General features: G+C 42.2%; 4 protein-coding genes and 1 long non-coding RNA gene across 12 annotated transcripts in view; all 5 read right to left on the minus strand.

The window, feature by feature from the left end:
• Positions 1 to 4,945: 4,945 nt before the first annotated feature.
• LOC110536304 lies at positions 4,946 to 23,383 on the minus strand. The gene is made up of 5 exons (XR_002475401.2): positions 23,267 to 23,383; positions 23,113 to 23,183; positions 21,868 to 21,965; positions 7,563 to 7,698; positions 4,946 to 6,848 (listed from the first exon to the last, which is right to left on the minus strand). It is a non-coding gene; the product is annotated as an uncharacterized LOC110536304 (long non-coding RNA).
• Positions 23,384 to 24,161: 778 nt separating this feature from the next.
• On the minus strand, positions 24,162 to 35,158 carry LOC110536305 (FYN-binding protein 1). The gene is made up of 18 exons (XM_021622029.2): positions 34,842 to 35,158; positions 32,766 to 33,633; positions 32,403 to 32,508; positions 30,527 to 30,600; positions 30,269 to 30,291; positions 29,843 to 29,889; positions 29,123 to 29,276; positions 28,884 to 29,043; positions 28,642 to 28,777; positions 28,493 to 28,512; positions 28,263 to 28,311; positions 27,915 to 27,943; positions 27,669 to 27,729; positions 27,425 to 27,524; positions 26,988 to 27,150; positions 26,874 to 26,904; positions 26,706 to 26,740; positions 24,162 to 24,330 (listed from the first exon to the last, which is right to left on the minus strand). The coding sequence occupies exons 2-18, from the start codon at positions 33,604 to 33,606 to the stop codon at positions 24,308 to 24,310; spliced, it is 2,052 nt and encodes a 683-aa protein (XP_021477704.1). The 5' UTR covers positions 33,607 to 33,633; positions 34,842 to 35,158; the 3' UTR covers positions 24,162 to 24,307.
• Positions 35,159 to 36,832: 1,674 nt separating this feature from the next.
• Positions 36,833 to 47,447, minus strand: c11h5orf34 (chromosome 11 C5orf34 homolog). Of its 7 annotated transcripts, none has more exons than XM_036936222.1 (11): positions 47,126 to 47,447; positions 46,957 to 47,046; positions 46,428 to 46,721; positions 46,021 to 46,298; positions 45,785 to 45,886; positions 45,445 to 45,565; positions 42,531 to 42,622; positions 42,005 to 42,218; positions 41,823 to 41,905; positions 41,610 to 41,656; positions 36,833 to 38,103 (listed from the first exon to the last, which is right to left on the minus strand). In XM_036936222.1, the coding sequence occupies exons 1-11, from the start codon at positions 47,333 to 47,335 to the stop codon at positions 37,892 to 37,894; spliced, it is 1,743 nt and encodes a 580-aa protein (XP_036792117.1). In that variant the 5' UTR covers positions 47,336 to 47,447; the 3' UTR covers positions 36,833 to 37,891. The 7 variants fall into 7 exon arrangements, 6 of the variants coding, with proteins under 6 accessions (XP_036792117.1, XP_036792119.1, XP_036792118.1 ...); XM_036936224.1 differs by having other exon boundaries at positions 42,197 to 42,218; positions 46,428 to 46,724; XM_036936223.1 differs by having other exon boundaries at positions 42,149 to 42,218; positions 46,428 to 46,724.
• A 406-nt stretch (positions 47,448 to 47,853) lies between these two features.
• LOC110536307 (polyadenylate-binding protein-interacting protein 1) lies at positions 47,854 to 59,040 on the minus strand. Of its 2 annotated transcripts, XM_021622033.2 has the most exons (11): positions 58,666 to 59,038; positions 53,409 to 53,557; positions 52,861 to 53,058; positions 52,625 to 52,737; positions 52,397 to 52,508; positions 51,950 to 52,075; positions 51,617 to 51,723; positions 51,294 to 51,408; positions 51,031 to 51,085; positions 50,867 to 50,948; positions 47,854 to 49,730 (listed from the first exon to the last, which is right to left on the minus strand). In XM_021622033.2, exons 1-11 carry the CDS (start codon positions 58,853 to 58,855, stop codon positions 49,643 to 49,645), a joined length of 1,335 nt encoding a protein of 444 aa, XP_021477708.2. In that variant the 5' UTR covers positions 58,856 to 59,038; the 3' UTR covers positions 47,854 to 49,642. The 2 variants fall into 2 exon arrangements, with proteins under 2 accessions (XP_021477708.2, XP_021477709.2); XM_021622034.2 differs by lacking the exon at positions 51,294 to 51,408 and having other exon boundaries at positions 58,666 to 59,040.
• Positions 59,041 to 62,726: 3,686 nt separating this feature from the next.
• LOC110535103 (fibroblast growth factor 10-like) overlaps positions 62,727 to 71,456 on the minus strand; it is a 13,952-nt gene continuing 5,222 nt past the window's right edge. Inside the window, exons 2-3 of the mRNA XM_021619966.2 lie at positions 65,491 to 65,594; positions 62,727 to 63,739 (exon numbers count right to left, since the gene is read on the minus strand). Of these exons, the coding sequence (XP_021475641.2) occupies positions 63,548 to 63,739; positions 65,491 to 65,594 (296 nt within the window). The 3' untranslated portion in view covers positions 62,727 to 63,547. The remainder of the gene's footprint in view (positions 63,740 to 65,490; positions 65,595 to 71,456) is intronic.

Here is a 71,456-nt window from a genome sequence, read left to right on the forward strand (position 1 = left end):
CACTGGTGTGAAGTCTCCTCTGCGTTGAAGCAGACTCGATGCTCCTGCTTCCTGGTGGGTCGTCACTGGTGTGAAGTCTCCTCTGCGTTGAAGCAGACTCGATGCTCCTGCTCCCTGGTGGGTCGTCACTGGTGTGAAGTCTCCTCTGCGTTGAAGCAGACTCGATGCTCCTGCTTCCTGGTGGGTCGTCACTGGTGTGAAGTCTCCTCTGCGTTGAAGCAGACTCGATGCTCCTGCTCCCTGGTGGGTCGTCACTGGTGTGAAGTCTCCTCTGCGTTGAAGCAGACTCGATGCTCCTGCTCCCTGGTGGGTCGTCACTGGTGTGAAGTCTCCTCTGCGTTGAAGCAGACTCGATGCTCCTGCTTCCTGGTGGGTCGTCACTGGTGTGAAGTCTCCTCTGCGTTGAAGCAGACTCGATGCTCCTGCTCCTTGGTGGGTCGTCACTGGTGTGAAGTATCCTCTGCGTTGAAGCAGACTCGATGCTCCTGCTTCCTGGTGGGTCGTCACTGGTGTGAAGTCTCCTCTGCGTTGAAGCAGACTCGATGCTCCTGCTCCCTGGTGGGTCGTCACTGGTGTGAAGTCTCCTCTGCGTTGAAGCAGACTCGATGCTCCTGCTCCCTGGTGGGTCGTCACTGGTGTGAAGTCTCCTCTGCGTTGAAGCAGACTCGATGCTCCTGCTCCCTGGTGGGTCGTCACTGGTGTGAAGTCTCCTCTGCGTTGAAGCAGACTCGATGCTCCTGCTTCCTGGTGGGTCGTCACTGGTGTGAAGTCTCCTCTGCGTTGAAGCAGACTCGATGCTCCTGCTCCCTGGTGGGTCGTCACTGGTGTGAAGTCTCCTCTGCGTTGAAGCAGACTCGATGCTCCTGCTCTTGTGGGTCGTCACTGGTGTGAAGTCTCCTCTGCGTTGAAGCAGACTCGATGCTCCTGCTCCCTGGTGGGTCGTCACTGGTGTGAAGTCTCCTCTGCGTTGAAGCAGACTCGATGCTCCTGCTCCCTGGTGGGTCGTCACTGGTGTGAAGTCTCCTCTGCGTTGAAGCAGACTCGATGCTCCTGCTTCCTGGTGGGTCGTCACTGGTGTGAAGTCTCCTCTGCGTTGAAGCAGACTCGATGCTCCTGCTCCCTGGTGGGTCGTCACTGGTGTGAAGTCTCCTCTGCGTTGAAGCAGACTCGATGCTCCTGCTCCCTGGTGGGTCGTCACTGGTGTGAAGTCTCCTCTGCGTTGAAGCAGACTCGATGCTCCTGCTTCCTGGTGGGTCGTCACTGGTGTGAAGTCTCCTCTGCGTTGAAGCAGACTCGATGCTCCTGCTCCTTGGTGGGTCGTCACTGGTGTGAAGTATCCTCTGCGTTGAAGCAGACTCGATGCTCCTGCTTCCTGGTGGGTCGTCACTGGTGTGAAGTCTCCTCTGCGTTGAAGCAGACTCGATGCTCCTGCTCCCTGGTGGGTCGTCACTGGTGTGAAGTCTCCTCTGCGTTGAAGCAGACTCGATGCTCCTGCTCCCTGGTGGGTCGTCACTGGTGTGAAGTCTCCTCTGCGTTGAAGCAGACTCGATGCTCCTGCTCCCTGGTGGGTCGTCACTGGTGTGAAGTCTCCTCTGCGTTGAAGCAGACTCGATGCTCCTGCTTCCTGGTGGGTCGTCACTGGTGTGAAGTCTCCTCTGCGTTGAAGCAGACTCGATGCTCCTGCTCCCTGGTGGGTCGTCACTGGTGTGAAGTCTCCTCTGCGTTGAAGCAGACTCGATGCTCCTGCTCTTGTGGGTCGTCACTGGTGTGAAGTCTCCTCTGCGTTGAAGCAGACTCGATGCTCCTGCTCCCTGGTGGGTCGTCACTGGTGTGAAGTCTCCTCTGCGTTGAAGCAGACTCGATGCTCCTGCTCCCTGGTGGGTCGTCACTGGTGTGAAGTCTCCTCTGCGTTGAAGCAGACTCGATGCTCCTGCTCCCTGGTGGGTCGTCACTGGTGTGAAGTCTCCTCTGCGTTGAAGCAGACTCGATGCTCCTGCTCCCTGGTGGGTCGTCACTGGTGTGAAGTCTCCTCTGCGTTGAAGCAGACTCGATGCTCCTGCTCCCTGGTGGGTCGTCACTGGTGTGAAGTCTCCTCTGCGTTGAAGCAGACTCGATGCTCCTGCTCTTGTGGGTCGTCACTGCCTGGAGGAGGGGCTGGATGATCGGTGAGTGTACTCAGCTGATTGAGAGTATCCGGGACATTCACACCGCTCCGGGTACATGGAGTAGCGTCGGTGGTCAGGACTGTAATGTCTACAGTCATTATAGTTGGAAGAACTTTTCCCCTCCCTCGGTCTCTTGAAGTGTAGCGGCTGTGAGGAGAGCCGTCCTGGCGAGGGGACCAGTACTGGGGCCTGGAGGCCCGACTCTGCCCCTCTCTGAACGGAACCAGTCAGGAGAGTGACGTCTGACTCGTTCTGGTGACTGGGTGCAGAGGGCAGTCGTTACTGTGTTTGTTTCAGATGACTCACATCAAGTCAGTGCTTTAACGTCAGCTGTGAGATCCTGAATGGCCTGCATTGTTCCAGGGGATTGGTCAGTGTGAGCTGTGGAGGACACCAGGGTAGACAGCAGTTGTGAATAGTCAGGCAATGTCTCTAGTGTGAGTAGTGTTGTGGGGCTGGCCTGATTGACTGGGGCCATTTTCAGTGGCTCTTGAGCACGTTCACACTTACATGCCACAGCCAAGGCCAGCTCTAAGGTAGCAGCTCTAAGGTAGCAGCTCCATGTTCATAACATTTTGATTGCAACACTTGGTCAAGACTTACTATGAACCTTCTGAAAAGTTATGTTTCCCTTGTTGACTGGCCATGGTCAGGGAATGCCTCTAGCACAAGACTAGTTATTTATGCTGCATATACCTCTAGGAGTTCTCTGGGCTGACGCTGCCAGACATTGATGAATATTTTAGTGATGCAAAAATTCCTTTCTTCCAGAAACCCCATTCAGTTTAGTTATGGCCTCTTTGTAGTCACCCTGCGTATCTGGGGGTAGTGAGAGCCAATAGCATCCCCACTTAGCTGTGTTGGTAATAATATTGCCAGGACCTGTCCGTGAGCATCATTGAATGCCTTGACAGCTAGATCTAAACTTCATTTGCACAGAGAAAAACTTTCCTTATATTTGCCATCTCCATGAAAACTAGAGGGGAGTGGAACCCAGGGGTTGTAAGGGCTTGTAAGTAAGCAATTCACGGTTGTTGTATTCCGCACATGTAACAAATATAATTTGATTTGATTACCCGTGTGGTATTATCAAGTGGAGCCAGAGGCACATGTCCCTCCACATGCAGATCGCCATCCCCACCTTGTGGTTGATTGTCAATCTCGGCTTCTTCCATGGTTAAAATAGTGCTGGTGTTCACTAGACAACTAAATTCTTGTCTCGAAACAAACACTCTGGGTGATGTATTTCCAATGTCCACTCACCACTAGCTAACGGAGTCGGTCAGATAATGCAATCAGTGTTGATGCTGCCTTGGTTGGAGAGAATGCTAACTTAGCCTAGCCAAGTACCGCTGTCACCAGTCTGTAAACCTTATTTCTTGTTGAAGGTATTTAACACGATCTCCACCCGAGGAATTGTGGCTTCGAAGGAAACAAATAAAACACGAGTTACAACGGAAAACTATTACTTGTGGTTGCATTTCTCCTGGACACAGAGTTACAGCCAAGCAGTCTCGGTGATAGTCTTTTGTTTTGTTCCCACCCTCTCTGGACAGGCGCAGGTGGCCCTGTGAATACTATTGCTTTCAAAAGGAGAAGTCCCCAGGTACAAAAGAAGTGCCTCAATACATTACGCCAAAATAAGTCATAACAAAAGGCTACACAATGATGTAGGCTGTATGCAGCGGTTAGCGTTTATGATATGAACGTTCGACTTGGAAAGATTTTTTTCGACTGGTCACAAAAAGCTGATCCACAAGCGAAGGGAAAATGTGCGTGGAGGAGAGCCTGTAAATGTGTGAAGGAATACAACGATCAAAGGGATCATGCTTTTATGTGGCTGCTGTGAAAGTGAACTTTTGGCATGTGATCAGGGGTGGATTCATTCCGACTTTTCTGTTAACGGAAGAAGAAACGGAAGCAAACAGAACGAAACGGGGTTAAACATACCTGAATTTTTCCAATAGAAACTCTAGTTTGCAACTGTGGGACTAATGATTACACCCTAGATCAGCTAGACGCAGGCAAAGCAGAATTGAATGTGTCAATGTCTCTTACCTTGATTACTCTAATTTCTCTCGACCTGTGCACCTACTTTGTAGCAACCTCATGATGGGTACAGGGAAAATTCAAGTGTCATGTTGTAGCATAAAGCTATCGACGTTACATTGAACTGGGTGAATGGAATATGAGTCATCCAATGTTGCCAATATGCTGTAATAGACATACGGCCATGTTCATAAAAATAACGATCATCCTCCCTCATCACCTACCGCCACTGATTTATATCTGCAACGTTCAGCGTGCTACGGATTTGAAGTGTGTGACGTTAACTCATATAGGGTCTACTCAAACAACAAAATCATTCCTGAAAATAAGTAGACCTAGGACATCAACTTTGAATATATTCTCAATTTTCCTTAGTAGTCTATCAGCTAGGCTACTTTAAGTGTGCATTGAGGATATATTTATAACCCATCATAAGTGAGTATCAGTAAGATCTCTAGAATTGGCTGGATGTTGGAGCTGTCCTTCAGCACCAATAAGTTCACCATGACAACTGCCAAACATGTCGTTTAGCGGCGCTGTCCTTTCAGCACCCCACATAATCATACTGAGGATACACACGATATGAACAGAACTGTTTGAGAAAAATGTGTATGTAAAAGCTGATTCAAATGTATAATATCTTTCAACATTTACAACTTGTTCCTCACATCTAAAATGACAGTCCAAACCAAGACTGTTACAGACAACAAATAAAACAGACCACCACTCCATTTGGATTGTTCATGATTTTAGTTTTTATGAACAATGCATCCCTTTGATAGAGTGTATGCTTCTATAGAAATACCCCAAAACACACGACCCACATTACACAAGGGAAACCACGATTTAGGCAACAAAAACATTTGAAATTATGAATACAGTATCAAGGAAAAAATACATTTTTTTCTTCTCTCATCTCTCTCCGCTACTGTACAAATATATAATAAATTATTCTCACATCACTCAGCCAATCTATAAATCATCCATATGAGTCCACATGTGTAGCAGCATAATAGCAAAACAAACTAATAGAAAATGAAACTTTTCCCCATGAAAATCTTATGCCAATCCATAAACGATCACATCTACCTGTCCCTCTCATCTCAGCCAATGATAAACAGCAATGTTGCATTGTGAAAATAACTTAGGGACCGTTACTTTCCCCAGTTTGTAAAGCAGTGATGACAACCTATTATGATTTAAGACAATCAAAGTATTAGAAGCATTTGGAAGAAATACATTAATAATTTCCAGAAGAAAAGTGACAATGATGATGTAATATTTCAATATGCTGTTTGCACATGCAGTTAGAACAAAGCACAGAGGTAGGGTTTGGGAAGGGCAACTAGGTACTGTAGCTTCTCTCTCTTTGAATATGTACAATCAATGAAACAATAAACTACACATCACGTACCAGCATATTTCATGGCAGTTTAACATAAAAAATAACCAATGAAAGGTGAGAGAAAACAGCTGTTGGCAATGTCAACAACAGTGTGTTTCCAGACCAGGGTCAGAGACAGAGGAAGGCTTGACAGACAGCAAGGCACAGAAGTTATGTTTTATGTGTCCGGATGGGAAGAGAGTGATGGTTAAATAATTTTAAAAAACACTACTGATGTTTGATTGTCTGTAGAAATGAATAGAACAACAGTTATTTGAACTAGAATGAGTCTTTTGAGTAGAGTTGAAATTGATAAACTCATGATGTCACAGCAGAAACAGACTGAGGGTATGACTATGAGGGAGGCTCCTGGAGCCTTCTGTAGTGTTTCCATATGGAAGGAGAAGAGGATGGGACCAGCACTGACTGGGATGGACTAAACATCCCCTTTTCATTTCATATCAGCATGCACCAGAGCAAAGGTACACTGAAAACAGACAGACTTCGTCATGATTCATCCAATGTGTGTTTAAGTCAATGGGATGTGATAAGTAGTCTGTTGCTCAGGGTTGTGTGTCACCGGGTTGAGCGTCGTCGGGTTGAGCTTCTGAAAATACTATTTTGGGAAAACTGCTCCCCCTGTTGGAGATGGGCAGGAACAGGACTAGGTGTGTCAGGTTTCATTTGTTCTCAGACAGTCCATCTCCTCTTTGTCAAGCGATGGGAGGGAAACCCTTTTCCTCTTTCTTGTTCTTTAACATCCATGATCCTCCACTCCTCTCATCCGTGCTCCCTCCATCCTAAACTTCAGCAACATACTCTGGGTATCCCATCCTGTTTTAGCCCCGTCCCCCATACTCTTCATCCCTTTTTTTTGTTTTACCTTTATTTAACTAGGCAAGTCAGTTAAGAACAAATTCCTATTTTCAATGACGGCCTAAGAACAGTGGGTTAACTGCCTTGTTCAGGGGCAGAAAGACAGATTTTGACCTTGTCAGCTCGGGGATTCAAACTAGCAACCTTTTGGTTAATAGTCCAATGCTCTAACCACCAGGTTACCTGCCGCTCCCTCTATTCTCCCACTCCATTGCTGTCGTTATCTCTATGTGAAGGTTGGAGGGAGGGGGGTCGTCTAAACAGGGAGAGGGGGAAGAGGATGGGGACAATGATCAGGATTCTGTGGGACAGTCTATATCCACTCCGACAGGCTTTGATGGCATCGACAGGATCGCTTCTGCTTCCTCGTACATCTAAGGGGGCAGGATGTGACATCAGCATGAGGTCGGTCAGAGGTCATATGAGATACATATTTCTGATGTAATCACAAGTGTGGCAGAGGGGAGACAGTTGCTCCTCGACCCTTACGCTTCGAACACACCGACAGCGTCATTGCATTTCGGTACACCAGAAGGACATTCATTTCCAATGAAACACTGCTTTTGCCTTGCAGCATTGCATTACAGAGGCAGTTGCAGTACGTTCTGTGTGGTTCATACGTTGGATTTATCAAACTTATGCATCAAACTGTATGCGTAGACGGCTTGACAAATGGTAGCAGAACGTAAATGTTGAACTTCTGTTGCATACATATCCAGATGATGCTGCGTACTATTTTGCTCAATGACGCTGTAGGTGTGTTCAAAGCGTTAATCGACGTATACACAATGAAAGTCCCGCCTACTTCCTGGTTCAAGTCCTGTACTGTTTTAGAATGGCTTCAAGCTTATATCAAATTCATGAAAACATGGCCATTTGAGATATACGTAAAATTATATTTGTATTCGTGAATTAATTTACTTTTACCTGATGCCTTTGATTGCATAATGTTTTTTTCATAATTGAAAACCTTGGATAAAGATAAATTAATCCACACATACAAATATAGTTTAACATATCTTAAAATCACCCAATTTCCATTCATTTGATGATATAAGTGTAGAGAGAGCGAGTATAGAGGACCTTACTGGTATGAAGTGTACATCCTGAAAGAGTTCCTGTATGAAGCGTCGAGATGGCAGGCGGAACATACAGTGGGCCAGCAAGTGAGACACCTCAGAGTACAAACACATATCAAACGCATAGGGAAACTTCTCCTTTATCCTAGAGAGAAAGGGAGAGAGAGAGAGAGAAGGCAGAATGAGTAAAGACAGACACCATAAAACACAGTAAGGCCGGGTGTTGCCAGGGACATTACGATACAATCACAACACTTACAGTAGGTGCTGATAATACAGTGCCTTCTGAAAGTATTCAGACACCTTTAATTTTCCACATTTTTTTATGTTACAGCCTTAGTCTAAAATTGATTTGTTTTTTCCCCTTCATCAATACACACACAATACATCATAATCACAAAGCAAAAACAGTTTAGATTTTTGCAAAATAAAAAAATACAAAACGGAAATATGACATTTACATAAGTATTCAGACCCTTTAATCAGTGCCTTGAAGAACCTTCGGCAGCGATTACAGCCTTGAGTCTTCTTGGATATGACGCTACAAGCTTGGTACACCTATATTTGGGGAGTTCCTCTCATTCTTCTCAGCAGATCCTCTCAAGCTCTGTCAGATTGGATGGGGCGCGTCACTGCACAGCTATTTTCAGGTCTCTCCAGAGATTTTAGATCGGGTTCAAGTCTGGGTTATGGCTGGGCATTCAATCAAATGTATTTATAAAGCCTTTTTACAGCAGCATAGACTTGACATTCAGAGACTTGTCCCGAAGCCACTCCTGGGTTGCCTTGGCTGTTTGCTTAGGGTCGTTAATCCTGTTGGAAGGTGAACCTTTGCCCCAGTCTGAGGTTCTGGGCGCTCTGGATCAAGGAACTCTGTACTTTGCGCCGTTCATCTTTCCCTCGATCCTGACTAGTCTCCTAGTCCCTGCCACTGAAAAACATTCCCACCGCATGCTGCTGCCACCACGCTTCACCGTAGGGATGGTGCCAGGTTTCCTCCAGACGCCTGACATTCAGGCCAAAGAGTTCCATCTTGGTTTCATCAGACCAGAGAATCTTGTTTCTCATGGTCTGAGAGTCCTTTAGGTGCCTTTTGGCAAAGTCCAAGCGGGCTGTCATGTGCCTTTTACTGAAGAGTGGCTTCAGTTTGGCTACTCTACCACTTGGTGGAGTACTGCAGAGATGGTTGTCCTTCTGGAAGGTTCTCCCATCACCACAGAGGAACTCTGGAGCTCTGTCAGAGTGACCATTGGGTTCTTGGTCACCTCCCTGACCAAGGCCCTTCTCCCCGGTTGCTCAGTTTGGCCGGGCGGCCAGCTCTAGGAAGAGTCTTGGCGGTTCCAAACTTCTTCCATTTAAGAATTATGGAAGCCAGTGTGTTCTTTAGGACCTTTCCCCAAATCTGTGCCTCGACACAATCCTGTCTCTGAGCTTTTATCAATGGAAATCAAATTTATCAACCCATGGAGGTCTGGATTTGGAGTCACTCAAAATTAAAGTGGAAAACCACACTACAGGCTGATCCAACGTTGATGTAATGTCCTTAAAACAAGTCAAAATGAGGCTCAGTAGTGTGTGTGGCCTCCACGTGCCTGTATGAGATCCCTACAACGCCTGGGCATGCTCCTGATGAGGTGGCGGATGGTCTCCTGAGGGATCTCCTCCCAGACCTGGACTAAAGCATCCGCCAACTCCTGGACAGTCTGTGGTGCAACGTGGCGTTGGTGGATGGAGCGAGACATGATGTTCCAGTTGTGCACAATTGGATTCAGGTCTGGGGAACGGGTGGGCCAGTCCATAGCATCAATGCCTTCCTCTTGCAGGAACTACTGACACACTCCAGCCACATGAGGTCTAGCATTGTCTTGCATTAGGAGGAACCCAGGGCCAACCGCACCAGCATATGGTCTCACAAGGGGTCTGAGGATCTCATCTCGGGTACCTAATGGCAGTCAGGCTACCTCTGGCGAGCACATGGAGGGCTGTGCGGCCCCCCAAAGAAATGCCACCCCACACCATGACTGACCCACCGCCAAACCGGTCATGCTGGAGGATGTTGCAGGCAGCAGAACGTTCTCCACGGCGTCTCCAGACTGTCACGTCTGTCACATGTGCTCAGTGTGAACCTGCTTTCATCTGTGAAGAGCACAGGGCGCCAGTGGCGAATTTGCCAATCTTGGTGTTCTCTGGCAAATGCCAAAAGTCCTGCACGGTGTTGGGCTGTAAGCACAACCCCCACCTGTGGACGTCGGGCCCTCATACCACCCTCATGGAGTCTGTTTCTGACCGTTTGAGCAGACACATGCACATTTGTGGCCTGCTGGAGGTCATTTTGCAGGGCTCTGGCAGTGCTCCTCCTGTTCCTCCTTGCACAAAGGCGGAGGTAGCGGTCCCTGCTGCTGGGTTGTTGCCCTCCTATGGCCTCCTCCACGTCTCCTGATGTACTGGCCCGCCTCCATGCTCTGGACACCTCGCTGACAGACACAGCAAACCTGTTCCATCCTGGATGAGCTGCACTACCTGCGCCACTTGTGTGGGTTGTAGACTTCGTCTCATGCTACCACTAGAGTGAAAGCCCCGCCAGCATTCAAAAGTGACCAAAACATCAGCCAGGAAGCATAGGAACTGAGAAGTGGTCTATGGTTCCCACCTGCAGAACCACTCCTTTATTGGGGGTGTCTTGCTAATTGCCTTTAATTTCCACCTGTTGTCTATTCCATTTGCACAACAGCATGTGAAATTTATTGTCAATCAGTGTTGCTTCCTAAGTGGACAGTTTGATTTCACAGAAGTGTGATTGACTTGGAGTTACATTGTGTTGTTTAAGTGTTCCCTTAAGTGATATTCAATTGATAGTTAGTCTTGTCCCTTCGCTGCAACTCTGAAGGACTCAGGAGAGGCGAAGGTTGAGAGCCATGCGTCCTCTAAAATACGACCCTGCCAAGCCGTACTGCTTCTTGACACACTGCTTGCTTAACCTGGAAGCCAGCCGCACCAACGTGTCGGAGGAAACACCGTCCAGCTGGCTACCGAAGTAGGCGCCCGGCCCCCCACAAGGAGTCGCCAGAGCGCAATGGGACAAGGAATTCCCAGCCAGCCAAACCCTCCCCTAACCCGGATGATGCTGGACCAATTGTGTGCCGCCTCATGGGTCTCCCGGTTACGGCCTGTGACACAGCCTGGGATCGAACCCTGGGCTGTAGTTACGCCTCAAGCACTGAGATGCATTGTGCCTTAGACCGCTGCCTGTTAGGACTGATTTGTTACTGGAGTGGCCCTGCTACAGGTATGAAGGAAGGGGGAGGAGTATCAGTTTGCACAGACAGGATGTGTTGGAGAGAGAGGCTTTAGAGAGCTGATGAAACTGATCACTGTAATCTGCCTGGGAAAGAGAAAGACAACCCAAGGGTGAATCTTGACTGGCATGGCTCACAGCCTAGTGGCTGTCTCTCAATGGTCTACACTGACCTCCTCTCCTTTCCTCAGCCTGCACTCATGGAAAAAAACTGGACAGGTGAAAGCCAATTTCCCAAGAGGTATCTTCCCACAGAAATGACTACGAATGCACCATATTGCTTTCACCTATCCTGGAGACGGTGAAAGAAACCACCGTAGACTGACAAAGTGTGATGTGTTGGGTGTGAACCTCGAGCTCGATGCCTGTGTGTAGATACTGGCACATGACTGTGTGTGTCTCTCTCTCTCTCTCTGTATTAGGGCTGTTACGGTGACCATAATACCGCCACACCAGCGGTCAACGAATCATGACCAGAGTTAATTTACACGTGCCCGTTTACTCACGGTAACTAGGCTTCTCCAAAACTGTGCTCTCATGCCAAATGGTCATCAGTAACCTACCAAACATTCTAACTGCCTGATGCTCAGCACTCCATTGTCCCTCTAATCACTCTGACATCAATGCAAATGTAATCAAAAATCATATCCAACACTTCATGAGAACCCATGAGCTCATGTTGCGTAACCTTTCTATGGGCTATGCAATTGCATGAAAAATAGTATTTTGATTGCCTCTATTAAAAATAGTAGGATCCCATCAGCTTTCTATAGGCTAGGCATAGTATATTTATTTTTCAACTTTCTAAATATGAAGCACATTGCTTCCCTTTACAACAGAAGTATAGCTTACCTGGCTGGCATGAAAATGAACCAGGGAAAAGGCGTCCTCCATTCACTATTTTAATGTATTTTCCCCAGCCCCTGATCCGAGACAGGAGCATGATCATGGTCCATTCTAAATCAAAACTCATTTCACTCATTTATCATTTAGAATATGTAAAGACAAAATAAAATTATGACTGAAAATATTATCACTTGTGAATGATGTCTTCATTATCACTTGTGAATGATGCCCAGGGTGTGCATGAAATCAAGAAACAGCGCATGCCTTTTTTTAAGCAACTTATCAAAACATGTGCGACTATGATTTGAAAAGGTTTGTATCACAACTGAAGTGGTCAAATAACTTCTTAAAAATAAACAAATGAATCTTCTTTACAACAGGTGTAGAGCCTAACTGGCATTCATAGGCTGCAAGTGTGTTTTAAGTTTGGGGAAGAAGTTTGAGGAATGCACCTTTATAATAAAACATTACATGCATGACTGCATTTCTGATCACTTTTGAGAACTGTTGTTTTTTCCGCTAATTGATTTCATTTTGCAAAATTAGTGTTTATAGCCTATGTGCGGTTTGCTGCACTTATGTGAATAGCCTAATATTTTATCAACATTTTAAGCTAAATGTTCTGATCTGTTGCATCAGCTTCATTGCTTTTAAATAATGTGAGTTGTATTAATTTGGGATCTTTCACATCCCACAACTGTCCCAGACTATGTTTGGAATATTTCTCTCGCACACAGAAGGACAAGTTGACCAATAGAATGTCAACATTTGTACTATGGGGGATAGTAGGTTGACATAGGCTAGTGGTTTTGCTGTTTGTTAGGCCTACTCATCTTGTTGGCTGACGAAAACTAAAATGTGGACAGTTCTTCTAACATCTTCAATATATCGTCCCTGTTGTGTCAGTCTTCACTTGTAGCCTACTTTGGAGCCAAGATGCCGGTGATAAGGACCCGATCACGTGACGGGCATTGGCTAATAAGAATTGAGATATCTGAGAGAGTCATGTGAGTGAGAGGTGCTTCAGAGCATGACGATTGGCAGCTGGGAGAAGGGCATTATAATTATTATATTCAGCCCAAGGGCACAACGTAAAGCATGGATTTTTTTAGGGGGCATTAAGGCCACACAAGGCAGATGCCACCGGGAAATTTGAGGACTGGTGAGAATATTATCAAGTGCTTGTCAAATTGTGAAAGAGATACCGATGAAGTGTGTGCAGCCTGCACAAGAAACAAAGCATAGCTCATGCCTTTAATGACTTTTTTCAAATCATTATTAGAGTCCCATCACGCTGCCTCAGAATGTATTAAAAATCAAAACAGTCAAACGTTTGTATCACAACCAAAGTTGCAGAAATAACTCTAAGTTAAGCATATAGGAGGACCTGTTTCTTTGTTAACCATTTTACACAGAATAGCCTAATTTGCGCAGTCCCTCAAATTGTTTGGAGAAAATATCCTTTCTATTTTCTTCAGAATTTTAAGCAAATCTTGTCTGCTAAACTAGTGTAGCCCACAGCCATAGCTAGATCAGGGCCTAACATCAAATCAAATGTTATTTGTCACATGTGCTGAATACAACAGGTGTAGACCTCACTGTGAAATGCTTACTTACAAGCCCTTAACCAACAATGCAGTTCAATAAATGGAGTTAAGAAAATATTTACAAAATAAAAGTTTTAAAAAATAATAAAAAGTAACAGGTAGTGTTACTATGCATAGATTATAGGTAGTCTGGGTGGCCATTTGATTAGATGTTCAGGAGTCTTATGGTTTGGAGGTAGATGCTGTTTAGAAGCCTCTTGGACCTAGACTTGGAGCTCCGGTACCGCTTGCTGTGTGGTAGCAGAGAGAACAGTCTGACTCGGGTGGCTGGAGTCTTTGTCAGAGGAAGGCCCTAAAAATTGTCAACGCCTGGTAGAGGTCCTGGATGGCAGGAAGCTTGGTCCCAGTGATGTACTGGGTTGATCGCACTACCCTCTGTAGTGCCTTGCAGTCGGAGGCCAAGCAGTTGCCGTACCAGGCAGAGATGTGCTCTCGATGGCGCAGCTGTAGAAACTTTTGAGGATCTGAGGACCCCATGCCAAATCTTTTCAGTCTCCTGAGGGGGATTAGATTTTGTCGTGCCCTCTTCACGACTGTCTTGGTGTGCTTGGATTTATAGTTCATAAAAAGAAGTCAGTCAATTGAAATAAATTAATTTGGCCCTAATCTATGGATTTCACATGACTGGGCAGGGGTGCAGCCATGGGTGGGCATTGGAGGACATAGGCACACCCACTGGGGAGCCAGGCCCAGTCAATGAGAATTAGTTTATCCCCACAAAATGGCTTTATTACAGACAGAAATACTCCTCAACAGCCCACCCCCCCTCAAACGATCCCACAGGTGAAGAAGCCGGTCCTGGGTTGGCGTGGTTACACGTGGTTTGAGTTTGTGAGGTTGGACATACTATCTAAAACGATGTTGGAGGCAGATAACGGTAGAGAAATTAACCTTAAATTCTCTGGCAACAGCTCTAGTGGACACTTGCAGTCAGCAAGACAATTGCAAGTCCCCTCAAAACCTGAGACATCTGTGGCATTGTCACAAAACTGCACATTTTAGAGTGTCCTTTTATTGTCCCCGCACAAGGTGCACCTGTGTAATAATCATGCTGTTTAAATCAGCTTCTTGATATGCTACACCTGTCAGGTGGATGGATTATCTTGGCAAAGGAGAAATGCAAACAATTTGTGCAAAACATTTGAGAGAAATAAGCTTTTTGTGCAAAACATTTGAGAGAAATAAGCTTTTTGTGCATATGCCAAGACTGTGCAAAGCTGTCATCGAGGCCTACTTGCCTACTTTGAAGAATCTCAAATATAAATATATTTTGATTTGATTTGTTAAACACTTTTTTTGGTTACTATATGATTCCACATGTTATTTCATAGTTTTGATGCCTTAACTATTATTCCACAATGTAGAAAATAGTAAAAATAAAGAAAAACCGGTGTCCAAACTTTTGACTGGTACTGTACGTTTTCAGACCCTTTGCTACGAGACTCAAATTTGAGCTCAGGTGCATCCTGTATCCATTGATCATCCTTGAGATCTTTCTACAACTTCATTGGAGTTCACCTGTGGTAAATTCAATTGATTGTACATTATTTGGAAAGGCACACACCTGTCTATATAAGGTCCCAAAGTTGAAAGTGCATGTCAGAGCAAAAACCAAGTCATGAGGTCAAAGGAATTGTCCGTAGAGCTCCGAGACAGGGTTGTGTCGAGGCACAGATCTGGTGAAGGGTACCAAAAGAATTCTGCAGCACTGAAGGTCCATAAGAACACAGTGGCCATTCTTAAAATGGAAGAGCTGGCTCTTCCAAGAGCTGGCTGCCCGGCCAAACTGATCAATCGAGAGAAAAGGGCCTTGGTCAGGGAGGTGACCAAGAACCTCATGGTCACTCTGACACCGCTCCAGAGTTCCTCTGTGGAGATAGGAGAACCTTCCAGAAGGACAACGATCCTAAGCACACAGCCAAGACAAGGCAGGAGTGGCTTTGGGACAGGTCTCTGAATGTCCTTGAGTGGCTCAGTTAGGGCCCAGATTTGAACTCGAGCTAACATCTCTGGAGAGACCTGAAAATAGCTGTGGAGCGATGCTCCCCATCCAACCTGACAGCTTGAGAGGATCTGCAAAGAAGAATGGAAGAAACTGCACAAATACAGGTGTGCCAAGCTTGCAGCGTCATACCCAAGAAGACTAGAGGCTGTAAGCGCTGCCAAATGTGCTTCAACAAAGTACTGAGTAAAGGGTCTGAATACTTATGTAAAATGTGATTTTTAAAAATAAAGTTTTTTTAACACATTTGCAAAAATTTCTAAACTGTTTTTGTTTTGTCATAATTGGATATTTTTTGTAGATTGATGAGGAAAAAAACAATTGAATCAATTTTAGAATAAGGCTGTAACATAACAAAATGTGGAAAAGGTCAAGAGGTATGAATACCTTCCAAATGCACTGTATATTGTTCCTTTATGTTTATTTTTAATCCTCTGAAATCAACATTTTTTCTCATTTACCTTGACATTAAATTACTTCCCCCTATCGGTGCAGCTTGCTATAGAGCAGGTAAGAAATGCAATCTATATACAAAGTCATTAAGAGAAAACAGCATGGTTTAATCATAATGTAAGACAAACACATACACTGTGCTGCCAGTCACTATGTAGGGCGTGAGATGCAACTAAACATTTTCGGGTGAGGAGAGAGTGAGAGAGGATGGAGGATGCTTGCCTTAATGCATGTCATAAAATGCACAGTGCTTCATCTGAATTAGGCCCACAAAATTACACTTACAGAGGAGTGGCTTCTAAGGAGGGTCTTTGAGCAGCACTAGAATTTAACTACAAAAAGGCAAGACGTGTTTATGAATCCAATATGAAACTTGACAACTGTAGTATCCTTAACTAGCATTGAAAAAGTTAATCCATTCTTTTAAACATCTCTACCTAATTTCGGAATCATTCTTGTAACGTTGTCAGTAGGCTACAGCAACCTATGCTTCAGAGGGAAGGGGCAGGCAGACTACACACACACACACAGCCACTTGCAAAGATTTCCAGCTGGCAGGCAGACGTTTCTGAGTGACAGAATGAAGGATTTGCATAGGCGATTTGCTGCAATCTTTGTGGGACTGGAAACAAATGACCAGGATTTAAAATAACATTATTAACCGGTTCACATGCTTTTAAAAATAACAGTGCTGTTCCGGAACAGCATAGATCACTTTCGTTTCTGGTTCGGGTTCTGTTTGGGTTCTGGCTTGTATGGTTATGGCATCTTTTGCATTGTCAATCTGACAAAAGCTTTGTTTTATTGCTTTAAATCTATTTTTATTTTGTTTTATTTTACCTTATTTAACTAGGCAAGTCAGTCAAGAACAAATTCTTATTTTCAATGACGGCCTAGGAACAGTGGGTTAACTGCCTGTTCAGGGGCAGAACGACAGATTTGTACCATGTCAGCTCGGGGATATGAACTTGCAACCTTTCGGTTACTAGTCCAACGCTCTAACCACTAGGCTACTCTGAGCTTAAACACTTTGCTGTAGGTTTGAAACAAAACTGCCATTCTCACTCCGTAAACCCACAGGGTCCAGAGAGTAGGTTGTGTGTGTGTGTTTGGAATCAGAAGTGACGTCAGAGCCCAGGCAGGCAGGAGGGAGGGAGGAAAGGGGGCTTGTGACACTCAACAGGGGGATAAGATCACCTCTCGCAACAAGATGCTGCACTTGACACATGAAATTGCTTATTCCAGTTACTAATAAGCACGCACCAATTATGAAATTCACTGTAAAAACTTACATTCCCTTGGATTGATGAGGAATGGAAAAATGTTATGGTTGAGAGGGATGAGGCAAAAGGAATGGCAAAAATAAGTCTGGCTGCACAAACGATTGGCGAACGTAGCACAAATTGAGAAAGTGTGCGACCAACCTGAATAAAAAGAAACTATACTATGAAAAAGATAAATTATATAAAGAACGATAGTAAAAAAAATTGAATCAGATGGCTCATTCATCACAAAACCCACTGATATTGCCAACTATTTTTCATTTACAAAATTATAAAACTTAGGCATGACATGCCAGCAACAAACTCCGACACTACACATCCAAGTATAACTGACCAAATTATGAATCGATATCTAACGTTTAATTGATTATGTGATTGAATTAAACCATGAAACAATTAAACCATTAATAACCTGGGGCACTAAGGAAGCATTCATTTATATAGAGCGGTTACCTCCCGAATCCACTCTCTTAAAGATCTTTAATATCAATAGAAGTAAATTATAAATCGTCACCTCGATTGGTCTCATTCTGATTGACATAAGTACTTGGTTATCTGCACGAACCCTAGATAATAAGTTGAATTAGCAATACACAAATTGGCTTAATTATTTATTTACTAAAATACCTAAACAATCACACAGAATTACACACACATACATAATATACATACAATTCACACACACACACACACACACATAATATACATACAATTCACACACACACACATAATATACATACAATTCACACACACACACATAATATACATACAATTCACACACACACACATAATATACATACAATTCACACACACACACACACACATAATATACATACAATTCACACACACACACACACACACATAATATACATACAATTCACACACACACACACATACAATTCACACACACACACACACATACAATTCACACACACACACACACATACAATTCACACACACACACACACACACACGAAGTCGTAAGATTACATACACTTAGGTTGGAGTCATTAAAACTTGTTTTTCAACCACTCCACAAATTTCATGTTAAAACCTCTTTGCGCTGAAATCCCGTTAACGGGATGATATGACAACAGCCAGTGAAAGTGCAGGGCGCCAAATTCAAAACAACAGAAATCGCATAATTAAAATTCCTCAAACATACATGTTTCTTATACCGTTTTAAAGGTATTCTTGTTGTTAATCCCACCACAGTGTCCGATTTCAAATAGGATTTACGGCGAAAGCACCACAAACGATTATATTAGGTCACCACCAAGCCACAGAAAAACACAGCCATTTTCCAAAGAGAGGAGTCACAAAAAGCACAAATATAGATAAAATGAATCACTAACCTCTGATGATCTTCATCAGATAACACTCATAGGACACAATACATCTTTGTTTTGTTTTATCTCTTTAATATCTCAAGGGGATTTCAATGGGAACTGTGGTGAGTACATACCAGCCTCAGATTTCTCACTTCCTGTTTTGATTTCTCCTCAGGTTTTTGCCTGCCATATGAGTTATGTTATAGTCACAGACATCATTCAAACAGTTTTAGAAACTTCAGAGTGTTTTCTATCCAATACTAATAAAAATATGCATATATTAGCAACAGACTGAGGAGCAGGCCGTTTACTTTGGGCACATTATTCATCCAAGCTACTCAATACTGCCCCTCAGCCATAAGAAGGTCAAACTACAGTTTCGGCAAGTTGGTTAGGACATCTACTTCGTGCATGACACAAATTATTTTTTCAACAATTGTTTACAAACAGATTATTTCAGTTATAATTCACTGTATCACAATTCCAGTGGGTCAGACGTTTACATACACTAAGTTGACTGTGCCTTTAAACAGCTTGGAAAATTCCAAAACATTATGTCATGGCTTTAGAAGCTTCTGGTAGGCTAATTGACATAATTTGAGTCAATTGAAGGTGTAACTGTGGATGTATTTCAAGGTCTACCTTCAAACTCAGTGCCTCTTTGCTTGACATCATGGGAAGATCAAAAGAAATCAGCCAAAATTGTAGACCTCCACAAGTCTGGTTCATCCTTGGGAACAATTTCCATATGCCTGAAGGTACCACGGTCATCTGCACAAACAATAGTATGCAAGTATAAACAACATGTGACCACGCAGCCGTCATACCGCTCAGGAAGAATACGGGTTCTGTCTCCTACGGATGAACATACTTTGGTGCGAAAAGTGCAAATCAATCCCAGAACAACATCAAAGGATCTTGTGAAGAGGCTGGAGGAAACAGGTACAAAAGTATCTATATCCACAGTAAAACGAGTCCTATGTCGACATAATCTGAAAGGCGCTCAGCAAGAAAGAAGCCACTGCTCCAAAACCGCCATAAAAAACAGACTACGGTTTTCAATTGCACATGGGGAGAAAGGTTGTACTTTTTGGAGAAATGTCCTCTGGTCTGATGAAACAAAAATAGAACTGTTTGGCCATAATTACCATTGTTATGTTTGGAGGAAAAAGGGGGAGGCTTGCAAGCCGAAGAACACCATCCCAACCGTGAAGCATGGGGGTGGCAGCATCAAGTTGTGGGGCTGCTTTGCTGCAGGAGGGACTGGTGCACTTCACAAAATAGATGGCATAATGAGGAAGGGAAATTATGTGGATATATTGAAGCAACATCTCAAGACATCAGTCAGCAAATTAAAGCTTGGTCACAAATGGGTCTTCCAAATGGACAATTACCCCAAGCATACTTCCAAAGTTGTGGCAAAATGGCTTAAGGACAACAAAGTCAAGGTATTGGAGTGGCCATCACAAAGCCCTAACCTCGATCCTATAGAAGATTTGTGGGCAGAACTGAAAAAGCGTGTGCGAGCAAGGATGCTTACAAACCTGACTCAGTTGCACCAGCTCTGTCTGGAGGAATGGGCCAAAATTGGGCATTTTTACTTGGATTCAATGTCAGGAATTGTGAAAAACTGAGTTTAAATGAATTTGGCTAAGGTGTATGTAAACTTCCGACTTCAACTGTAATGTCCCAGATAACAACTGATCTGACATCATATTCTTTATTTACCAACAGACAATTTCACCTGGTTGAGAAAGGGAAATATTGTTCCATTCCACAAAACGTTTGATGTTACCATACTCTCTGTGTTATCAAAGGGCTTTCCAAGACTCCATTCTGTAGAGTGGAGAGAAAAGGGGAAAGGTATTTATAGGGGGGTTAATAAACCTAACCCAACAGGGCAACGTCATGACACTATGAACAAAGCAGGTCCTACAGGCTCTAGTTTTGTCACACCTGGACTACTGTTCAGTCGTGTGGTCAGGTGCCACAAAAAGGGACTTAAGAAAATTACTACAGGGCAGCACAGCTGGACCTTAAATGTACACAGAGAGCTAACATCAATAATATGCATGTCAATCTCTCATGGCTCAAAGTAGAGGAGAGTTTGACTTCATCAATACTTTCTTTTGTAAGAAGTGTTGACAAGCTGAATGCACCGAGGTGTCTGTTTAAACTACTAGCACACAGCTCAGACACCCATTCATACCCCACAAGACATGCCACCAGAGGTCTCTTCACAATCCCCAAGTTCAGAACAGACCATGGGAGGCGCACAGTACTACATAGAGCCATGATTACATGGAACTCTATTCCACATCAGGATACTGATTTAAGCAGTAGAATCAGATTGAAAAAAGCAGCTAGTGGGGATCCCTAATAAATACAAAAGGAGACGCAGGCCTCAATGCCACACACACATAGCAATGGGTCGTGTTAACGTAGGATTCTTCATTTTTCTTGCACAAAGGTAAAGATAAAACACAGAAAATAATACCCATGGCATGGTGTGGATGACAACTAAACCTGCAGATGTACTTGCTGCAACCTTGGAAAACAGAGATCACATGCAGTATCTCCAGTTTCAAAAGAACAACTTTTACTAGACAACTGCTGGAAATCTCTGGTTTCAAAGTCACGTGTTGATGCACATGAGGTCACAGCTCTGCCTAATGGCCTGAGCTCCTGTTACCATCACTGCCTGTCAGCATCACAATGACAAGTTCAGCTAGGCCTGCCAGCAGCAGCTCAGGACCAGCGGGCCAAGGCACAGTCAATGACAACACACAGGACCATAGGGCCAAGGAGAGGTCAATGGTTACATTCAGGAGAATATGTTCAGTGGGTGCATCTCAATACTGTTAAGTGGCTTCCTAAACTAAAGCTAAAGTAACCTTCCTAAATGAAGGGTGTATGCCATTTAATGTGACTAGCCATGGGTGGATTTCAGTAGTGTTCATCAGCACTGATCTGAAAGCAATAAACGTGCAAACAGTATCATGCCTGCCAGTAATTCACTGTCACCTGACAAGTGAAGAAAGGTGAAAGTGTAATTTGAACCAACTAACAGCTTGAACGCACAAAGCAGCACCAGACACCTAAACCAAACACTGTCTACTAAAGATGCAAGCAACTACATATCTGCCATACAATTTACAATAGACCACCTCCAGTCCATACTGCCCAATAATGGGTCTTCACGACCGCCTTCAGCAGACAGAATGATTGCTTTGATTCTCCACACACAAACATGAATAGTGATCTAACTAGTCCCCTTTCTTATTTTCTTTAGTTTGATATCATACTACCTTCCAATTAATTTTGTTTTTCGCCTAAAGGGTCAATGACATTTATAAGATGTGACATTTACAGTTACCTTTGACCGCCAAACTACTAAAGACAGTCCAACAATGTTAAGTTGGGTCACAATACTGCAGAGCTACACTATATATTTAAAAAATGAGGGCCATTATCGGCATAACATAAATCAGTACTACCTTTATGAAATTGTTCAGGTGGCCCAGTTTCTGCATGTTGGTGATGCCGTGTGGCTTGACGACATTTTGAAGGATTTCACACAAGTTGTCAGAAGGTTCTGTGAAAGAAAAGGGAGGTGAAATACAATCAAAACATTACAAAGCCTTTTAATATTCCAGTAATACTGAGCCCGGTTCCCATGCCACCCATACATAAATAATGTATGCACGCATGACTAAGTCGCTTTGGATAAAAGCATCTACTAAATGGAATGTATTGTATATTATATGTAGCACCAGTCAAAAATGTGGACACACCGACATATATATAATGATGATGTAGCTAACAGAGAAAAATGGTGCTCAGCCAGCCACTAAGCTGCTTAGGTTGGAATCCATTCTATTGCACAGTGAAAATGTGATCCAATTTTACATCCCACTACTGCTGTGCTACAAGTAACACTGAGGGATAAATTGGTGTTGGTGAAGGTATAGACCTTGCACGCGACGCTTGAAGGCTGTTGTTTACAATGCCATGCACCAGCCTTATTGAAAATATTATTGATGAACGGCTATTGATCCGTTTACAATCTGTCACAGACAGTCTGGTGCCTTCAGAGTGGGAGAGGAAGTGGCATCAGGAACAATATGAGGGTATGTATGTAGGATGCTAGTAAATACTCATACTCACTGTCAGCTATATCCAACCATAACCTCTTGAGTTAACCTCAAATTGGGCAGACCCACTGTGACGCCCACAGCAAACAGGGAAATTCTCCAGTTGGAAGTCATCTAGTAATAGCAACTGCAACTGTCGTGACCCGACTTCAAATAAACCTATTGGCTAACGTTAACTAGCTAGCTAGTTATAATAATTGAATAACATTAGTTAGTTACCACAATGCAAATATAGGTATGTGACCTTAGCTAGTTAGCCAGCTATAACTACATGCCCAAATCATTAGCCAGGCAACGTTAGCTAGCTAACTACCTTGCTCATCCTGGCCATAACAACTACATTTATAGCGAAGCTAGATAGATAATGCTAGCCCACTAATCAAAACACTCGATAGAGGAGCGTCATCTTGACTCGGATGGCAGATAATGTTAGGTTAGCTGCGCCTCTTTGATGCTTGCGACTCGGGAAAGCTGGTTATCAAAGAATTCAGCAACCAATAATCAGTAGAATACATTTTAATAGATTTCCCAGCCTCATCATCACCATAAGTTGCTGCAAACAATATCCATTATTACAATAATAGTTACCTCTTCTCCAGATCTTCCCCGCTGTCATTCCGACCTGTCCAAGACAACAGGGACATCGTATGGCTACCCACCTGGGTCGTCAGAAAGAAAAGCAAATAGTGGCATAGAATTTCAAGTTCATAAAGCTTATGTCGGGGTGATATTTCAGGCTTACCTCGCATCCGAAGACTTCGGATAGAGCGGCCACGGATGCGTGCCGCCATGTTTCCAGACATATACACAACAGCGGAAACTTGGTGAATTCTCGTGAGAGAATAGGGGATTGAGTTTATCGCGCGGACACTACTTTAGTGCCGCATATCTCTTGTGCCTCCGGTCTGGTCAGTGGTGGAAAAAGTACCCAATTGTCATACTTGATTAAAAGTAAAGATACCCTAATAGAAAGTGACTAAAGTAAAAGTCACCCAGTAAAATACCACTTGAGTAAAAGTTTAAAAGTATTTGGTTTTAAATATACTTAAGATCCAAAGTAAATGTGATTGCTAAAATATACTGAAGTATCAAAAGTAAAATTATAAATAATTTCTTATTCCTTATATTTATCAAACAAGACGGCCCAATTGTATTTTTTTATGGATAGCCAGGGGCAAACTCCAACACTCAGACATAATTTACAAATAACCATTTATGTATAGTGAGTCCTGAGTCCGCCAGATCAGAGGCAGTAGGGATGACCAGGGATGTTCTCTATGTAAGTGCGTGAATTGGACCATGTTCCTGTCCTACTAAGCATTCGAAATGTACTTTTGGGTGTCGGGGAAAATGTATTGAGTACAAAGTACATTATTTTCTTTAGGAATTTAGTGGAGTAAAAGATGTCAAAAATATAAAGAGTAAAGTCCAGATATCGCCAAAAACTACTTAAATAGTACTTTAAAGTATTTTTTACTTCAGTACTTTACACTACTAGGTCTGGTGAATGGTCTGAGAGCTTATTTGAATTGAAATACCAACTAAAATACATAGTGAATGTTTCACATTCAAAGAGACATCCATTCATTCACATTGCAATCCAGGTTAAATAAACAAAACAACCATAGTATAGTCAAGGCACATTTATCTATAGTTATTTCAAGACAATCAATTAAACAGTTTAAGTAATCTGTTTTTTCACCAGATAAAATAAAGATGACCAGTTGCAGTGTGCATTGCAGAGTCAGTGCTGATTGTCTCAGTACATTCTGACACAGAAGTCTCAGTCATTGTCATAAATGCAGTCTGTAAGAAAATAAACAAGTAGAACCATGTTTGAAAAATGCATTGCATTCCAAACAAATACAATTAAAAATAAATGTATGTAGGCCTACAGTTGAAGTCAGAAGATTACATACACCTTAGCCAAATACATTTAAACTCAGTTTTTCACAATTCCTGACATTGAATCCTAGTAAAAATTCCCTGTTTTCGGTCAGTCAGGATCACCACTTTATTTTAAGAATGTGAAATGTCAGAATAATAGGAGAGAGAATGATTTATTTCAGCTTTTATTTCTTTCATCACATTCCCAGTGGGTCAGAAGTTTACATACACTCAATTAGTATTTGGTAGCATTGCCTTTAAATTGTTTAACTTGGGTCAAACATTTTGGGTAGCCTTCCACAAGCTTCCCACAATAAGTTGGGTGAATTTTGGCCCATTCCTCCTGACAGAGCTGGTGTAACTGAGTCAGGTTTGTAGGCCTCCTTGCTCGCACACACTTTCAGTTCTGCCCACAAACTTTCTATAGGATTGAGGTCAGGGCTTTGGGATGGCCACTCCAATATCTTGACTTTGTTGTCCTTAAGCCATTTTGCCACAACTTTGGAAGTATGCTTGGGGTCATTGTTCATTTGGGAGATCCATTTGCGACCAAGCTTTAACTTCCTGATTGATGTCTTGAGATGTTGCTTCAATATATCCACATAATTTCCCTTCCTCATGATGCCATCTATTTTGTGAAGTGCACCAGTCCCTCCTGCAGCAAAGCAGCCCCACAACTTGATGCTGCCACCCCCATGCTTCACGGTTGGGATGGTGTTCTTCGGCTTGCAAGCTTCCCCCTTTTTCCTCCAAACATAACAATGGTAATTATGGCCAAACAGTTCTATTTTTGTTTCATCAGACCAGAGGACATTTCTACAAAAAGTACAATCTTTGTCCCCGTGTGCAGTTGCAAACCGTAGTCTGGCTTTTTTATGGCGGTTTTGGAGCAGTGGCTTCTTCCTTGCTGAGCGGACTTGCAGGTTATGTCGATACAGGACTTGTTTTACTGTGGACATAGATACTTATGTACCTGTTTCCTCCAGCCTCTTCACAAGATCCTTTGCCGTTGTTCTGGGATTGATTTGCACTTTTCGCACCAAAGTACATTCATCTCTAGGAGACAGAACGCGTCTCCTTCCTGAGCGGTATGACGGCTGCGTGGTCCAATGGTGTTTATACTTGCGTACTATTGTTTGTACAGATGAACGTGGTACCTTCAGGCATTTGGAAATTGCCCCCAATGATGAACCATACTTGTGGAGGTCTACAAGAGGCACTGAGTTTGAAGGTTGGCCTTGAAATACATCCACAGGTACACCTACAATTGACTCAAATTATGTAAATTAGTCTATCAGAAGCTTTTAAAGCCATGTCACAATTTTCTGGAAGTTTCCAAGCTGTTTAAAGGCACAGTCAACTTAGTGTACGTAAACTTCTGACCCACTGGAATTGTGCTACAGTGAATTATTTGTTAAATAATCTGTCTGTAAACAATTGTTGGAAAATTATGTGTGTCATGCGCAAAGTAGATGTCCTAACAAACTTGCCAAAACTATAGTTTGTTAACAAGACATTTGTGGTTGAAAAACAAGTTTTAATGACTCCAACCTAAGTGTCTGTAAACTTCCGACTTCAACTGTATATTATTTCATCAGCCTACTTCTGTAAGTAGGCCTGTCTTGTCTGCAAACTAATATCTTCAAAGCAGTCCGTACAGCTGGCAATGTCATTGTTTAAACAAAGTGTTGTACAGTTAGTCACAAATAATAGTCAAACTTCATTTGGATAGTCTGTAGAGCATCTGCAGATGGACCATCTACAGATTATCAGTAACATTTAAACTAACTATCTACTAACCCTAGCTCTAACCTTTATCCTAACCCTAACCCTTATTCTAACCCTAGCCTTAACCCTTACCCTAACCTTAACCCTTATCCTAATCCTAAATTTAACCCTAACCCTTATTCTAACCCTAGCCTTAACCCTTACCCTAACCCTTATCCTAATCCTAAATTTAACCCTAACCCTTATTCTAACCCTGACCTTAACGCTTACCCTAACCTTAACCCTTATCCTAATCCTAAATTTAACCCTAACCCTTATCCTAACCCTACATTTAACCCTAACCCTTATTCTAACCCTAACCCTAACCTTAATCCTTATCCTAACCCTACACTTAACCATTACCCCAACCCTCATTTTTAACCTAACCCTAACCGTAACCTTAGCAAGCAGTTTCTTATCAAGTTTGTTGATAGTATGATAATCTGTAGATCATATACAGATGGAAAATCTGGACTATCCAAATAAAGTATGACCCAGATCATTTCTAGAATGGTTTTAAAACATACTTTCTCCTATGTCGTCATAAACATCTCCACCATCCCTGTTGAAGTAAAATCATATGTCAAAATATTAGTTTTGTGTATGTGTTTGTGTGCACACATGTGCATGAACGTGTGAATATTTTGAGTGAGCGCATGCGTATTTCATCAAACAGAAATAACTCTTGAACTTACTGTGCAACATTGACCATGGACACATAACCAACTAGAAAAGAGGAATACAGATTGCAATTAATTGTTCATGTTTGATTGTGAATAATTCATCCATAACAACTGATGCCAACTTACACTTCCCGTCTCTATTCCTGCCAATCAGTTTTCCGTATGTTGGCTTCACAATGACATCGATCACCTCTCCTGGCTTCAACTGTAGGTCTTTATTCCCCCATTTCTTACTGTCCAAGGTAGGATCTATGGTAACATCATATAACACCTGGATCTCCCCTTCAAACTGACAGTGGAAGATTTCAACAGTTACTACTACTCAAATCATGTAAGTAAGTACAATATAAATCTGACCATATAAAAAATATACATTCATTGATTATCAATATTTTAGAATGTTATCTGGGAATAACTGTGATTTTAAAATGTTTTTTAATTGTATTTAGGTTTTCTACTTTATTCAGATATGGATAGTTTGAAACGAGACGGGAGACCGTAATGTGCCCGGCTCAACTAAATTATGTCATTGTGCTTTCTCCTGTCACAATTAGACATTTTACCTTGAATTTTTTCCTGAATTCCTTTTCCTCTTTCTCAAACTTTTTTTTCTTCTTGGGGTCCATCACCTCTTGCTTTCCCTTAGGTGTCAGCTGAGGGAGACTGAAATGGAGAAACACAAAATGATTTAACTTAGGTATTGATTTCAAGCTCATTTGTGCCTGAACTGACTATTCAAGAGTATAGCTGAACAGACTATTCAAGAGTATAGCTGACCCAACTCTGGCTCTGTGACCCTCTTCTCACCTGTTGAGAGGAGGAGGAGGGGCAGTGAAGCTCTGGGACTCCACGTCATCATAAATCTCGTCTATGGACATAAAGACAGACAAATGAAGCAACACACTTCTTTAACTTGATTACACAGTACACACCATTCAGTACAATAAATAGAATGGTGATTTTATTTAAAGAATACACGGAAATAATTTGACTGCGAAATAACTGGTAAGACTGTTGTTCCCTTTCCCAGTGAACAAGTGACCATATCATTACCTCCCTCTTTAGGTAGTGGAGGGGGAAATCTGAGAATGAAGATCAAACAGTTATTGAACAAAAAGATCAAGCTGGTGTAGTCACTGTATTGACAGTATACATGCTAAATGTTTCAGGGGTCATTCATAAAGGTAAAGCAAAGAAGGGATAAAAACGATCTAACTATGTGTCAATGTCGCTCTGTTCCAGCATCACTTTTGCAATAATACTTCTGACCACTAGATGTTGTCAGTCAAATACTAAGCAAGGATGAGGAACACCTGGTGAGTGAGAAACTGTATTACAAGATTCCTACTCGATGCATAGAATACTCACAAAATCACCACATAGTTACATAATTGCATATACCTGTTTTGATTTGATCCATCCACATCATCATAGATATCACCATCTTCAGCTGTCATAAGAAGAAAACAATGACATGGCAAAAGGCTTGTTATTGCTATGCGACTGGCTGAGTAACAATCCATGCTTTGAACGCTGCGTATGCTGCAGTCTAGTTGTTTTTTGTAATTTTCTATATTACTGGTCTGTTATAAGTTCTGATGAATTATATATAATATCAATGTGAGACTTACCTTGTTGGACCTTGACCCCACTGAAAAACAAAAATCTAGACTATTGAAGCATAGACACCAATGGGTCACAATGACACATCACATAGACAACAAAGTAAACAACATTTCAAAGCTCTAACATTTAACATTTAGTTTCTTTTTTATTTTACCTGCAGGCATTGTCCAGGATGCCTACATCATCATAAACCTCAGGCTTTTCCTCAGACTGGTTAGGTAGGGGTCCTTTCTTCTGCTCCTTTATAAGGTCATAGTCAATGCCCACTGCCTCAGTCCTTACATAGCCATCTACAACACAGCAAGGAGGAGGAGGCAGTGAGAACAGGAAGAGAGAGGGTGGTGTGTGTGTGTGTGTGTATTTATGCGTGTATTTATTGTATGTGTATACACCCACAGTTTCCCTCATTGTTCCTGGCCAGCCAACGTCCCTCTGGGTTGTCAGTGATGCGTATGATATCTATAGTCTCTCCCTGTGTTAGTGGCAGGTCAGTCTTTCCTCCTTTACATTCCACCCGAGCCTTGGCTTTGTGAATCACCTGAATCGGCCCTGAGAGCTACAAACAGGGATAGGTGTTACTCCACTACACATGGCTGTAATAGATATAACTCCAGATATATGCATATCCTGCTTACCTTGTACTTTTTCTTTGCCTCTTGCTCTTTCTTCTCTCTGGCTTTCTGCATTTTCTTCTCCTGCTCTAGTCGTTTCTTCTCCTCTTTGTCGCTCTTCTTCTCTTGCCCTTTCACTTCGTTGGTTTCTTTCAATCCTTTAGCCTCCTGTTCAATCCTGTCGTGAGAGAGAAAGAGAGTAAATGTTGGATAAATAATTATACTGGGGTTAAGAATCAAACATAAACTCAGCAAAAAAGGAAACGTCCCCAGGACCCTGTCTTTCAAAGATAATTTGTAAAAATCCAAAGATCGAAAATAGTCTGGGAACTTGCAGGTGCCTTGGTGGAAGACTGGGGTAACATCTCACAGCAAAAACGGGCAAATCTGGTGCAGTCCATGAGGAGGAGATGCACTGTAGCACTTAATGCAGCTGGTGGCCACACCAGATACTGACTGTTACTTTTGATTTTGACCCCCCTTTTGTTCAGGGACACATTATTCCATTTCTGTTAGTCACATGTCTGTGGAACTTGTTCAGTTTATTTCTCAGTTGTTGAATCTTGTTATGTTCATACAAATATTTACACATGCTAAGTTTGCTGAAAATAAACGCAGTTGACAGTGAGAGGGCGTTTCTTTTATTGCTGAGTTTAGATGATAATACTACAGAGGTGTCACTATTATATATAACATTGTTTTACATTCTATTCATTATTTTTCTGTGATAAAGATTCCTCTCACCATCTCTCCTCTAAGTCTTCATACATCTCTTCATCACTCAACTCTGCCTGTTAGAGGATGGGACATACAATATTACAATCAAGCATTAAAGTGAAGCTGCAAACAGAAATTATTGTTATCAAGGACGGATTAAACTTGTTGTAGAGATTTGGACTGTAAACATACTGTATCTAAATATGTAAATGACATTCAAACAAATTTTCAGTCAGAAGTGGCTTACTGAAGCTACATACTGCAAGGGTCTAGATATCGCTCTTAACCACTTCCTCTTTTCTCCCAGCATGTTATTTCTACAGCTATATGTGTCACACTTACTTTAACACCAATCATGTGCCCTGTCTAAATGCATGCTATGTACAGTGCAGTAACTAGTTGTACAGTTTCGAGGCTCCATATTACCGTTATCAGGCAAATCAGATATTATACCTCAATTTTTAGGTTGGGATGTCCTGTAATGAAAACCAAACAAACATATAAATCATTTTCGGTTATATGTTGATTATTGACACAATCTTTTATGTCTTAGCTTATATCCACAACATTGAGTATTAAACAAATTTGTATTTCTTAATTTGAAACAATCATCTTTGTTCCACCAAATGATTTAGGGCCTAGCTACACATATTATTCACAATGCCCCGTAGCGCTCGTATAGGTGAGGTTGTGTAAGAACGGAAGTGGCACCTCCAGGGGGAAGGGGTGAAGGGAGATTCATGACCCCAATGTCGTCATAGCTATCCTCCTGGTTGGGCTGGATTCTGATCATCATTCGTGGTTAGAAAGACACACACACACACACACATACACACACGGTCATTCATGTTATTATCACAACACCAAAGACTTTAGAACAGGGATGGGCTACTTTGATGAGGGTGGGGGCCACAGAAAAACTGAATTTAAGAATAACCAGTGTTGTGTTCGAGACCACCTATAGCAAGACCGATTCAAGACCAACACCGGAGCGAATCGAGTCCAAGTCAAGACCAAGACCGGAGGGGGAGCGAGACCGAGTGAAGACTGGGAGGGGGACAAGAGGTCTGAGATCGAGTCAAGACCGAAACCAGAAACATTTGAGATCCATTCAAGACCATGACTGTAATATTGTCGAATCGTCACTATAAAAGAGTTCAACATTTCCAGTATTTCTGTAATAATATTTAAGAAGAACATATGGATTCTTTATACATTCAGAATGGTAAAAATAAATGCATGCAGAGGGCAAATAGTGACGCTCTACAAATGTTTACTAACACAAACACAGCAGGGAACAATGAGGACCTTCTATGCTTTCAGAGAAAGGCTAAGGATTCATAGCATAATACAAATAATTATAATTATATTATTATTTTAAATGATGTTCTGATTTAGTCTCTTCAATTTTTGTTAGAAAGGAAAAGGTTAAAACTCAAAATAAATTTTTCTAGCTAGCTAAGTTAGCCACTGGCTAGGCCATCCGAAACTTGATAGAATGCATCTGCCATTCAACTATATTTGGGCAACATTTTAGAGTGACAGTGGAATCAACCAATCCCATTGACTTGTAATTGACCCAACAGGTCAAAGGTTTTCCCACGGTTTAACTAGCTAGCTTAAGCTATAAGCTAGTTTGCAGCGGCTGCAGTGGGTGTTATCGAAGTGGATGTTGTTGCTCATTTTTTAGCTTCTCCCCTTCTCCCCAAGAATAACTTTCAACAAGTAGTTAAGTTTCAAATGATCCTCATCTGGTGGAACTGTGTTTTTTTATTGCAGCTCACATACGGTTGATAACCATCTCTTTGAAAATAACATATGTGTGTTTAACACATTGTTGCATTTAAACTTTAGATCAGGGGTTACTTTGTGTGCTAAACGGGATTTTTTTTTTGCAATGGGAAGTAATAGTTGTACATTTCGATTGGGAAATGCTTACCCAATGGTTGTGTTTTTGTATTCTTATGATTGGGACCTACTGGCTTATTATGTCTCAGTCAATGGACTGCTGTCTTTCCATCAAGCCTATGCAGTGGTGTAGTTGTGCCTGGAAAAGTGGGTCCTGTGTGAAGCAAAGACGCCCTTGGGAAAAATCCTATGTTTTCCTATTGGATTTTTCAGGTTTTCACTCTCAAAATCACACTTTTTTAAAATAACGCCAAAAATGTGATGTTGTAAGTCAACAACAATGCTTAAACCACACCAGGAGACCACTGTTGATGTCTGGGAAAAATCAAGAATTTTTAGGGGGGAGGATATAGTTGCCCTTTAATTCAATTGAGCAAAACAAATGCTGTCCCCATAGATACAAATCAGCATTATATCATTCTGTCAGGTAGGCCTACATTGCAGTCAACATTTAATTGGGAAGGTTTTTTGGGGAAAGCCTTTAGAAATGTTCATGCAAACAGCACATGATGACTGGATTACACATCGCAAATAGCCAACTGACCAAGACTGAGGACCAAACGGGGGGGCTATAGGGGTGTGTGGTATGCTAGTGAGTTAGCCTACGGTGGTTAACGTTTGTATGCTAAGGAGTTTCTTCTTGAATCAATGCTTTTCATAAGCAAAGTATTGTACTTACATAGCTGCAGGGGAGTTAGAGAGGAGGCAGGGTGTCAGAGGTGCAGGGAAACTGCTGGTGTGGGGAGCAAGAGGAGGAGGAGGCCCCGCTGCGCTCAACTCAGGACCTGTCACACAACAACAAAGCAATAGAACCATGCTTGTTGTGCATGTTTTCTCCTAATGGTTAAGGTTAGAATTTGAGGAGGGTAAGCTGATTCTAGATCTGTGCCTTAGCTTCTACCTCTGGGTCTGTCATTCTCTTTATGAGACATGATGACATATTTAAGGAAGAGGAATGGGTCTTGTGACATGTCAACTAGACCCAATAATTACTTTTTTATGTATTTTGGGTGTACATAGAGGAAAGGAGAAGAGATCTCACCTTCAGTCCTAAACATCTGTAAGGTAACATGGGGAGGCCTGTTGGGTTTCAGAGGAGGGTCCCCCAGAGAAAACACATTAGGCAGGGGTTTCTTCTTAGGGGCAGAGGGATCATCATTCTCTTCATGAGGGACCAGTTCATCCCTCGCTCCAGCTTGCGCTGTCAGGAAGTTGGGTTTCAGAGTGAGAGGAGGTTGGGGAGACATACATTTGCTAGAGTTCAAAGTTGGGAGGCTTGCTTCACTTTCCTGTCTAGAGAGGGAGTTCTGCTGGGTGTGGAGTGGAAGGAATTTGGACATGGAGATCGGGCGCAATTTGGGGGTGGATGGTGTTGGATGTTCCTTCGGGGTCTCTTGGTCAAGGTTGGACTGCAGTGATGAGATGGAGATCTTTGGTTTGAGGGCTAAGGGCAGTTTAGGGAGTGTAGGGGTGTTTTCTGACTCACTGTCCTTTACCCACGGAGGTTTGGCTGAGCCTGAGGCCGGAGCCAGTTTGACCTTGTTGTCCGGAAAGGCTGTGTTGACAGGAGGTCTTTTCAGAGGAGGTATAGTGAAAGAGGACTCTGTGTCCCTGATGGTCTCCACAGGCCTGGGTTTGAAGGACTGGGGTTTGGGGAACAAGGTTCCTACATCTTCTCTGGCTGCGGTCTCAAATTTCTTCTGAAACACAGGCTTAGTTGCAGGGGAGTTAGTGGTGGTCAGGGCTCCTCCTGATCGGCTCTTCTCCAGGGCAGCTAGCTTGGCTAAGAGAGGGGAACTAGTGGAGAGGCTGGAGTGGGATGCCAGTTTAGGGTGAACCCCTCCCTCCATGGGGCTGCCTCCTCCTGTGTTGAAGCGAGCCATAAGAGCCCTGACGTCAGATCTTTCCTCCTGGGTAGAAATATCGTGAGAGAATGACATACATTGTGTCATTTGGGCATAACTTTGATTGTAAATAAGAATGGATGTTTCTGAACAATTCTCCATTAATGTGGATGCTACCATGATTACGGACAATCATGAATTCATCATAAATAAATAAATCATGAATAAAGATCGTACCTCCCAAAAAAACTAACCTCTCACCATTACCAATAACTGGGGAGGTTAGCAACTTTTCAGGGGTATGATCTTTGTGCCTCTGTACCTTTCTCACTCATCATTATTTACCATTCATTCATGATTATCCATAATCATGGTAGCATCCACATTAATTTAGAATTGTTCAGAAACATCTATTCTTATTTACAATAGAAGTGAATCCAAAATTAGACAATACATTATTCACCATTCCATTCTTTTTGGGTACAAAATCATCTGAAACACAACCAAAACAAACAGTAAATGATTCCAACAAGTGTGTAGTCACAAGCTTGATGTAGTCATTGTATGCTAGGAATATCGGACCAAATACTCAACTTTTGACTACTTTAATACACTATGAGTGAATTTATCAGAGTACTCATGATGACTTCTTCAAATGGGGGGGGTGCAGAAACATAAAGTCCTTTCACTTCTCAACGATAAATTAGATATGTATGAATTCATGAAAATACCCTCAATTAAAAGGTAACATTCTGTACTGTTGCCTCCTATGAGACATTTTAGCTTCACTGTTCAAATAAATACGGAAGTGCATACTGTGTTACATTTATCTCAATGGTTTCCTCTCCTTTAATTGCACTGATCTGAAAACCAAGGACAGGACAGATGAAACCACGAAGGTGATGTTGATTTTGCCTGTCCAGTACTTTCCAATCAGTGAGGAGACTTGATGATTCCTCTTTAGACCATTGGGATACAGATGCAACCATATTTTACCCATACCTTTAATTCACGGCAAAATACATGAATACATGTGACTCAATGACAGGTTCTAACAGACCTTAAAAAGGTTTCCTTTCAGCTTTAGTTGGCAGGCAAATGTCTGTAAGAGACATCCACAACCATGGTACACATCAGAAATAAGATAATTAACTAAAAGGTAACTTCAAATAAACCAGAACGTTCTTTGGGAAAGTCATTCTGAAGACTTTGTAGATATACACTCTCACAAATCAATATCCTCCCATGGCATCCACCCTGATACAAGCACTCACCTAATCTGTCCAAGTCTCATACACTGTATAGCCCTGGCCTTGTGTGGGTCTGGAGACAATGTAATACTATCCTGTACAAAGACCCATGGTTTTATACATACACAGGAAGTGTACGGGCTATTACTATTCTGATCAAGGGAGGTGAGAAATGAGAAGTGCTATCAGCAGTCTGTACAGTTTATATGAACACAACCACTGTCATACCAGTGCTAAGCAACTGACATAAATTGGCATTTTAGCTACCAAACCGTAGCTGCTTTGAGCAGGAATTAAAATAGATTTTTTGGGGGGTTGTATCATTTGATTTTCACAAGCCTACCACTTTGAAAATGCAATTTGTATTATTGATTGTGAAACAAGAAATAAGACAAAAAAACGTGCATACCTATTCACCCCCCCCAAAGTCAATACTTTGTAGAGCCACCTTTTGCAGCAATTACAGCTACAAGTCTCTTGGGGTACAGTATGTCTCTAAGATTGGCATATCTAGCCACTAGGATTTTTGCCCATTCTTCAAGGCAAAACTTCTCCAGCTCCTTCAAGATGAATGGGTTCCGCTGGTGTACAGCAATCTAAGTCACACCACAGATTCTCAATTGGATTGAGGTCTGGGCTTTGACTAGGCCATTCCAAGACATTTAAATGTTCCCCCTTAAACCACTTGAGTGTTGCTTTAGCAGTATGCTTAAGAGTCATTGTCCTGTTGGAAGGTGAACCTCCGTCCCGGTCTCAAATCTCTGGAAGACAAACAGGTTTCCCTCAAGAATTTCTGTGTATTTAGCACCATTCCTTAAATTCTGACCAGTTTCCCAGTCTCTGCCGATGAAAACATGCTGCACAATGCTGCCACCAACATGCTTTACTGTGGGGATGGTATTCTCGGGGTGAGAGGTGTTGGGTTTGCGCCAGACATAGTGTTTTCATTGATGGCCAAAAAGCTACATTTTAGTCTCATCTGACCAGAGTACCTTCTTCCATGTTTGGGGAGTCTCCCACATGCTTTTTGGCAAATACCAAACGTGTTTACTTATTTTTTTCTTTAAGCAATGGCTATTTTCTGGCCACTCTTCCGTAAAGCCCAGCTCTGTGGAGTGTATGGCTTAAAGTGGTCCTATGGACAGACTCCAATCTCCGCTGAGCTTTGCTGCTCCTTCAGGGTTATCTTTGGTCTCTTTATTGCTTCTCTGACTAATGCCCTCCTTGCCTGGTCCGTGAGTTTTGGTGGGCGGCCCTCTATTGGCAGGTTTGTTGTGGTGCCATATTCTTTCCATTTTTTAATAATGGATTTAAATGGTGCTCCGTGGAATGTTCACCGTTTCGGATCATTTTTTATAATGCAACCTGATCTGTACTTCTCCACGCCTTGGTCCCTGATCTGTTTGGCGAGCTCCTTGGTCTTCATGTGACAGATCAGAACAGGCATAAATATACTGAGATCATGTGACAGATCATGTAACACTTAGATTGCACACAGGTGGACTTTATTTAACTAATTATGTGACTTATGAAGGTAATTGGTTGCACCAGATCTTATTTAGGGGCTTCATAGCAAAGGGGTTGAATACATACGCATGCACCACTTTTCCATTTTGAATTTTTTCCATTTCACTTCACCAATTTGGACTATTTTGTGTATGTCCTTTACATAAAGTCCAAATAATTAAATTACAGGTTGTAATGCAACAAAATAGGAAAAACACCAAGGGGGATGAATACCTTTTCCTTTTCTATGTATAAGCAATCCATAGGCTTGTAGGAAAATAATTGGTTTGATGTGGTCTGGCCATCATTTTTGTCACTTAATAATTTAAGTGACATGAGAAAGTGTGACCACCATGATTCTCTGAGGAGAAAGCAGTAATACAAGTTTTTCATCACAGCTCTCTAGTTTCTACAGTCCCTCCCATTGCTGGTGGTAGACATTCAATAGCATTTTCCTCAGTGCTAAACACTCACATCATCAGCAGTACAAAAACACAACTAGCCTATTCTACTGTAAGACATTCTGAACAGTTTGGCTTTATTCATGAACATACACTAAGAATACAAAACATCCTTCCATGACATAGACTGGCCAGGTGAACCAGATGAAAGCTATGATCACTTATTGATGACACTTGTTAAACCCACTTCAATCAGTGTAGATGAAGGGGAGGGTTAAAGAAGGATTTTTAATCCTTGACAATTGAGACATGGACTGTGTGTGTGTGCCATTCAGAGGGTGAATGGACAAGACAAAATATTTAAGTCCCTTTGAATAGGGTATGGTAGTAGGTGCCAGGTGCACCGTTTGTGTCAATAACTGCAACGCTGCTGGGGTTTTCAAGAATGTCCACCACCCAAAGGACATCCAGCCAACTTAACTGTGGATTGGAGTCAACATGTACCAGAATCCCTGTGGAACACTTTCAACACCTTGTAGAGTATTAATGACACACATCCTGTATAGCACAACACAAAACATTAGTCATTTCCAGCCACTTCCTTTAGAGTTCTTCTTTCCAGTCCTACTGAAGTGAGACCACCATGAACTGATGAGTTATTCAAAATGGGGAATCATGGCACTTATTAAACTGTACACTTGGAAAAGCACTGACAACAAGGTGAAATGGACATGGCAGATGACTTAAAATCGTTCTTACTTGTGATTGTCACTGTACAATACGCCTCATGATATCAGATGAAGACAGTACAGGAATTGCAATAAGATGGACAATAAGTATTTTTCAACAAACTGTTGCCTAGCTTCAACACACCACAACCATCGTCTTTCAGAGTCTGGTCTAACCACTATGTCTAACCACACATGGGTTGAGGCTGTTGCTGAGCTGGAGGACAGTGTTAGACACCTTGACCTATATCTGAGCCTCACAATAATGGAAAACTATTTTCTTTTTCCTGCAGTCTGTACTTCAACTGTAAGTAAAGCAATGAAACTGCCACTAGACAATGTTTACTTAGTGATACTGAAACCAATGAATAATTCTGACTGCTTCACATGTTCCTCATTTGCAATAAGTCTTTTCTGACAGCAAACCCGACATCACACGTCACACAGGACTGTATGATCCGCTGCCCTGCATGACAGTGTCTCTAGAAAGTAGGAGGTTGTCGATATCCTGGATGGTTTTGGAAGTTCTCTGGAGGGCCTCCGCGATGCTCTCGTTGACCGGCTCACAGTGGGCCACGTGCTCTTTAGAACCACAGCCCACCACTGTAGAACCCCTCTGGGCTTTAAGAAGATGACTGTTATCCAACAGAACTGGGTAGAGCTGGTTAAAGAACACACATCATCCACTGATTAGCCTATTGTTAATCAAGGACAGGTGCAGTGCCTTAAAATATTCATACCCCTTGACTTATTTTACATTGTGTAACAACCTGTATTTAAAATGGATTAAAATGGTTATTTCCCCCCCTTCACCCATCAACACACACACACACACACACAACCTCTCAATGACAAAGTTAAAACATTCTCATAGAAATCTTCACTAATGTATTGAAAATTAAAAACATAAATATCTAATTTACATAAGTATTCAAACCCCGAAGTCAATACTTTGTAGAAGCACCTTTGGCAGTGATTTCTGGTTAAATCTCTAAGTGCTTTCCACACCTGGATTGTGCAACATTTACCCATTATTCTTTTATAAATTATTCAAGCTCTGTCATATTGGTTGTTGATCATTGCTAGACAACCATTTTCAGGTCTTGCCATACAAATCTAAAGAACATTCACTGTCTTCTTGATAAGCAACTCCAGTGTATATTTGGCCTTGTGATTTAGGTTATTCTCCTGGTGAAAAGTGAATTAATCTCCCAGTGTCTGTTGGAAAGCAGACAACCAGATTTTCCTCTGGATTTAGCTCCATTCTGTTTATTGTTTTTATCCTGAAAATCTCCCCAGTGCTTAACTATTACAAGCATACCCATAACATAATGCAGCCACCACTATGCTTGAAAATATGGAGAGTGGTACTTAGTTGAATTGGATTTGCCCTAAACATAACACGTTGTATTCAGGAAAAATAGTTAATTGCTTTGCCACATTTTCTGCAGTATTACTTTAGTGCCATGTTGCAAACAGGATGTACAGTGCATTCGGAAAGTATTCAGACCCCTTCCATTTTTCCACATTTTGTTACATTACAGCCTTATTCTAAAATTGATTAAATACACCTTATTTACATAAGTATTCAGACCCTTTGTTTTGAGACTCGAAATTGAGCTCAGGACAATCCTGTTTCCATTGATCATCCTTGAGATGTTTCTACAACTTGATTGAAGTCCACCTGTAGTAAATTCAATTGTTTGAACTTCACCAATCATGCCTGTATGGTAGAGTGGCCAGTCGGAAGTCACTCAGTAAAAGACACGACAGCCCACTTGGAGTTTGCCAAAAGGCATCTATGAGAAACAAGATTCTCTGGTCTGATAAAACCAAGATTGAACTCTTTGGCCTGAATGCCAAGCATCACGTCTGGAGGAAACCTGGCACCATCCCTAAGGTGAAGCATGGAGGTGGCAGCGTCATGCCCTGGTCATGTTTTTCAGTGGCAGTGACTGGGAGACAAAGTACAGAGAGATCCTTGATGAAAACCTGCTCCAGAGCGCTCAGGACCTCAGACTGGGGCAAAGGTTCACCTTCCAACAGGACAACAACACTAACCACACAGCCAAGACAACGCAGGAGTGGCTTCGGGACACGTCAGAGCCCGGACTTGAACCTGATTGAACATCTCTGGAGTGACCTGAAAATAACTGTTCAGCGATTCTCCCCATCCAACCTGATAGAGCTTGGGAGTATCTGCAGAGAGGGTGAAACTCCCCAAATGACCAGGTGTGTCAAGCTTGCGCTAACCAAGGTGGCACGTGCACGGTGTTTCCTCCGGCGCATTGGATGCGCCTTGGATGCGTGCTGTGTTAAGAAGCAGTGCGGCTTGGTTGGATTGTGTATCGGAGGACGCATGACTTTCAACCTTCGTCTCTCCCGAGCCCGTACGGGAGTTGTAGCGATGAGACAAGATAGTAGCTACTACAACAATTGGATACCACGAAATTGGGGAGAAAAAGGGGTAAAAAAGTACTCCAGGCTGTGAACAAGCGATTTGGTGGCATTCTCTCTGAGCCTCTTTACTGTGTCGCCACCATGCTTGATGTGTCTGGTGGTGGCGAAATGTTACATGCACAGCTGGATGGAAACAGACAGTGGAAACAGACACAGTGACAGTGGAAACAGTGACAGTGCGCACAGAGGATATAGGCCACAGACAGACAGAGCTGAAACTTCACTGCCTGTATGATGAAATCCTAGTATTGACTGAACAATTGAAGAACGAAACAGCACACACAGCAACTGAAATAAATTGGTTTTGATTATGATTTACTGTTAATGGCGATGTACGTAAATGCTAACAAAATACCTTTTTGGTCAGTGAGGCTCAGAGAGAATGCCACCTGTTCACAGCCTGGAGTACTTTTTTACCCCTATTTAACTAGGCCCCTATTTAACTAGGCAAGTCAGTTAAGAACAAATTCATATTTACAATGACAGCCAAACCCAGACGACGCCACCCTATGGGACTCCCAATCACAGCCGGATGTGATACAGCCTGGATGCGAACCAGGGACTGTAGTGACACCTCTTGCACTGAGATGCAATGCCTTAGACCGCTGCGTCCATGTGTGTGTGTTTAACTATTTAACTGTACTAAAATGCTGAAAAGGCCGTAAAATGTTAAATATCGGTTATCGGCCAAAAATGTAATATCGGTGCATCCCTAGCTGTGACGTAACAACATTTTGAAAAAGTCTGAATAATTTCCCGAATGTTTTGGAATATTTGATTTATGTTCAGGCTTCCTTCTTTTCACCTTGTCAATTAGGTTCGTATTGTGGAGTAACTACAATGTTGTTGAACCATCCTCAGTCTTCTACCATCACAGCCATTAAACTTTAACTGTTTTAAAGTCACCATTGAACTCATGGTGAAATCCCTGAGCGGTTTCCTTCCTCTCCGGCAACTGAGTTAGGAAGGAAGCCTGTAGGCCGTCACTGTAAATAAGAATTTGTTCTTAACTGACTTGCCCAGTTAAATAAAGGTTAAATGTATCTTTGTAGTGACTGGGTGTATTGATACACCATCCAAAATGTAATGAATAACCATGCTCAAACGGATATTAAATGTCTCCCCCCCATCTACAGTACCAATAGGTCCCCTTCTTTGTGAGGCATTGGAAAACCTCCCTGGTCTTTGTGATTGAATTTGTGTTTGAAATTCACTGCTCGACTGAGGGACCTTACAGATAATTGTATGTGTGGGGTACAGAGCTGAGGTAGTCATTCAAAAATCATGTTAAACACTATTATTGCACAGAGTGAATCCATGCAACTTATTATGTAACTTGTTAAGCACAATTTTACTCCTGAACTTATTTAGGCTTGTGATAACAAAGGGGTCGAATACTTGTTTCGAAAAACCTGATTCCACTTTGAGATTATGGGGTATTGTGTGTGTGGCCAGTGACAAAACAATCTAAATGTAATCCATTTTAAATTCAGGCTGTAACACACAAAGTGTGGGGTCTGAATACTTTCTGAAGGCAATGTAGCTGTTAGACTGGATGCATTTCTTCCTAAGCCAACGTGGTGTTGTCTTGCTAAAGACAACGATGTAGATAGTGTTGTAGAATTCAGAAACAGTTATGTACCCTACCCTGGCTTATTACCCACAAAAACCACCCAGAATAGTGACACTAAGGATACAGTTGAAGCGTTTGATCTTCTCCAGCTCTTCAGCAACACAGTTAGGCCTGAAACAGAAAAAAAATAATATTTTACTAAGCAAAAAATTGCTATGCTAGCAAGCACAACACTTACAGTTCTACCATTTAAAAAGACATTTCACTCAATACAACATAGCTGAGCATTAATGTCTAAACTTTGATGGTTTTGGTACATAGACCTGCTTTATCTTACCTGCTTTGTCTTGTTTCAGTGGTATTAATGTAACCAGACTCAGAAATGTGTACTTCCTGTATAAAGGGCTCTGAACTGGTCTCCTGCACAGAGAGAGAAATACAATGCATCTCAATGCAGCAATACACAAACGACTAACACACACAACTGTATGGATGGATGAAACATGTGCATGGTCTAACCTGGTTGTAGCAGCTCTGTGTAGCAGGGAGCTTTAGAGAGTGTCTAACCTGGTTGTAGCAGCTCTGTGTAGCAGGGAGCTTTAGAGAGTGTCTAACCTGGTTGTAGCAGCTCTGTGCAGCAGGGAGCTTTAGAGAGTGTCTAACCTGGTTGTAGCAGCTCTGTGCAGCAGGGAGCTTTAGAGAGTGTCTAACCTGGTTGTAGCAGTTCAGGATCCTGTCAAAACAATGTTTCACTTTCAACTTTTAATGTTACATGCACAATTACAGTCAAATGCCTTTCTTGCAAACTCAAAAAAACTCAAAGGCAATAATATTGGAGGATACTCATGAATAGAATTTGAAGTTAAAATAGAATTGGCCACAACCATGAACAGTTTTGTTGATTTACAGTAATTAATCATTAAAATGTTTCTGATGATTAATAACAAGGTAGCACTGCCTGAAGTCTAGAGGTGTGCAACACTATCTACATCGTTGTCTTTAGCAGACAACACCACATTGGCCATAGTCTACGGCAGTACCTCACCTGCTGGCTCGAGTCACCATAGAGCACACAGAGTAGACCTGCCCAGGTGTGTCAGGGGGGAGGCTGCTTAGGTGGTACGTCACATCCTTTACCTGAGGGAAACACCAGAACATAAGCAATGCCATCACTCGGTCCTAAAACATAACTACACACATACTATTAGATGTGTGTCAGCATCCCAAAACTGTTTAAGATTCCACAATTAATCATGGAAGCATCTGTAAAAGTCTGTACTGCCATAAAATCAGTATGATATGGTAATAACAAAATATGGCTTTCTACTGCATGTAAGCACATGACAGGATATAGCCAGCATAAATGACATGACAGACTGCTACTCTGTGCAGGGTTCAAATTACAAGGTGAACACTGGGTAGCACAAGTCTTAAGAAAATATCAACAGCTATTGTACGGGCACGCTCAAGAGTAAATATGTCATTTTAAAACGTGATTAGGTCAGGGTTTCTGGAGCAGGACATTTGACCGAAAGGATTTTAATTTACAGGACATTTAACCTGATTAGAATGTCCATTCACGGTGCTCAGAATGACAGAAATCACATTTAGATAAGAACACGTAAGTCTAGGATGTCTTTAACAAATTCTGATTTGCACTTTGAAGATGTGAGAATAACTGTCCACATTTACTTTACCTTAGGAAACAAGACAAGCACCGAACCGCAAAAATCACTAGCCTGTCAATCTACTATCCCCATTGTAGAAAAGTTAACCTGTTCTATTGGTCAGCTTGTCGAGAAAGAAGTAGCCTCTGTCTGTCATGCAACAGATTAGAACATTGAACTTAAAATTCTGATATAATGTTAAGAAATAATAGTTTAAGAGATAGCAATGCGCACAAGGCAGTAGACTATGTGCAAATGTTCGTTCCATAATGCAGTTAGTGGGAAAACACTTGTCAAAAGGACACCACACAGGAGCCCTTATATGTGACTGAGATGAAAATAGCCGTTGGAACATGTAGAAAGAGGGTAGGTCTAACATGGATCAACTAGCATGGCTTGCTAATATGACTAGGATTGTGCTTTTGGCTACTGGACAATAAACAAAAGTTATATATATATATATATAAAAATTGCCTCCGCGGATATGGTCTGATTTTGGCGAGGCTACTTTGAATCAGGGTAAGACATGCCTCATACTACATATTAAAACATTCCGGTTTCAAACAATTAAGTATATGTTTTCAAAATGCAAACAGCTCATTGCAAAGTGATGTGTGACACACTGATGAAGCCTGCCTTCCGTTGCCTATGTTTGAGATGCTGCAGCATCTGACAGATTTTCCACTCAAAGGCTCTGCATCTGTATGCGTGTGATAAATAACATACATAATGAAAATGCTGAAAACACACGCCAATTTTATTCCACTAAATTAGGCAAATTAACTTAAAGACCGATAAGCATGACAATGGCAATGGCAATGTATTGACATCAACTGGTACAGTTGAAGTCGGAAGTTTACATACACTTAGGTTGGAGTCATTAAAACTCGTTTTTCAGCCACTCCACAATTTTTTTGTGAACAAACTATAGTTTTGGCAAGTTGGTTAGGACATCTACTTTGTGCTTGACAAGTATTTTTCCAACAATTGTTTACAGACAGATTATTTCACTTATAATTCAATGCATCACAATTCCAGTGGGTCAGAAGTTTACATACACTAAGTTGATTGTGCCTTTAAACAGTTTAGAAAATTCCAGAAAATTACGTCATGGCTTTAGAAATTTCTGATAGGCTAAATGACATGATTTGAGTCAATTGGAGGTGTACCTGTGAATGTATTTCAAGGTCTACCTTAAAACTCAGTGCCTCTTTGCTTGACATCATGGGAAAATCAAAAGAAAATCAGCCAAGACCTCAGAAAAAACTATTGTTGACCTCCACAAGTCTGGTTCATCCTTGGGAGCAATTTCCAAATGCCTGAAGGTACCACGTTCATCTGTACAAACAATAGTATGCAAGTGTAAACACCATGGGACCACGCAGCCGTCATACCGCTCAGGAAAGAGAAGCGTTCTGTCTCCTAGAGATGAACGTACTATGGTGCGAAAAGTGCCAATCAATCCCAGAACAACAGCAAAGGACCTTGTGAAGATACTGGAGGAAACAGGTACAAAAGTATCTATATCCACAGTAAAACGAGTCCTATATCGACATAACCTGAAAGGCACCCAGCAAGGAAGAAGCCACCGCTCCAAAACCACCATAAAAAAGCCAGACTACGGTTTGCAACTGCACATGGGGACAAAGATGGTACTTTTTGGAGAAATGTCCGCTGGTCTGATGAAACAAAAACAGAACTGTTTGGCCATAATTACCATCGTTCTGTTTATAGAAAGTTTGTGGGCAGAACTGAAAGTGTGTGCGAGCAAGGAGGACTACAAACCTGACTCAGTTACACCCGCTCTGTCTGGGGGAATGTACCAAAATTCACCCAACTTACTATGGGAAGCTTGTGGAAGGCTACCCGAAACGTTTGACCCAAGTTAAACTATTTTAAAGGCAATGCAAATACTAATTGAGTGTATGTAAACTTCTGACCCACTGGAAATGTGATGAAAGAAATAAAAGCTGAAATAAATAACTACTATTATTCTGACATTTCATATTCTTAAAATAAAGTTGTGATCCTAACTGACCTAAGACAGGGAATTTTTACTATAATTAAATGTCAGGAATGTATTTGGCTATGTATGCAAACTTCTGACTTCAAATGTATTGCCATCAATTAATAGGCTAAAAAGCATTTTTCACAATGCGATTTTTTCTTCTCCCGGACAATTGGCCGGTGCCAATTTTATTAAATCGTCTTTTCTATTATAATTGTTTTTTTTTTATTGGCCAAAAGCCGGCTATTCCCGGCTAACAGAAACCCTTAGGTGACGTATTGTACCTCCCCAGGGCCAGGGCCAGCTCTGTGGTGGGTGAAGTAGCTGGCCAGCACTCCGTTAGACCTGATGACTGAACCATCCCCTGGAGAAACCTCCACAACTGGGATGGCTCCATCCACTATCCTGGACAGGAGAAACACAGACAGACAGGATGTAATGGTTAGACAGAAGAAAATAACTGGACACAAGGTTGGTCAACCACCCTTTTTTAAACAGTGAGATGTCACATGCTTTCTATGATTTATGAACATAGTATCTCATTTACTAATCATCTATATAACAAGAAACAGTAGCCTGTTCAAATAAAGTCATGTGAATACGCATCATCCTGCAGAAAGGTACCTGTACAGCACCCCTTGGCACCACACCACTTTAACCAACTCTGTAGGGAGGTCTTGGTCTGCCTCCTGTTCATCTTGGACCAGAGAGTACATGGACTTCCACCTACAGTAAAAATACATGCACCTCTACAGTTTACTGCTAGATGTTTACATGCAGATAATTATATACTACCAGTTTTGGCAGTAATATCTTTGTCTATTTTCATATCATAAAATAAAATGAATCAACCAATCAACCTGTGCTGATGAGGGGAAGGGCATCTGAGAGGCAGGGCTTGGGGCAGGTGAGACCTCCTCTCTCCTCTAGATGTGTTTGTCATTGTCACTGCTCTCTCAGTCTGGTCTCTCCCCCTGGCTGTCTCTTCTTCTGTCTCCCCCCTGTTCCTCTCTCCAGAGGGCTGGGACTGGGCGCGCCAGAGGTGAAGGGCCAGAGACAGAGGGTAGCGCCACACCAGAGGAACACAGGAGACAGAGTGGTGCTGGACCACTCTGGTGGACAGGTATACCTCTCCTTGCTTTGAATATACAAGTTTGTCAGAATAATAAAGAAACGTACCATTGGCTTCACACAACCACATTGACATTGTAATTAAAAATAAACAACATTCAAGAATCCGGAGCACTTTGAGCATTGCAAGCCTTACCTGTTGCTCAGCACAGGCGCCACTCTGTTGAGATGGAGTCTTTGGCCTACAGGTTTGGTTGTCTTGCTGTATGTGTTCAGTGACAGACCTATTTGGGTCTCGGCTCCGAGGCCTGTGGTGTTGGTTGTGACTAAGTCTGCAGGTGAAGTTTACAGAGAACTCCTCTCCAGAGGAAGAAAGCAGCAGACTGGCACTCCGCTCCACTGAACTGACGACGATCTCTCGGTTCAATCCCACCTCAGCAGTACAGGAATAACATGCAGGCCACTCCACCTCAGGGTCAATGCTGAAGACCTGCTGTAGACGAGGTGAAAAGCACAATCTCAATGGTGAAAGGTAACTAGGTAGTTTCCTGTGGTAAGTGGACAACTGTGGGCAAAATAATGTCCTGTTAGACAGGGGAAATTGTGTGATGTGTATTAAAAATGTCCCAATTACACAAAAATTAAGAGTAGGCATAATGTGGTAATTCATTTCTTTCTTCTGCAAAAAAACCGAATAGTTAGCAAAACTGTGTTTAGCTAGCTACCTTTCTGTGGTCGTCCGAGATTAGTTCTTCAGGCAGGTAAGGTCGTGTTGCATACTCGTTCCTGAACTCCAAAGCACCAAGCATCAGGTCCTAGAATATTGACAAATCAGGATTGGCAAACATATGGGTTGTTTTTATTATGAGATTGGGTTCTGTTGAGGTTAGCTACCTTGTAGCTGCTGGTGGCGAACCTGGTCCTCTGTCGAACCTTCTCATTAGACTGAAGAGGATGTGCAGATCGTGTAGGGGCTTTCTCCAACATGAACTCCGAGCCACAGGGCGACAAGTGCAAACGGGAATCATCTACGTAACGGACGTCCACTGACTCATCCTTGTACATGATCATCAAACCGATATTAGTTTTGCTGCTGGTCATCATAAATGTTATTTTATATATTCCAGCTAGCTAGATAGTAAACCAAATCGCGTTGTTGTCAACAACAAAATTTGCGCTACATGAAAGGTGTGCTCCTATTGGCTGCTGCTGCTTCTTCTACTGCACATACTTTGACCAAAATGAGTATAGCGCCACCTACTGAGCTTTCCAGGTAACGCGTATATTGAATGAAGCCACACACTGCTAGACACAAAATAAAAGTCCATCTGTAAGTTATGCATTTCACAGGGTGGTGAAAGTGCACGGCGATCTTGATGCTCCTTTCCAATAAATATCGAGTCTTATTCTGGTGACATGATGATCGATGCTTGACTGCCATTTGACAAATATTCTTGCTCTAATCCATAATAATGTAATCATGTAGACTAGCCTACCAGCACTGTATCAGCGAGCTGTTGGCTAGAGCGCACATGCCAAGGCCAGAGTAGGCACAACTGCTATTTAACACAACAGTATGTGTGACAAAACTATCGGTAGAGTTGAAAATGTGAAGAAACACATTAAACTTTAGATTTTATTTGGTACTTGAAAATTTCAGCAAAAAAGTACATTTTGTGTACACCATGTCATCACGCACTGACTTTTATCAGCAACAAGTCTGTTTGCGGCAAACACTAGTGGGAAAATGTGCATATTGTTTCAATGCAGATTTTAGAATATTCACATGAACATCTGTCGCCAATATGATGGATGTCTAGCTAGACTAGTGTGTGAAATATTCATATTATGAAGAATTTATTGCAGACAAACAATACTATGAATATTATTTACAAACTTATAAAACAAACATTTCCTTTGTATGGGGTTCATCAATTGATGATAAAAAAATAAGAATATATTGTGGAATCCGTCCTGAGAGATTTCTGTTGCAGCGGTCTCTTAATCAGTTCCAAACTGCCGACTGCAAAGGTGTTAAAGCCTTGTTCAACAGACAAATTGGATTCAAAATGACCCCGTTCCCACTTCCCAGCAAGAGACAGAACTGTACTACTCAACAATTCTGTGAAATAACTTCACATTCTAAAAACGCTACTTTCAACCTGTAAAAGGGAGAACAAAAACACCCCTAAAGTTGAAGTAACTTTTGTGTTCTCTTTTATGGCCAGTTTGCTGCCACTTGCCTGTATTCAGTACTTTAAACTCCTTTGTTAGTTGCACAAATCCACCACCTTAAAATGCATAGACTGATAATGCGTGGTTGACCATCAAACTGAAATAAATGGCCAACTCCTCACAGATGTATAATTAACAAAATGGCCCTGGAGTTCAGTAGTGCAACATTCTATACACTGAAAGCTGATGTACTATAGAGAACATAAAATTATCTTGAATACTGTATTTATTTACCCTTTTGTACCCTGTAGCAACATCCGATGCAGTGCAGTGTCCATTCTATACATCACATTTGTATCTGCAAGTCTGAGTGTCGCCTCCAACTGAATAAGCCCTTGCAGTATTCCTGGAGCTGAACCCTGTTCTGTCATTGATTATACAGTTAGTTTGCTACTCTGCTGTTGAGATAAGTTTACATAGGAAGCCCATTCAGATTGTCAATTACTTGCACATCTGATACCCATCTGCTCTTTTCCCTAATGTGTAAACACCACAAAACCCCATGGAATCTGGTCTTTCGACTTCAGATTAATAACACATCCATATGTGGACCTCAATTCCTGATACCATCTGGATTATCTATGTGCCCTCATTCTGGACGCTCATATCAGATTTTTTGCTCTAGTGGTTTTTTTTTTGTTGCCAATTGCCTGCAGTTATCAGGACAACCACCCCAAAATGGAAAGTAACAGGAAATGAGCATTGCATCTGTGTGCTACTTCAGAGGCTACATCAATGTGAATGCGCAAATATGATATGGGTCACTGAGTGTGGACAGGAAGAAAAATATTTTTTCTTTCTATATCTAGAGTTGGGTTTTTATGGTGGCTGTGTAAACAGTGTTTCAAATCCACAGCACACATTTTCCCTGTGGCGTTAAGACGAAGACCAAGGAAAATAAGTGTTTCTGAAAGAAGCAAAAGCAGAGAAGGAACTCCACCCACCCCCCAAAAAATACAAACTCAGAACAGTCCATATAACTCAGCGGATTATTGATGCAGTTGATTGTCCCCATCTTCCAACCAACATAAATCCAGAAGAAAATCTGAACTGCCAGGAAGAGCAAACTGTATCAAAAAATAAAAAAAAGGCTAGTTCTTAGATTTTTTCCAGTCGCAAACATTCCAGCATGTCGAACACGAAAGGTATGTGCCAGCTCAGTCTGTCGCAGCGCTCTCATCGTCGTCTCCTCTCTGACTCTAGGCAGAACTTCTCAAAAGCTTCCTCGATCTCAGGGTCCATCTCATCCTCGTCATTGAATGACCTGGAACACAAAAACATTTATATTCATTAAGAATTAACTGAATAAAGTGCAGGCAAATTCATGAAGGTTATATACAGGTTCGTTTCAGTGTACAACTAAAGATCAAAGTCACAGTCCTTCAAAAGAAAAGACAAACACAAACAGTGGAAAGGCCAAATAATTGTCAAAGACTTGAGTAACCCAAGTCATAGACTGTTCTCTCTGCTACCGCACGGCAAGCAGTAACAGATTGCCAAGTCTAGGTCCAAAAGGCTCCTTAACAGCTTCTACCCTCAACCCATAAGACTGCTGAATAATGAATAAAATGGTCACCTGGACTATTTACATTGACCCCCCTTTCTTTTTACACTGCTGCCACTCAGTGTTTATTAGTCACTTTACCCCTACCTACATGTACAAATGACCTGGACTAACCTGTACATGGACTCAGTACTGGTACCCCTGTATATAGCCTCGTTATTGTTTTGTCTTACTTTTTACTTTAGTTATTTAGTAAATATTTTCTTAACTATTTCTTGAACTGCATTGGTGATTAAGGGCTTGAAAGTAAGAATTTCACAGTAAGGTAAAGTACCTGTTGTATTCAGAGCATGTGACAAATAACATTTGAGTTGAGTGAGGGGTAGACAGGGGTCAGCTAAGCCCCCTTTCTGGTCCATCTGCTGACTAGTCTGAATCAGAGGCTCTGGCTTCCCCTGTTGCATTGTGGGCAAGACAATCACACTGACCCATACTGGCCCCACAAGTGAACGACCTCACGCTGCTCTCAGGTCATGTGACCTTGGCATATGGACACATATGGACACATATGGATATGGGCGAGGGAAAAAGGTCACAAGACCAATCCTACAGTGTATTAGTAACTACGACACTGGATTGTCTGACCTATTTGGTGTGTTTGACTGGATCCCACAAAAAAATATAGGACTGCAGAGAGATATTCAAGAACTACACAATAGCATTCTAGAACTACAGAGGAATATTCTAGATCCACAGATACATATATTTTACGGATTCAGTATCACAATGACTCACACGAGAAACCAACCAAGTCCACTGAAAGCAAAGATCATGACCACAACTAATCACGGTATAGACAATTAACACATGTACATTTGTCATTTAGCTATACTCACGATTCATTTCCATTCTCTTCACAGTCCTCTGGGAAACAGTCGTCTTCCCGATCCAGGATCTCCTGGTATTTTTCTGAATATTCTGTAACACAAAAACATACCTTTAGGGACAATGCAAAGCTTTTGCAGGGTTTTACCTTGATGAATAATGTCGATATACTCACCAGGGTCGGCTGCTGTGAAGGGAGTGCCGTCTGCAGTGTAGAACGTAGGCTCATTCTGAGAGGAGAAACACACAAAGAACAGCGGTGAAAAGGTTAGTAGGCATGAAATTAAAATGTGAACATCTAAACCAGTTTCCCAAAATGGTAGATCGGTGCCAATTCCTTTTGGATCACGGGTTAAAGCTGGGAGCTGGCTTGAAACTTGAGAAGTTTAGAAGATTAGATGGAGGGAGTAGTGTTGTTTTCTAGCCCCAACTCCTCACCATAAAGTAGTTGGGGTCATTGTCAGGTGTAGCATCAGAAGCAGCAGCAGCATGGACTCTGCCCCAGTTACTAGACCTCAGCTCCACCAGCCGCAATAACATCTGCTTCACATCTCTGATGGACACACAGACAGTCCTATATTCATTGGACCAATCACTCACTCAGCACCAATAACATCTCCTTCACACAGACAGTCAGTCAGTCATTCATTCATTCATACAACCAGCTTTTATCTAATCCAATCTAAGAAGCATTCATTTGGCAGAGGTAGTTTTGACAAGAGTGTTTCTACTAAACAGTCTCTTTATTCTCACATGCACACCTGCTGCACTGGGTGTCCAGTACAATGTTCTCAATCCTCTGGACTAGCTGGTCCATGTCAGACTTCCCTTTCTCTTTCCACGCATCCTCCAGAACCGAGCCGGTCAACTACAGAAGACATCACAGATAAACTTCAATGCAACAAAGGGGAATTTGTCTTTCGCATTATAACAAACTTAACAATAAACATTATTACATTGTAATACAATATTTTCCATTCACTTGGGATGATGGCCTGCAGATTTCTCTTGAAACACAGTAAATAACTGTACCACAGATGACGTGGAACCCTGAGTCAGCTTGAATTTAGAGATCAGAAAACTTGCAAAATCACCTTAAGCAGTTTGACAGCACAGATGAGGTTTCCATCCACTGGGTTAGAGAAGAGGGCATTCATCAGATCCCTCAGGGCGATTAGCAGGATCTCAGCTCGGGACGGAGGCCCCTTTGCACTCTTTACCTGAGACAACCAAGAGGTCAGGTTCTGTCATTCTCTAGGGTTTATTATCAACTCAAAATGGATCTAGGGGAGGGGTTATGGAAGGAGGTTGGGTTATGGGAGGCAAGTGTCAAAGTTGTGAGGGGCTGAAATGGAAATAGTTTTTAAAATCGAGTGTCACTTGGGAAATAAGTGTTTTAATGGATACTTTTAAGTGCTTTTGTTCTGGAATACAATGTACATTTTGCTGTATATGTTTTTACCAAATTAAATTCAGCTCAATTCAACAGATGCATAAATACCCCCAAAATCCTGGGACAGGACAAAGGTGCTCCTGCTCACCTCCAGTCTGAGATAGAGCTCCCCCAGAAAGAGCACATAGGCCTGGAACTTCTTCTGTGTCTCCTGGTCTCCTCGCACCGCTACGTCCCTCTGTTCATACTCTGTCCGACACCTACAGCACCCAGACACAGAGCAAGAGAGGGGGTTTCTGTATAAATGGCTACAAGGGTTTCTTGTGGTGAAGCAACAGGATTAAGACGGTGATGAAATTATACTAACAAAGCTCACCGTTTTAGTAAAAGCTGACGAAAGTTTCCACTTGCTGGGCTGAGTACGAGGTTATGAGACAGGAAGTTACAGAGCCTTGCCCCCGTGTACGAGAAATTGGGGATAGCAGTAGACTGCAAAAATAAACAAAATGAACAGAACACATTTTTTTAAATGACACTAAAACAAAATACAGTAAACTACAGTATAGACGTCGCTCGTAGATGACCGAACCGTGTGTGTGTTGATACACATACTTGTGTGTAGATGAGTTCCACCAGTTCTTGCAACGTCTCCTCAGTAGTAACCCATCTGTTCAGCATGTTTACCATGTGCTCAATGTCTGTCTCAAAGGACCCCGGCGAGGAGTTTAGGTAGCTGAGAAACTCCTCAACCAATTCAGCCAATGTCATCTCAGTATAATAGCCATCACTGCCATCCTCCGAAACTGATTCCTTTAAAATGGAGAACACTGGTAATAGAAGATAAGTGAAAAACATAGAAACTAGCTAGTAGCTACAGCCAGTACCTCCAGCTGAGAGCTACTCATTAGTTGTGGATGAGGTGATTGATTAGTTTGGTCCTTATAATGTAAAGTGCAGTCACCAAGACACTAGGCAACCCAATCCGTCATTATCCATTATTACAGGGTGTGCAGACTTTGTTCCAACCCAGCACCACCACACCAGATGTAATTTAATAAGGGGCTTAGTGATTACCCTAGTTGAACCAGGTGTGTTAGGAGTACTGGACTGGAACAAAAGCCTGCACCCTGGGTGGGTTTCCAGGACCACTGCTTTCATACCTCATAGGGGGAGAAGCTAGCAGGGTAGAACTCCGGTGCATTGGCTGACAGAATGGAGGTATTCACCAGAGAGTCCACACTTTTCACTTTGGAGGCAGGAGTGCTGTGGTTGTGAATGAATTGGTGGGGTTTGCTTGGGCTTCTGCTTTCTGAGGAAGCAAATTAAAATGTATTTTAAGAACATGTAACTAGCAATAAAGGTCTGGGTGGCACATGAAGTAATGTGCTTGCCATGTAACAGGGACACTCAGTGGCAGGGACCAGGCTTGTCATGTGACGTGATTTGGCCACCGTCCTTGAGCTTCATTTAGCAGCTAAGTCACTGACTTTTAAATTTAGTGACAGGTGCAACTAGTTAGTTAGCTATTTAGGTAAGTGTTCTAGGGGCGTTTTAAACAACGACAGTTTGGGCGCTCTAGCACCAAGGTAAAGACAGTTTCAAGTTGGATATTCAACAGATATTAGTGCTTTCAAACCTCAATAGCTTTCAAACCACTTGAGCTACAGACTCCAAATAAGTGTCGTAATGTTGGAAAAATTGTGCACAACATTGGACAGGTCTTCTTTTCACAATTTGGACATTAATACACTTTCCAAAGCCAATAAACATGTGGAAATTTGAGCAGCATTTTGTTCTCCTAGTTGAATTAGTTAGGGAGCGTAAACAAAGTAAATGTCTCTACATTTAAGATGTCAATAGCTCCTTGGTCATGTGACCTAATGACTTCAAACAAGGTTCAGTTTGTCCACTGACTACCCTTCTATATTGCACATGCTTAAGTTTGTCCAATTTCATCTCATATGATTTTACATGAATTTTTCTAAATTTTGAATTTCAATAGCTCCTTGGTCATGTGACCAACTGACCTCAAACAAGGTTCAGAATGTCCACTGACTATACCTTCATAGTCACACACTCTGATGTTAGTCTACTTTCATCTCATGCTATTAGACTTAAATCTGTAAGCTTTGCAGGCCTTCATTTTACATGGTTGTCAAAAAAAAAAAAGTTAAAGTTAACAGCCTCGCAATAACCATCTTTCACATGGACACTGAAAAGAGCCGCAACTGGCTGCATGTGCTATGCATAAAGGACAGGAGAGGTGTTCAAATAGAGGTGCTTAAAGGAAGGCACACAGGTAGGCCTCATGAAAAACAATGTTTCATATGCTCTTTTTAATCACAGTAAAAGGCAGGGATTTGTCAGAGTGAGCTTGATAACGTGAAAAAGTCATTTTCATAGCATCACTTTCATATACTGCACATTAAGACAAATCCTTCTATGTTGAGTATTAGAACGCAGTTTACATAATCTGATAATGACTTGATGTTTGAGTGCATTCACAACAAGCCACCTGCAGACAACTTACAAAATGCAATAGTGCATTTGACAGTTCACTTTTCTGATGAAAATAGTTATTTGATGCATGGCCTTCTATTTCTAACTGGGAAAATAAATTCCTACATCTTATGTGAGTAAAATCCTTTTTCCAAAATTGATTTAGGTACATTTTTGTGAAGATGTATGAAGGTTGTGATATGGGTCATTTAATAGTGAAATCATTTAAGGGATCAATACATTTCTATATTGTTTCCCCAGTATCTGCATGAACCATCAGGCCAAGTGTTTTTGGTTGACCCTGCTGGACAGAAAGAGAAGGAGGAATCGGAACACGCTGCATTGGGATACGCTTAACACCCCAGCCATCCAACAATCTAAGCCCTCAATCTCACACAAATTATCATGGAATTTACCAGGTACAATCCGAAATCCGTAAACTTGGGCACCCTCATAGATATCATCCTGACCAACCTGTTCTCTAAATACACCTCTTCTGTCTTCAACCAGGATCTCAGAGATCACTGCCTCATTGCCTGCGTCCGTAATGGGTCCGCGGTCAAACGACCACCCCGCATCATAGTCAAACGCTCCCTTAAACACTTCAGCAAGCAGGCCCCTCTATTCGACCTGGCCCGGGTATCCTGGAAGGATATTGACCTCATTCTGCCAGTAGAGGATGCCTGGTTATTCTTTAAAAGTGTTTTCCTCACCATCCTAAATAAGCATGCCCCATTCAAAAAATGTAGAACCAGGAACAGATATAGCTCTTGGTTCTCTCCAGACCTGACTGCCCTTGACCAGCACAAATACATCCTTTGTCGTACTGCATAAACATCGAATAGCCCCCGCGATATGCAACTTTTCAAGGAAGTTAGGAACCAATATACACAGGCAGTTAGGAAAGCAAAGGCTAGCTTTTTCAAACAGGAATTTGCATCCTGTAGCACAAACTCCAAAAGTTCAGGAACAACTAAAGTCCATGGAGAATAAGAGCATCTCCTCCCAGCTGCCCACTGCACTGAGTCTAGGAAACACTGTCAACACCGATAAATCTACAAATATCAAGAATTTCAATAAGCATTTTTCTACAGCTGACCTTGCTTTCCACCTGGCTACCCTGGTCAACAGCTCTGCACCCCCACAGCAACTTACCCAAGCCTCCCCCATTTCTCCTTCACCCAAATCCAGACAGCTGATGTTCTGTCAGAGCTGCAAAATCTGGACCCCTACAAATCAGCTGGGCTAGACAATCTGGACCCTCTCTTTCTACAATTATCCGCCGCAATTGTTGCAACCCCGATTACTAGCCTGTTCAACCTCTTTTTCGTATCGTCTGAGATCCCCAAAGATTGGAAAGCTGCCACGGTCATCCCCCTCTTCAAAAGGGGAGACACTCTAGACCCAAACTGCTACAGACCTATATCTATCCTACCCTGGCTTTCTAAAATGTCTTCGAAAGCCAAGTTAATAAAATAGATCACCGACCATTTTGAATCCCACCATAACTTCTCCGCTATGCATTTTGATTTCCGAGCTGGTCATGGGTACCTCAGCCACGCTCAAGGTCCTAAACGATATCATAACCGCCATCGACAAAAGACAATACTGTGCAGCGAATTCATTGACCTGGCCAAGGCTTTCGACTCTGTCAATCACTGCATTCTTATTGGCAGAGTCAGCAGCCTTGGTTTCTCAAATGACTGCCTCGCCTGGTTCACTAACTATTTCTCAGACAGAGTTCAGTGTGTCAAATCGGAGGGCCTGTTGTCCGGACCTCTGGCAGTCTCTATGGGGGTGCCACAGGGATCAATTCTCGGGCCGACTATTTTCTCTGTATACATCAATGATGTCGCTCTTGCGGCTGGTGATTCTCTACGCAGACGACACCATTTGGTATACTTCTGGCTCTTCTTTTGACACTATGTTAACCTCTCTTGGGTAGGGGGCAGTATTTTCATGTCCGGATGAAAAGCGTGCCCAAAGTAAACTGCCTGTTACTCAGGCCCAGAAGCTAGGATGTGCATATAATTGGTAGATTAAAGTTTCTAAAAGTGTTAAAATTATGTCTGTGAGGAAAAGTTTATTAGTAACGTTTGGGATTCATTTTGTATGCATTTTGATGGAGGGAAACTGGGTGGATTATTGACTGAAGCGCACCAGCTAAACTGAGTTTTTATGGATATAAAGAAGGACATTATCGAACAAAAGGACCATTTGTGATGTATCTGGGACCTTTTGGAGTGCCAACTGAAGAAGATCAAATGTAAGGCATTTATTATATCGCCATTTCTGACTTTCGTGGCGCACCTGCCTGGTTGAAATGTGTTTTTCATGCTTTTGTACGCACGGCGCTGTCCTCAAATAATCGCATGGTGTGCTTTCACCGTAAAGCCTTTTTGAAATCTGACACAGCGGCTGGATTAACAAGAAGTTAATACATCAAAATTAAGCTTAATTTGTGATTTTATTTAAGGTAAATATTTATAATTCTGTAGTTTGTATTTCGCACTCTGCAATTTCACCAGATGTTGGCCAGGTGGGATGCTACCGTCCCACCTGCCCATAATTAACTAACCTCCAGGCGAGCTTCAATGCCATACAACTCTCCTTCCGTGGCCTCCAACTGCTCTTAAATGCAAGTAAAACTAAATGCATGCTCTTCAACCGATCGCTGCCCACACCTGCCTGCCCACCTGGCATCACTCCTCTGGACTTAGAATATGTGGACAACTACAAATACCTAGGTGTCTGGTTAGACTGTAAACTCTCCTTACAGACTCATATTAAGCCTCTCCAATCCAAAATTACATCTAGAATCGGCTTTCTACTTCACAACAAAGCATCCTTCACTCATGATAACAAAAATACCCTCGTAAAACTGACCATCCTACCGATCTTTGACTTCGGCGATGTCATTTCCAAAATAGCCTCCAACACTCTACTCAGCAAATTGGATGCAGTCTATCACAGTGCCATCCATTTCATCACCAACACCCCCAAAATACCCACCACTGCAACCTATATGCTCTCGTTGGCTGGCCCTTGCTTCATATTCGTTGTCAAACCCACTGGCTCCAGGTCATCTATAAGTCCTTGCTAGGTAAAGCCCTGCCTTATCTCAGCTCACTGGTCACCATTGCAGCACCCACCCGTAGCACGCGCTCCAGCAGGTATATTTCACTGGTCACCCCCAAAGCCAATTACTCCTTTGGCCGCCTTTCCTTCCAGTTCTCTGCTGCCAATGAGTGGAATGAATGGCAAAAATCACTGAAGCTGAAAATTCATATCTCCCTCACTATCTTTAAGCATCAGCTATCAGAGCAGCTTACATAATATTGCACCTACCTCATCGCCATATTGTTATTTCTTTTTTTTCTCCTTTGCACCCTAGTAGCTCTACTTGCACATTCATCTTCTGCACATCTATCACTCCAGTGTTTAATTGCGAAATTGTAATTATTTTGCCACTACGGCCTATTTATTGCCTTACTTCCCTAATCTTACTTCATTTGCACACACTGCATATAGACTTTTCTATTGTGTTATTGACTGTATGTTTGTTTATTCCATGTGTAACTCTTGTTTGTGTCGCACTGCTTTGCTTTATCTTGGCCAGATCGCAGTTGTAAATGAGAAAGTGTTCTCAACTGGCTTACCTTGTTGAATAAAGGTGAAATAACATTTTTTTTAAAATACTGTATGTGGGAATGTCTAGTACATGTAGTGTTGGTACATTGAATATTCCTCAACTGCATATTTCAAACTGTCTTTACCTCCGTCGCTCTAGCACCGGGAGCGACAATGTTAGCCTAGTACCATTAGTTGTTCGGGCTAGTTACCTAGCTAACTTGTTAACACACATAGCCAGGTAATGCGAATGGGTAAATGCAAAGTTGATCCGGCAGAAAATCTTACCTCCGCCGATAGCTTCACTATGGTATGGGTTGTTCTCAGTCAAAGGTGGAGAAGTCCGAGGTTGCCGAAGAGGCTCACGCTGGTTGAAAACAGATGTGGCGTCCCCGTCTCCTACATCTGCAAGGCCGGGGCTTCTTGGCTTTATATGGGCTCTACCAGCGCCTGGAGCTCGGTCGAAATTCTCAGTCATCTCTGTTGCTTTTTTTGTGTTATGACCTTTTCGGTGAGGCGCAAAAGAAAAAACGTAGGTGGTTTGGCAATTCCAGTCACTTGTTACGGAATTATTTAGTTTGGCCTCACTCACCCTCCCTCATTTCCATATTTACTAGCAAGCCAGCTACTTTATGTTCTCGAACGGATATTACAACATATTTCTGTAAGGGCTACTTCCTTCAACAAATCCGATATCGGCTGAGATGATCTATAACCGTGTGAACGTGTTGTCGCCCTCTACGGGAGGGGAGCGGTAGAGCACCAACAGTGCAGAGCCTATACCTCATTGAGCGTACTGAGTAGCCTGGAAATAAGTCAAAGGAAGCCTACTTTGATCTGTCTGAAGCAAGAAAGTATGTTTAACTAGTTAATACACATACTGTATGTGTTATCTAACATCATGTTAGATGTGACGCAGTTTCTTCAGCAATGAAAGCGAGTGGGGTGTTCAAGTAATAAACACATACCTCCCATTCTACAATAAAACTACAGATGCATCAGAGAGTGGAATCAGAATCCTGTGGATCAAACCAACCCTCACATGTGCCGCTCTCCCCCTGCTCTCTCAGTAGCTGCCCACTATAGCCATGTGTGTTACACCAGAACTCAGAAGAGGCATTCATTAATTGTTTAGCCTCCAGTCATTTTCCACTTGTTTCCCAAAGCTGGATCACATTATGTCAAAGATCATACCCCTTGCAGAAATGTGGAGACCCACTTTGATAAAAGATTACGGCCCCTATTTTCTGTTATTGCAAAATGGGTGTCTTGGAGGGAGTTCAAACATTTACAAGTCCTGGGAATGCGTACAAGATGAAAGATGACAATACCTTTAGGAATCCACAAAGGAGTAATAGACTAGCTAGAGTTGGTATAGCCAACAGCAGCACTGTGTGTGTTCAGTGCAATTAGTTTAAAGGAAAAGCCGCACACACTAGTAGCTCCGATAGGGGTTCATTTTGGACTGGGCAGGAATACATTTGTTAGTATTCTTGCAAATGGTGGGGCAGGTAAGCAAACCCCAAGGAGCAGGGAAGCAAACCACAAGGAGCAGGGAAGCAAACCCTGAGGGGCAGGGAAGCAAACACCCTACGCATTGCACCAATACCATGATAGTTGGGAATTGTAATATGACTCATATAGCGAGCGATGCTACAGTACCCTATGTTGGATTGCATTGCAAAATTCAAAAGCGTTGATAATTCGAGTCCATAAACCATAATTACAGGGACAATATGAGCAGTTCAAGCTCAAAGCAAATACCATCATGATCCCTGGCCTCCTGCAGTAGCTCCAAGCATCTTCACAGTAGCTCCAGACCAGGAATCACGGTCTCTAGTTAAATGGGATAAATCTGGGAATTTTGGAAACGTTCTGTCTTTCATGTTAGTTTTGCACGCACTTTGTGCTCTTTTCCCAATTGCACACCCTTACATAGATACAATTAGATTCAAAAACAGGATGAGAGAGGCACGGGACTTTCGTGGTGTTAACATTCTCCCCTTAGTCTTTTGATCTGACATCTGACAGCTGTCATTGATTAGACTATTTGATGACAATTAAAGGAGGAAGTGGGTGGGGAGAAACAGTTAACAAATAATAATAATACAGGTGAAATCAGAAGTTTACATACACTTAGGTTGGAGTCATTGAAACTTGTTTTTCAACCACTCCACACATTTCTTGTTAACAAACTATAGTTTTGGCAAGTCGGTTAGGACATCTACTTTGTGCAATCTTTCCAACAACAGACAGACAACAACAGACAGACAACAACAGACAGATTATTTAACATATAATTCACAATTCCAGTGGATCAGAAGTTTACACTAAGTTGACTGTGCCTTTAAACAGCTTGGAAAATTCCAGAAAATGATGTCATGGCTTTAGAAACTTCTGATAGGCTAATTGACATCATTTGGAGGTATACCTGTGGATGTATTTCAAGGCCTACCTTCAAACTCAGTGCATCTTTGCTTGACATCACAGGGAAATCAAAAGAAGCCAAGACCTCAGAAAAAAAATGTAGACCTCCACAAGTCTGGTTCACCCTTGGGAGCAATTTCCAAACACCTGAAGGTACCACGTTCATCTGTAAAAACAATAGTACGCAAGTATAAACACCATGGGACCACACAGCCATCATACCGCTCAGGAAGGAGAAGTGTTCTGTCTCCTAGATATTTATTAACTTACTTTGGTGTGAAAAGTGCAAAACAACAGCAAATGACCTTGTGAAGATTCTGGAGGAAATAGGTGCAAAAGTATCTACATCCACAGTAAAATGAGTCCTATATCGACATAACCTGAAAGGCCGCTCAGCAAGGAAGAAGCCACTGCTCCTAAACCACCATAAAAAAGCAGCCAGACTATGGTTTGCAACTGGACATGGGGACAAAGATCATACTTTTTGGAGAAATGTCCTCTGGTCTGATGAAACAAAAATATGTTCGGAGGAAAAAGGGGGAGGCTTGCAAGCCGGAGAACACCGTTCTAACGCCATCATGATGTTTGGGTGCTTTGCTGCAGGAGGGACTGGTGCACTTCACAAAATAGATGGCATAATGACGAAGGGAAATAATGTGGATATATTGAAGCAACATCTCAAGACATCAATCAGGAAGTTAAAGCTTGGTCGCAAATGGGTCTTCCAAATGAACAATGACCCCAAGCATAATTCCAAAGTTGTGGCAAAATGTCTTAAGGACAACAAAGTTAAAGTACTGGAGTGGCCATCACAAAGCCCTGACCTCAATCCTATAGAAAATGTGTGGGCAGAACTGAAAAATCATGTGCAAGCAAGGAGGCCTACAAACCTGACTCAGTTACACCAGCTCTGTCAGGAGGAATGGGCCATAATTCACCCAACTTATTGTGGGAAGCTTGTGGAAGGCTACCCAAAACGTTTGAGCCAAGTTAAACAGTTTAAAGGCAATGCTACCAAATTCTAACTGAGTGTATGTAAACTTCTGACCCACTGGGAATGTGATGAAATAAATAAAAGCTGAAATAAATCATTCTCTCTACTATTATTCTGACATTTCACATTTTTTAAATAAATGGTGTTCCTAACTGACACAAGACAGGCAATTTTTACTAAGTTTAAATGTCAAGAATTGTGAAAATCTGAGTTTAAATGTATTTGGCTAAGGTGTATGTTAACTTCTGACTTCAACTGTATGTTTTATTGTCAAATACGCCAAATGGATGCAGTGAAATGTGGTGTTTTACAGGGTCAGCCATAATAGTACCCCGCCCATGGAGCATATTAAGGTTAAGTGCCTTGCTCAAGGGCACATCGGCAGATTTTTCACCTTGTCTGCTCTGGTATTCAAACACACACACTTCCTACCCCACATACCCTGCAACAGATGTTGTTAAATAGTGCTTGATGTTGGATATTACAATGCAGAAATATGAGCTCTACAGGCAATATTACATTTTTTTCACGTTACTTACTATCTGAAACAAGTTTTGCTTGTTCAGTATCCATGTGACCCAAGGTCTCCTGCCATTTGGGAAATTTGCATGTAATCCCATACCAGTGTAGCGATCTCCCTTCCATTTTCATGTGGTTTCCAGTTTGTTTGGGAACTCTAATCATTAGTGCAACGGTTGCCACATGGAATATGTGGTGGGCCTGTAATGGTTGCCTTTTGTCATTACCTACCTCAGTCAGCCTGATAAGAATAGTTCCTCAGCGCGACCTGAAAAACACACTGGGTCTCTGTGCTGTGGGTTTTCATCCTTTTACCATAACCTGTCACCTTAGAATATATCTACTATAACTGTAGTTGAGACACCAAGCATTCTGATTGTTCTTTCAGTGGTATTGTATTAACAGGATCTCATTTATTGGGTCACATTCTCAGCCATATGTGTATTTGTCAGATTTGTCAACCAGTTTAAGTTGCAAACTTTATTGATGAACATGAGAACATTTGGATACCGAGGAGGAAATAGCAAACGTCTGTTATTTACTTCACAGACATAAGGTGTAAAGAATGCAATGAAATGTTCACCTTCTTTCCACCGCCAGTTAAATATTACACAAAATAAATACTTTACTTCAACACAGTCAAAACTCAGTGGTTAAATATCATACATTAGTGTTTCACTGTATTCACTTTTGATATGGTTCCAAGATCTCATGACCACGAGGATCTTGCTCAATTATATACATTTTTCCTGCATTTACCGATCTGTTAGGCCTTCTTCTTCATTTAAGAATCTTCAGATCATGGAAATGAGAATGAGGACCATGAACAACAGTTCAATCGTTTTTTTGTATCCACAGAGCCAGTGCTTCCTCACTTCATCCACGCGGTGTGTGAAACAGCGTCCTACTTTGTTCCCACATGTCACACCCTCCTTCAGTCCACATCTTTCCAATGTTTTGACACAGAATATGATTCAAATTTCACCCTGTGCCACAGAAAGCACTGCACATCCTCAAACCAATAAACCATCTCAACGAAAGTCAAAAGCAGGGAGTATATGCACAGTTAATTACCTTCCTTAGAGAAAATATGTATTTTAGAAATGGTATAGTTCAGATGCTCTCTGTCTAGATTAGAGTACATTTTTAAAAATCTTTATCTGAAAGATTGTTCAGTGTTGAATAGCTCTCCCACAGGGTATGTTTAGTCCAGTGGAATGCTCTTCTTCATCACACCATGATGGGGAGGAAGTGGGTGGCCATTTTCCTCCTCCTTGTTTTCTTCCCTCTCAGTGGCCTCCCGTGGACACTCAGCCCCACAAACATCTGTCTCTTCTTGTTCCTCCACTCGGCTGAGGCATAGGTGTTATAGCCGTTCTCCTCAATACGCTCCTTCAGTGTGCAGTCAATGCCAAACTCTCTCTGGAAGAACAAAGGACATTACTGGGATACATTCTCATATGTATTTGCATACTGACTCAATACATTTCATACGGAGTCAACTATTTTCATTTGTGAAGTGCATACACTAGCAAAGGATGTGAGAATACTATATTTATAGTTAATGTACTGTTCATACAAGAGTCAAAATAGATATAAAATATATCAATGTTGAAATATTTCCAGGTATTTATTCAACCTTTCTACAGTGCATGCAGACCCCTTGACTTTTTTTCACATTTTGTTACATTACAGCCTTCTTCTTAAATTGATTTTTTTTAAATCCCACTCATCAATCTAACTGAAATCAATCAAAATCAAATCACATTTACTTATGTAAATATCACATTTACATAAGTATTCAGACTATTTACTCAGTACTTTGTTGAAGCACCTTTGGCAGTGATTACAGCCGTGAGTCTTCTAGGGTATGACGCTACGAGCTTGGCACACCTGTATTTGGGGAGTTTCTCCCATTCTTCTCTGCAGATCCTCGCAAGCTCTGTCAGGTTGGATGGGAAACGTCGATGCACATTTCTGTCTGGCCACTGTCCCATAAAGGCCTGATTGGTGGAGTGCTGCAGAGATGGTTGTCCTTCTGAAAGGTTCCTCCATCACCACAGAGGAACTCTGGAGCTCTGTCAGAGTGACCATCGGGTTCTTGGCCACCTCCCTGACCCGGGCCCTTCTCTCCCGATTGCTGAGTTGGGCCGGGCGGCCAGCTCTAGGAAGAGTGTTGGTGGTTCCAAACGTCTTCCATTTAAGAATGATTCAGGCCACTATGTTCTTGAGGACCTTCAATGCTGCAGAAAAGTTTTGGTTCCCTTCCCCAGATCTTTGCATCGACACAATCCTGTCTCTGAGCTCTACGGAGAATTCCTTTGACCTCATGGCTTGTTTTTTGCTCTGACATGCACGGTGAACTGAGGGACCTTATATAGACAATCGTGTGCCTTTCCAAATCATGTCTACTCAATAGAATTTACCACAGGTGGACTCAAACCAAGTTGTAGAAACATCTCAAGGATGATCAATGGAAATAGGATGCACCTGAGGATGCACCTGAGCTCAATTTCAAGTCTCATAGCAAAGGGTATGAAGACTTTTTATTTTTAATACATTTTCAACCATTTCTAAAAACCTTTTTGTTGCTTTGTGTAGATTGATGAGGGAAAAAAGTCATTTTAGAATAAGGCTGTAACGTAATAAAATGTGTAAAAAGTCAAGGGGTCTCAATACTTTTCGAATGCTCTGTACACGGTATTTATTTATCTGCATTTTGCAGGATTAAATCTCTTGACATGCACCATCGCATTCAAGTGTCCAAATGTAAAAACAAACAAACAAACAATACTTAGTGACAAGAATAATATGGCAACTACTGTCTAACAACAACCCAATTCAACTTAGTCAAGATGTACCATGTACTGGTACCATGTACTAGAGGGGTACATTCAATAGAAATAGTTAGTTATGTAAATCGGTTACAGTGATAGATGTGATGTATTCTAATGTCTGTGTCACTTAGCACTATAGTCATTACTTGCTGACCTCCAATTTCCTCTTTGAATCATATGCACTTGGTTTGGATGGTGTGCTCTTTGAACTTTTCCACTGCACCATTAGTTAAAAGTGAACCCAGCTCCAAAGATAAGAACTCTTGTGATAAAGTTGAAGGAATCTAAGTGTATGTCTTTGAGGCTGGTTAAATGACCTCTGACTCGGATACTGACCGCTCCGTACAGCTCACCCTTCCTGCTGATAGCCAGGTAATAGTTACTCCCCAGGCCTTTGATAGCCACCACCCCCACATCCACCGACGTGATCTCCAGAATACCTGAGAACACACAAAATGACATGTATAATCATTTAGAAACAAGTGATAAACCTTTTATAAATCATTTATATTCATCATAGGGGAGGATTTAGGGGAAATGTGTAACCGTTCAGGCAGGGAATTTTAAGGCAGACCGCAGACATAACGTTGGCCCAGATCAGAACACAGAGGCAGAGTACATAGAAGCTATTTTTTCTGGATCTGCTGTAGTCATATAGATAAGAACTTGTCGAACTATCAGGAGTGTCTGCCTGTCCCTCCTTACATGAAATATTAGTTTGTATTTGTGTTGTTTATTAGGTTTAACCAAATGGGAAAAGTAAGTTAAATGTGTTGAAAATAAGTATTGCAACTTAAAATATAGGTTTGTTAATAATCAAATATAACAGTTGGCATTGAATCATGTATTTGATCTCATCAAATATATATACTTTTTTTTAAATTGAGAAAACCTAACTGATTTACTTGTAACCAGCTGAAGTAAAAAATAATGACGTTGATCCGAAGAGTGTAGAGCCTTTCTCAAGACAAAATAATCTAGATGTGTTTTAGAAAGCCTCTAGCTGAAATCCTGTGGGTTCATAGCCAACTGTCATGCTGTCAGTCATATTTCTGTTACTCTAATACTCTAGTTCATAGCCAACAGTCATGCTGTCAGTCATATTTCTGTTACTCTAGCACTCTAGTTCATTGCCAACTGTCATGTTGTCAGTCATATTTATGTCCCTCTAATACTTTAGTTGATTTTCAGAGAAAAGCCTGAAGAATCTCTTAAAACTGTAGGGTAGAGTTTTCATCCATCCATCCAGCCATCCTTCATATCACCCATATAAGCGTGCGTCATCTATGTAGGGCCACAGTCTACACAGAAGAACAGACTTCAGCTTAATAACTAATTTGGCATGAGGATTATAATGAGAGCAGGTTGGATTTATTTGTGAATAGTTTGGCTCATTTGGAATATAAGCCACCAATTCCCAGTGTAAATATACATACACACTCTCACACGCACGCATGCACGTACACACACATGTATCTAATCTGGCGCTGGTGTGTGTTAATGGCCCCTCTCTGGTTCCTATGGTACATTTGACTTCCTGACACCCTCCTTCACTTCCTCTCCACACATCCCATGTGGTGTTGTTATCCTATCCTGACACACACACACACACACACACACACACACACACACACACACACACACACACACACACACACACACACACACACACACACACGCTGCAGGGAGTTGTCGTGACGATGGCCTTTGATCAGACTGCCACAGCAGTTCCCCTCCTTCGTCCCTGATGAGTATGTGAAGCCACCTGTGTCACTGTCAAGCTCCCTTGCTTGTGGTCAGACCGTCCAAAGGTGCCGTGTGAACTTGAAGGGGCAGGTGTCCTAGAAAAAGTGCCCTTCGAAATATACTGTGACCTACATCCCTGTCTCCACATCAGTGAGGTAGCCTCTGCATTAGTTTCCAGTTCAAACAGGTTCACACCGGTAGGTGAAGTGGTGGTAGAGACCATGACACAACGGCCATTGAAGATCTGAGAGTTGCTTCTGTAAGGGATTAGGTGTCAGGTATCGAGTGAGGATGTAAGACTATCTAAGGCTGTTTCTGGGCCTTCTGTAAACATGCCGGGATGAAAGGAGAGAGAACAGAGGAGGACAGATGAGCCATGACAGAGAGACAGGGAGGGGAGGATTAGAAAGACCTTAATGACCACTGATCAAACACACACACCGGAGGCTGGGGCGAGATGGCTTATATGGGCGGCAGGTAGCCTAGTGGTTAGAGCGTTGGGCCAGTAACTGAAAGGTTGCTAGATTGAATCCCTGAGCTGACAAGGTAAAAATATGTTGTTCTGCCTCTGAATAAGGCAGTTAACCTACTATTCCCTGGGAGGCCGTCATTGTAAATAAGAACTTGTCCTTAACTGACTTGCCTCGTTAAATAAAGGTTAAATAAAAAATACAAATATAATTTAAAAAATCAAGAGACACACACACATAGGTGTGCATATTGTTGCGAGCTAGCATTGAGCACACATATACACTGTCTCTACAGCATTTCTCTATAGAGAAAAGCCACCCGTATCCACTCAGTCTTTGATGATTAATGTTCAGCACTACTGTCTACTTGCTCACTCAGGAATGATATCTACAACGGAAAAAAACTAACCGAAGCCATTAGGACAAATGTGTTTTTTGTTCAACATATTACGTCTCACAACACTCAACACCAAATGTATGTGACACTGTGTGTTATGTAGTGGTGATTCTGATACACCACACATTAAATCATGGCCGTGGGTCAACCACACATTTCCAACTGTTTATTTAGTGGAAAATGAGTTGCATGCTGGACACTTTCTCCTAATGTGTGGCTCATTTGATACGCTCTGTTTTGTAGTTACTGCAGTAAATGGTGTGTTAGGGTGGAGTAGGTGCAGACAATGCCAATTGGAATTGAAGGTGGATTTTCCACAGTGGGTTGCCAGTTAAAGGTAGATTTTTCACAGTGGGTTGCCAGTTAAAAGTGAATTTTCCACAGTGGGTTGCCAGTTAAAGGTAGATTTTCCACAGTTTGTTGCCAGTTAAAAGCAAATTTTCCACAGTGGGTTGCCAGGTAAAGGTAGATTTTGCCGTTTTACATGGCTATTTAGGGTAACTGGAAGTTACCTCTTCTAAAAAATGGGACAGAGCTTACAGTACAGATACACTGTAGCCAACTTGATTTAAGAATAAGGAAAACATTTACTATTCCAACTGTGTCGTCATGTTGAAATATGGGAATGACGGAAACAGATCATCTGTAATGTAGATGAGGACCACATTGAACGTAATTAGTTTGTTCATACCCTGCCCCTCTTCACGTCCATAAACATCTTCACATCTCTTATCTCAGTGTCCCTTAGAGTACTGGCTGTGGTTTCCCTTCTGAGGTACACACACACACATACGCACACGCACGCACGCACGCACACACGCGTGCACGCACACGCGTACACACACACACACACGCACACGCACACGCACACACACACACACACACACACACACACACGAATGAGGAACATGCCAGTCCCAGTCAGGAGGCACCTCAGCACACATGACTCCCCACAGAGAGAAAGACACAAACACATTTGGTGGCCTCCTATATTTCCCTCCTGCGCTCTTGGCAGGCTGAGCTCACACTCACACCATCCCAGCTTGGGGTAATTAGACTAATTCGTCCGCCGCCACACATCTGTTAGAGCCTCAGAACTGTTAGAGCCTCGGAACTGTTAGAGCCTCAGAACTGTTAGAGCCTCAGATCTGTTAGAGCCTCAGATCTGTTAGAGCCTCAGAACTGTTAGAGCCTCAGAACTGTTAGAGCCTCAGAACTGTTAGAGCCTCAGAACTGTTAGAGCCTCAGAACTGTTAGAGCCTCAGATCTGTTAGAGCCTCAGATCTGTTGGAGCCTCAGAACTGTTGGAGCCTCAGAACTGTTAGAGCCTCAGAACTGTTAGAGCCTCAGAACTGGTCGAGTCCACCATTACTGTTCTCAGTAAATGTGTATTAGAAATATTTTTGGCTTTTCAAATGTGATGAGATGCAACAATATAGCAAACCAGGTTATCGATAAACACAGTTTTGTCTAGTTGTTTTTTTAAGCTGATGCCGTTGAAATGTGTAGCTTTAGTTAAATGCGCTTATTTTCGCAAAGCTCCATATTGCCCGGGAATCACTTCCAGCCCTCTCTCTCTGTAAGCTCCCAGCAGAATCCCAGCACGAGAGCGACATGTGGGAAAGTTTTTCACAGGCATCCCCATAAATCTGTGGGAGGTTGGATACATGCTCTTAAACAGCCCCCAAAACCACCACCTCTACATCTGTTGAGATCTTTGCTAGCAAGGTTGGTAGTTCAAGCACAATACCAGTTGTTCCCCCTCACTCATTACTATGCTGTAACCAGGTTTCAAAGCTCGGGTCTCTGCCTTGGACAAAAACAAACTGAACCTAAACCATATCTCCAAAAAGGAGGAGTAATAAGAATGACTAGTGAGAGACTGAAGCTGTTTTTAATCGAAACTGCTAACTTGGTCTCCAGATATGCTTCAGTGCAAAAAATCAGTGCATGATTTTACATTATCTATGAAAAGATTGCCACATGCTTGCTGATAGCAAGAACAAACAAACATATATTTTTAGGAAATGTCCTTTTCTAGTTTTATTCATACAGTATATCCATTATTATGTTATTATTTTCTATCAACCCAGCGTTTTTAACTGGGCATTGCCACAGAATCAATGCCATAAACCTGATGCTATGTCATTTTCAGGGGCTACAAAAGACATCATCCCAGGGATGATGTCTAGGCCCTGGGCCAGAGCAGAGACTGGAGCTGCTCTCCTGTAGTATCTCTTGCCCTGTGAACCTGATAGTGTGCCAGATAATCCACACTGTCCCCAGTCCCCCCCAGGAAATGACTTTGTGGCAGCACCATTGATCCTGAACACTAGCAGCTTTGATGTGACCACAATGATGTTCAACCATGTCATTCATGAATTAGTACCCCTCCCCTGCTACTGCAGTCAAACCCAACCCAAAGATAAACTTGGTCACCTTATGCAAAAGTTTAGTATTATATACAGCAGTATATTACTAATACAGTGGGGAGAACAAGTATTTGATACACTGCCGATTTTGCAGGTTTTGCAGGTTTTCCTACTTACAAAGCATGTAGAGGTCTGTAATTTTTTTTTTATCATAGGTACACTTCAACTGTGAGAGAAGGAATCTAAAACAACAATCCAGAAAATCACATTGTATGATTTTTAAGTAATTCATTTGCATTTTATTGCATGACATAAGTATTTGATCACCTACAAACCAGTAAGAATTCCAGCTCTCACAGACCTGTTAGATTTTCTTTAAGAAGCCCTCCTGTTCCCCACTCATTACCTGTATTAACTGCACCTGTTTGAACTCGTTACCTGTATAAAAGACACCTGTCCACACACTCAATCAAACAGACGCCAACCTCTCCACAATGGCCAAGACCAGAGAGGTGTGTAAGGACATCAGGGATAATATAGTAGACCTGCACAAGGCTGGGATGGGCTACAGGACAATAGGCAAGCAACTTGGTGGGAAGGCAACAACTGTTGGTGCAATTATTAGAAAATGGAAGAAGTTCAAGATGACGGTCAATCACCCTCGGTCTGGGGCTCCAGTCAAGATCTCACCTCGTGGGGCATCAATGATCATGAGGAAGGTATCAGCCCAGAACTACATGGCAGTACCTGGTCAATGACCTGAAGAGAGCTGGGACCACAGTCTCAAAGAAAACCATTAGTAACACACTACGCCGTCATGGATTAAAATCCTGCAGTGTACACAAGGTCCCCCTGCTCAAGCCAGCGCATGTACAGGCCCGTCTGAAGTTTGCCAATAACCATCTGGATGACCCAGAGGATGAATGGGAGAAGGTCATGTGGTCTGATGAGACAAAAATAGAGCTTTTTGGTCTAAACTCCACTCGCCGTGTTTGGAGGAAGAAGGATGAGTACAACCCCAAGAACACCATCCCAACCGTGAGGCATGGAGGTGGAAACATCATTCTTTGGGGATGCTTTTCTGCAAAGGGGACAGGACGACTGCACCGTATTGAGGGGAGGATGGATGGGGCCATGTATCGCGAGATCTTGGCCAACAACCTCCTTCCCTCATTAAGAGCATTGAAGATGGGTCGTGGCTGGGTCTTCCAGCATGACAACGACCCGAAACACACAGCCAGGGCAACTAAGGAGTGGCTCCGTAAGAAGCATCTAAAGTCCTAGAGTGGCCTAGCCAGTCTCCAGACCTGAACCCAA

Source organism: Oncorhynchus mykiss, chromosome 11, assembly GCF_013265735.2.
Source record: "Oncorhynchus mykiss isolate Arlee chromosome 11, USDA_OmykA_1.1, whole genome shotgun sequence".
NCBI classification, from domain to species: Eukaryota; Metazoa; Chordata; class Actinopteri; order Salmoniformes; family Salmonidae; genus Oncorhynchus; species Oncorhynchus mykiss.

Coding starts and splice junctions, on each gene's coding strand:
- LOC110536307 (XM_021622033.2), bottom strand. CDS start 58,855: ATGACTGAGAATTTCGACCGAGCTCCAGGCGCTGGTAGAGCCCATATA. Junction 52,738..52,860: donor TGGAACTCATCTACACACAA/GTATGTGTATCA, acceptor TTATTTTTGCAG/TCTACTGCTATCCCCAATTT. Junction 52,076..52,396: donor AGCTCTATCTCAGACTGGAG/GTGAGCAGGAGC, acceptor TGGTTGTCTCAG/GTAAAGAGTGCAAAGGGGCC.
- c11h5orf34 (XM_036936221.1), bottom strand. CDS start 47,335: ATGATGACCAGCAGCAAAACTAATATCGGTTTGATGATCATGTACAAG. Junction 45,887..46,020: donor CCTTCCCCTCATCAGCACAG/GTTGATTGGTTG, acceptor TTTTTACTGTAG/GTGGAAGTCCATGTACTCTC. Junction 41,906..42,004: donor CACAGAGCTGCTACAACCAG/GTTAGACCATGC, acceptor CTCTCTGTGCAG/GAGACCAGTTCAGAGCCCTT.
- LOC110536305 (XM_021622029.2), bottom strand. CDS start 33,606: ATGGCTCGCTTCAACACAGGAGGAGGCAGCCCCATGGAGGGAGGGGTT. Junction 30,601..32,402: donor TCTAACTCCCCTGCAGCTAT/GTAAGTACAATA, acceptor AATGATGATCAG/AATCCAGCCCAACCAGGAGG. Junction 30,292..30,526: donor TTCACCCCTTCCCCCTGGAG/GTGCCACTTCCG, acceptor TTTTCATTACAG/GACATCCCAACCTAAAAATT.